Below are 72,089 nucleotides of genomic sequence, written 5' to 3'. Positions count from 1 at the left end.
AGAGCGGCGATTGCCGAACAGGGAATCGCAATAGCCCGGTTGCAAAACGGAGGGGATACCACGACCCCGGAAAAAACGAGCGGTGTTGCTGAACCTAGAAGGGAGGAGGCACGCGTTATTGAGAGCAACAGATCCAGAGCTGGATCCTCCACCGAGGTTCTAAAAATGCTTGAAACTTTGGCAAAACGGGTAGACTCGACCGAGAAGAGGATCGAAACATACAACTCTCGGGTGGATCAAATCCCAGGGGCTCCGCCTTTACTGAAAGGGCCGGATTCGAAGAGGTACATCCAAAGGCCTTTTCCTCCGAGTGCGGCCCCGAAATTAATCCCAAAGAGGTTTAAAATGCCGGATATCCAGAAATATGACGGCACAACGGACCCGCACGAGCACGTGACCTCATACACATGCGCCATAAAGGGCAATGATATGGAGGATGACGAAATTGAATCGGTATTGCTGAAAAAGTTCGGGGAAACTTTGTCAAAAGGAGCATTGGCAAGGTACGACCATCTACCCGAGCATTCGATCACCTCCTTCGAAATGCTCGCTGATGCCTTCATCAAAGCACACGTCGGTGCCAAAAAAGTGCAGGCCCGTAAGGCCAACATTTTTCGTATAACCCAAAGAGACGACGAGTTACTATGCGAATTCGTCAATCGATTCCAAAGGGAACGAATGGAACTCCCCCCGGTTCCGGAAGAATGGGCTGCACAAGCTTCCACAAATGGGCTCAATGTTCAGAGTTCAACAGCCTCGTTCAAATTAAAGGAAAGCTTGTTGGAGTACGAGGCTGTGACATGGGCTGATGTCCATAACCGATATGAGTCAAAGATTTGGGTGGAGGATGATCAATTCGAGCTTCCCCCAGGGCCGATAAATGTGAATAAAAGTTTTGAGAGACCAAGGAAGGGTTACAAAACGAAGGCCGAATCGTCGAGGGAAAGGTACCGGCCATACTCCCACTCGGAGAAGCAAATCTTTAGGTCGGAGAAATCAAAGGCGAGCCTAAGCCGCTTCTCCGGTCGGGGTAGTAAACGGGTCGAGCGCCCATCGAACAATCGGGGTCTCTCATTCAGGAGCGATGCCGGAAGCTCTGCCGGCAACAAGGACTTACCAAAGATATCGGAGTACAACTTCAACGTCAGTACCTCGAGCCTAATTTCGGCTATCGGTCGTGTTCCGGATGTAAGATGGCCAAGACCCCTAAGGTCGGATCCGGGCCAACGGGACCCGAGCATGGTGTGTGAATACCATGGAACCCATGGTCACAGAACCGAGGATTGTCACTAGCTGAGGGAGGAGGTAGCCCGGTTACTGAAAAATGGTCATCTCCGAGAGTTGCTGAGTGAACGAGCCAAAAATCACTACAAGGAAAGGGAGGCTCATCGAAGGGCCGAGCCAATACAACCACAGCATGTAATCAACATGATAGTTGGGTTCATCGATGCCCCTCGAGGGCCGGTGATGAAACGGGCCAAGGTTTCTGTTGTTCGTGAAAAACGCAGCCGGGATCATTTACTCGAGGGTTCTATCTCTTTCAGCAACGAGGATGCAGAAGGCATCATTCAACCACACAATGATGCATTGGTAATTTCTGTACTTATCTTTAAAACTAAGGTTAAACGTATTTTGATTGACCCAGGTAGCTCGGCCAATATCATCCGGTGGAGAGTGGTCGAACAGCTAGGGCTGCTCGATCAGATTGTACCGGTAGCCCGGGTACTCAGTGGGTTCAACATGGCGAGCGAAACCACAAAGGGGGAGATCTCATTGCCTGTAAACATCGATGGCACTATCCAGAAAATGGTGTTCTATGTAATTGAAGGGGACATGAAGTATAATGCATTGCTGGGCAGACCTTGGATACATAACATGAGGGTTGTAACCTTAACATTGCATCAGCTGCTGAAATTCCCAACCCCGGAAGGAATAAAAACCATCCGAGGTGAACAACCCGCTGCAAGGGAGATGTTTGCAGTCGAGGAAGCAACACCTCGGCCCAAAGAATCGGTTCAGAAGGAAGAAGATCTAACCGGAGGGGAGGACACCAAATAGCAATCAAAGCGCACCCGGTCGGATCCGGGGAATGAAGAGGATGATTTCGACGTACCCAGGTCATTTGTCATGCCGGATGACTCGGATGCAACCAAGTCGACTGTAGAGGAGCTGGAGCAGATCATCTTGTTCGAGTACCTACCAGACTGAAAGGTATACCTGGGCACAGGGTTAACCTCGGAGCTCAGGAACAAATTAATTGAATTTCTTCGAGCTAACGCAGATTGCTTCGCATGGTCCCATATAGATATGACAGGTATATCACCGGAGATAGCAACTCACAAGCTCAGTTTAGACGGGAAGTTCCCCCCGGTGAAGCAGAAGAGAAGGCCCACGGCAGAAACAAAACACGCCTTCGTAAAAGACGAGGTAACAAAGCTTTTAAAAATAGGTTCTATCCGGGAGGTAAAATACCCGGACTGGCTAGCTAACGTGGTAGTGGTGCCCAAAAAAGGTAATAAATTTAGAATGTGTGTTGATTACAAGGATTTAAATAAATCATGCCCGAATGATTCATTTTCGTTGCCTCACATCGATAGAATGATCGATGCGACGGTCGGGCATGAGATATTAAGTTTTCTTGATGCCTACTCTGGGTATAACCAAATTCGGATGCACCCGGAGGATCAAGAGAAAACATCCTCATTACCCGATATGGGACTTACTGTTATAATGTCATGCCTTTTGGACTAAAAAATGCCGGTGCAACGTACCAACGCCTAGTTAATGGGATGTTCGAGGAACAAATAAGAAAAACAATAGAAGTTTATATTGATGACATGGTTGTTAAGTCCCTGGAAACAGAGGACCATTTAAAGCATTTGCAGGAAACCTTCGATGTGCTCCGCAAGTATAACATGAAGCTCAACCCGGAAAAATGTGCCTTCGAAGTAAGGTCCGGCAAATTTTTGGGTTTCATGGTGTCAAACCGGGGGATTGAAATCAACCCGGACAAGATCAAGGCCATCGAGAATATCGAGGTGGTGAATAACATCGAAGGAGTACAGAGGCTCACAGGAAGGATAGCGGCGTTGAGTCGCTTCTTATCGAGGTCCTCTGACAAGAGTCACCATTTCTTCTCCTTATTAAGGAAGAAGAACTACCTCGTTTGGACACCAGAGTGCCAAAGAGCTTTACAGGAATTGAAGAGATACTTGTCTAGCCCCCCGCTGTTACACACACCGAAGGCAGACGAGCCGTTTTTTCTCTACTTTGCTGTCTCCGAGGTAGCGGTGAGTGGCGTTTTGGTCCGAGAAGAATCAGGTTTGGAGTTGGCCCGAAGTATGGGGGCCGAAATAATCGAGCCAAAGTGCGATTCGCTCTTGGTCGTAAACCAGGTAAACAGCGTCTTCGAGGTCAAAGACGAACGGATGCAGAGGTATCTTGAAAAAGTCCAAGTGATATTACATCAGTTTAAAGAATGGACCATGCAGCATATACCGAGGGAGCAGAACAACGAAGCCGATGCATTAGCAAATTTGGGATCCTCAGTCGAAGGGGAGGAAATCAACCCCGGGACAACGGTGCACTTGTTAAACACGACGATAGAAAACGGGCACGCCGAAATAAACACAATGGGTTTAACTTGGGATTGGCACAACAAGTACATCGACTACTTGCGTGATGGGAAGCTCCTGAATGACCCAAAAGAATCATAATCATTAAGGACAAAGGCTGCGTATTTTTGCTTGGTAGACGGCCAATTGTATCGGCGGTCTTTCTTCAGACCCCTGGCCAAGTGTTTGGGTCCCGGAGAGACGGAGTATGTGATGAGAGAGGTGCACGAAGGAACCTGCGACAATCACTCCGGTGCTGATGCTCTGGTCCGAAAGATTATCAGGGCCGGTTATTATTGGAACCGGATGGAGGAAGACTCAAAGAATTTTGTCCGTAAATGAGACGGGTGCCAAAGGCATGCTCCGATGATTCATCAGCCCGGGGAGTTATTGCATTCGGTGGTGTCACCCTGGCCTTTCATGAAGTGGGGGATGGACATCGTCGGCCCATTACCATGGGCACCAGGTAAAGCCCGTTTTATTTTGTTTATGACTGATTATTTCTCCAAATGGGTTGAAGCGCAAGCCTTTGAAAAAATCAGAGAAAAGGAGGTCGTTGACTTCATATGGGATCACATCATCTGTCGCTTCGGCATCCCCGCCGAGATAACTTGTGATAACGGGCCCCAGTTCGTGGGTGGCAAAGTCAACAAATTCCTCGAAGGGTTGAAGATCAAGAAAATTGTATCAACTCCGTATCACCCGTGTGCAAACGGACAAGCGAAATTCACGAACAAGACGATAATCCAAAATCTGAGAAAAAGACTTGAAGCGTCAAAGCATCACTGGAGGGAAATATTACCGGAGGTATTATGGGCATACAGAACCACATCAAAATCAAGCACGGGAGAAACTCCCTTCTCGTTGGTCTACGGGGCTGAAGCCCTTATTCCCGTGGAAGTTGGTGAACCGACCCTCCGATTCCGATATACAACCGAGGAGTCAAACGAGGAGGCCATGGCCGTAAGACTGGACCTCACGGATGAACTTCGCGAAACAGAGGGTGGAAAGGTACTACAATCGAAGAACCAATTTTCGTCATTTCCAAGTTGGGGACTTGGTGCTTCGAAAAGTTACCTTGCACACCAAAAATCCCAACGAAGGAAAACTGGGTCCGAACTGGGAAGTACCGTATAAGATAATTGGGATAACGGGCAAAGGATCGTACCAGCTGGAGTCCATGGACGGGCAGCGGTTACGCAATAACTGGAATGTGGCTCATCTGAAAAGATACTACTTCTAAGGTACAAACTCCCCATGTTCTCCTATTAACCTTTCTCTTTTGCAGGAAATCGAGAACTGGATAAAGTTAGAATTTAGGCCTGAAAACACGTGTTGCACTCTTTTCCTTAGTATGGTTTTGTCCCAAAATGGGTTTTCCGATAAGGTTTTTAATGAGGCAACAAGTACAACGTGTTACTTGACAGAGATAAGGGACCAGTGCCCGGAGACTCGAGGTCACACCCTCCGAGTAGGGACTTGATAGCACTCACCCGACCTCACAGCTTGGATAAGTGCTAGGGGATACTATGCCCACATTGAAGTTTACATCGGTCAAGGAAGACGGAGAAACTCAATACTTGCTACGGCAAAATCAAAACAAGGTCGGACCTTATGCCGTAGGCTCCGATGTAAGGACCAAACGATCAAAATGAATCGTGTCCACGCAATATTTGCTACGGCAAAACAAAGAACCGAACCTCCTGCATTAGGTTCCGATGTAAGGACCAAACGATCAGAATGAATCGTGTCCATTTAATACTTGCTACAGCAAAGGCAGGAGGAAAAAGTTTGTTCCCATGTACATAAATACTTGGAATGCAAAAACTATCGAAAGGTTGGATAATATTCTCAAATGTCTTTCTGGTATAACATTTTACCCCGAGGGTTACTGCCGCATTTCGGCACTACTTCGTTCGTATATACCCGATACCGGGCGCTACGGTCGAAATTCGGCAAAGGCAACAAGGTCATTGTGAACCGAGCCAAAATCGATAGCCCCACAGACGGGGACTTCTACGTCAAATCCAGCCAAGGCCGAGATTTAGGTGTCCGAAAACTACCGGCCCTAAAAGGCCAAATAGCCGAAAAATACCGGCCGTAAAAGGCAAAACAGTCGAAAAATACCGTCCCTAAAAGGCAAAATAGCTGAAAAATTCTGGCCCTAAAAATGCCCGTTGTGATTCGGAGACGTCCTTATTCACAAAGCATAAGATAAGTCCCACGGGCAAAAACTCAATAAAATTCTCGGACAAAATGTACCGGATGAGGCAAAATGTCGATATATAGGCACAGTCAGAAGTAATGACTCCTTAAAAATGAAACCAAAACAAACATTCAAACGAAGATACATTTTTCATTTACACAAGGGATGTTTTTACATCAAAAACCAAAGTCCTACAAAGGCAAAAAATAAAATAAAGATAAAAGCCAAGTACAGGCCCTAAATCTACTCGGAATGGCTGGAGCCGGAATATTTGGGCACCATCCGCTCAGAGTCATCGGAGTCAGAACCGAAGGCATCTTTAACCTCTCCCTCGATCCTTGTAGCCTCGGCAATAAGGGCCGGAAGATCAGTAAAGCCATGCTCGGCTTGCTCAAGAGTGATCCTCCGAGATTTTCATTTCTCGTACTCAGCAACAATAGTAGTCTGAGCCTCGGCGGCCTCTACACTCTTCAAAGCTTCTTCCAAATCGGCCTCAGCCTGGGCTAACTTTGCTGCCAGAACATCCCAAGCCTCTCCAAGATCATTTTGCATCTGGATGGCCGACTCAAGCTCGGCCTTGAGAGCGTCATTGGCATAGACCGACTCCTTGAGCTCGGTTCTCAGATCTTCGCATATATGGGCCCTCTTCTTCGCCTTCTCCTCCAGCACCCTCATACGCTCTTTGTCCCGGGCACTCTCATATTCGAGCAGCTGATTCCTCTCGGCCAAGCTCGTAGCATCAAACTTCACCGAATCCAGCTCCTCTCGGAGTTGGGAGAGGGTTGTTTCGAGCTCACTAAGCCTCGAGGCAAATTGAGCGTTATCTCGGCTAAGGCCGATCTTTTCTGCTTCAAGACTCCGATTGTACCTGACCATCTCAGCCAGCTCACCCTTTAACTGACTATTTTCGGTCTTTGCTGCATCAAGCTCGGGCCGGAGGTTGGAGAGGATAACCGCTTGGTTCAATTCATCCTCTTTCACCCGCAGAAGGTGCAGATATTTCTCCGTTTCACGATTTTGAGCATCCAGTTGGCCTTTGAGATCGTCCACCTCTTGCTAGGCACGGATAAAGGCTTCATTGACAAGCACCACACTCTGCAGGTGAAATCAAAAAACTCGAATGAATAAGAGTAAAATTCTCGATGAACATGTCCTCGAATTCATCTGACCTTAGAGCCGGAGTAGAGGAACTTGGAGCGGCCTCAGTGTCTTCAATAAAGGCTTGGGACTCCGTTGTTGCAGCAGGCTCATGCTCGGGTGTCAGATGAACGTCAACGGGGACTTCGATCTCCGGGACCGGCTCGGTCCTTTGACCGGCTTCAGCAGCGGCCGCCTCCCCGAGCCTCCTTGTCCTTTGCAGGGGAGTTTCTTCGAAAGAAGTTTCACCTGAAATGTCGACGAAGTCAATCGACCTTAGAGGAGCCGGGGAAAGAATTTCTTCCGCACTTGTGTGTGAAACCGGCCAGCAGAAGGAAGGGGTGGAACGGCAACAGCCTCCTCCGGGATTGGAGCCACGGAAGGTTCGGCATCGACTCTCCGAACAATAATATCGGGCTCTGTTTCGTCCCGTAAGGTCCGAGTGACGTTTCTCGCCCTCTTCTTCGACTATTGCCCTTTGTCCTAGGGCCTTTTTCTCTTAGCAACAGCGACAGCAGCAAGGGTACGAGATGCACCCGCTGAATCAAACTCGGGTGCCGACGTTGTGGGTCCGGCTGCCGATTCCGGCCTGGGATCCACCTAGCCCTTGGGCAAACCTGAAAATCGAAGACGCAATGAGTTCGGATAGTGGAAGATGCAATGAACACGGATAGAAGCAAAGTATTACCGTGGTTTTGGGCAACCCATTGGCCACATGACAGGTGGCCCCACGTCTGGTTATCGTGGGGATGCTGGCTAAGGAGTGCAGTAACCCATTCGTTCAGATTACGGACGACCGGAGGAATGTATCCATTGGCAAGTAAAAATAAGAAAAGCAGTAAGAAAGAAGGACCGAAGAGTGACAAAACATACGAAGGTAATTACCAGGGTTCAGGCTTACGCTTGTTGTTCCACTTTTCCGGAAAGGGCCTATAATCGTCCGGAATGATGTCCGAATTCCGCACCCGGACGTATCGCTCCAACCAGCCCCGATCTCTATCTTCATCCATCATCGAGAAAAAAGGATTCCGGCTACGTTTTGTTAGTTTTATTACACCGCCCCGGAACAACCTCGGGGAATATAGGCGTATCAAGTGGGCCAGGGTGAGCTCCTTCCCGGCGTTATGGCCAATAGCCAGAGGCATGCCATGACCCTCCAAACGATCGGACCAATCTGTGCCAAGGTTACGTCATAAGTCCGGCAAATGTCTAAGATGATCGGGTCGATCGGAGGGTCGAGTTTGAGAGTGAAGGGGTAAGTATAGACATACAAGAAACCCTCCCGATGGTCGGTGACTGACTCGTCGGGCCCGGGGGCAAAAACATGAACCGGACGATTGACCCATCCGCAGTCAGATCGGACTAGGTCAAGTTTATCCTCGGTAATGGAGGAGGGATATTGTCGCACATCATACCCTCTGTCGGATACCGAGGAAGGTTTTTCGACCTCTAAGTCTTTGTTGAAATTGGTTTTGGCCGGTATGATGTCCGATGCCGTGGGCTCGAAGGTGCTCTTTGCTTTAGCCGGAGATGCAAGCTCGGTCCCTTGGGATGAAACCGAGGGAATATTGATGTGGCGTGATTTTACGCCACAATCGATGCTTTTTAACTATAAGTTTTACTTGTTTTTAAGCAAGTCTATGTCATTTTACGTAGTTTTTGTCATGTTTCAGGTAATACGAGGTCCCTAGAGCCTATGTGTGGAAAACAAGCGAAACAGAGCACAAAACGTTGATCACTGGAAATAACTGGAGGTTCTGGAAATTATTGGCGAAATATTGCTCTGCGCGTTCGCGCAGTAATCTCACGCGTTCGCGCTCACGCGCGCCAGTTAGTCTGTGCGATCGCGCTACTTCTTCACGCGTTCGCGCTAAATAAATGAAGTAATTCCACGCGATCGCGCAGTGACGTGGCGCAATCGCACTGAAGGTTTTTCGGCAATTTTCGACCAGAACTTGGGATTTGACGACTTCTGCCATTCCAGTTCATATAAATAGAAAATTAGGGCAAAACATGAAATATCTTTGGCAGCTTGGAGGCTAGGGTTCCTACAAAAATGTTCTCTCTTCTTTTTAATCCTTGTTGATGGAAATCTCTTGGTGACAATTAAGATTGATACTCTTGTTGTGCTTATTTATTCATTTGCATTGTTCTTAATCAAGTAAGTTTTTGCTATTTTAATTATTCTTGTTCATGAATGTTTTCAATGGAATAGCTAACCTTTGAACTCGCCCATTTACTTTGTTTGAAACTCGGAAGAGGAAGAACGGGGTTGGGATAGAATAATTAACATAAATTTGGGGCGTTAACCCTCATCTAATGGAAGTTGACCTAGGAATAGGCAATACCACTTGTAGCCATATTCGGGTGTTCTTAATGCTCCTAATTGCTTGAGGGATCTTCAATTGGGTAGTCTAGTTAATCTTCGGAAGAAGTTAATTTAGAGTCATTATCCGAGGCTAAATAACATAAACTTGCTATTATTTATAATTCGTGAAATAGATTGGATCGTTACTTGAGAAGTAGTTTCCTTTATTCCATTCTTGTTGCCATTGATCAATTTACTTGCTTTCTAGATTAGAATTTATATTTCCATATTTTATCAAAACCTTATCAAAAACCACCATTGATGCGTTCGGACATAGCTATTGTTAGTGATAATTCATAATCTGCTTAAATCGCCTACATATTGTTCTCTGTGGGATTCGACCCCAACCTTGTTGGGTTACTATATTTGACAACGTCCGCGTTATACCATTAATATGTGTAATTTGAGCGTATCAAATTTCGGCGCCGTTGCCGGGGAACAATTGGTGTATTTTGGCTAATCTAGGAAATAAGCTAACTTTCCTTGAACCGAACCCGTAAATATTTGTGTAGTTGTTTTCTGTGTTTTATTTTTATTTAAAAAAAATGGCTTCTTTCCATGAAAACTTGTTTAGTAATGACTTTTATTGTGAGCATGGCCAAATTGGTGAGTTCAAACTCATGATGGAGTGTCTACTAGGTGAGGGTAATGAAAATCAAAAAGCCTTTGAAGAGTACTTGGAAACTAGTCTCCAACTTGGTTTGATGAAAGAAGAAGAAAATCCTCCACGGGCAAATCATTATGAACTACCCAATGCTCAAGATAAAAGGGTAAATCATGAAGATGAGTTTATTGGGAATGCCAAAGAAAAAAATGAATGGGAGTCAACCATTGTTCTGAACAATATGATTGGGGTTGACCCCAATCCGGCGGAAAAAGAGGATGTCATAGTTCAAAAAGTTCAAGAGCCTTATATTCTGCAATTTGACAATTCAACAAGGCAAAATGACATTCCTCACTTGAAAGCCAAGAATTGTAGAATGAACAATATTTTACTTGGCGTGATCAGATATTTACCACCCCCCGCTGCTCGTGGTCACAAACTTGATTCCAAGTTAGGTGCCCAATTCATAAGCTCCAAATGGCGAGAAAAGCGGTAAAGTTGGTAACCGTCGTGCCGCGACGTTAACTTAAGCGCTTGGTGGGAGGCAACCCATCGTTTTTAAAATTTTAAATCATTTTTGAAATTTGATTTTTTTTTTTTAGAATTTTTTAGTTTATGATTTGTGACTAATCTGCAAAAATTCAAAATTTTTGGAATTGTTTTGAGCAGGTTGGGTTTGCAGAACAGCCACAAATCAGTAGCTGCTGGTTTCTGTGCTTATTTTCTGAATCTGGAAAAATAGGGGCTGATTTAACTCTGCGCGATCGCGCAACGAACCGACGCGATCGCGTTCAAAAAAAAAAAAAAAATTAACACTGCGCGAACGCGCGGTAAGGCCACGCAAACGCGCAGATGCACGTTTCCAGTTATCAAAACAGAGTAAAAGAGGGCAAAACTGCAAAACTCCCATTTCCTTCACTTTTTCTCAAAAATTTTCTCACTTTTCTCTCAAATTCAACTTCAAATTTTAAGAAAAATTCTTCAACTTGCAACTACAAGGTATGTGATTCTTTCATTGTCTTGTTCCTAGGGTTGTTTTTATCATCTTTCCATGTTAGAAATTGTGAAAGAAAAATTTTCTTCCACTTGTTTAAGCATGAAAATGTGATGAAATTGTTGAATTTCTTGTCAAGAAAATTGTTGTTTGTTGTGAGTGATGTGAGTTGAGAGTTGGGTGTTGATATGAAAAGAAAAAATGGGGCAAAATACGTGCTAAGAATCATTGAATTAAAGCCCCAAACAATGATGCCCATAACCTGTTTGTGAAAATGTTTCTGAGAATCTGAAATGACTCAACGCGATCGCGCTGAATAATGGCTCAAACATTGCGCGAACGCGTCATGTTGAACCGCGATCGCGGTAAAGGAAATCAGTAAAATGGCGCGATTGCATCACAGTATTGCGCGATCACGCTGAAGGAAATATGACAGTCCACAAACAGAAAGCTCGTACAGAGCTGCCCAAAACTTTGGCAACTAATTCCTTTGGCCTAATTACCTCATTATACATCATTGTAGGTGTTCATATGCATTGTGTTTGTTTTGCAGGTACTTAAACTTAAAAAATGGCTTCATCATCCAATGCTGCCCAAATGCCCTTGATTGAATACTATGACACCACCACCTTCCAGTCAGCAAAATGTTCGAAGCTATATGATAGACTGCTGGGAAAGAGCTTCATTGAAGAGAGGGGCTTTGTAACAGAAAATTTGGAAGAAAAGATGCCCGAGTTCTATGGAAGGTTGGTAACAAGCGGTTGGATACGCTTTGCAGATTAACCAATCAGGGCAAATCATACCCTTGTGCAGGAATTCTACACAAATGCTGCAGAGGCAGACATTACACATAGGGCAATTGTCAAAGTCAGAGGTGTGGATGTCTTGTGCAATGCCTCTAGAATCAATGCCTATTACAATCTGCAGGATGGTGACAACAGCGAGATGACACAGATGTACGAACAACTGCGGCAATAATGGTTTGTGACCCACCTTCACGGTGGGGAGCAACCAAAGTGGCTAAACACAATGCAGAAAAGGATTGACTCTGCAGAGTTCACTGCTGAAGCCAAAACTTAGCTTGATATTGTCACATCCAGGGTGCTGCCTTCAAAACACGATTCAGAGGTGCCCCTTGAGAGGGCTAAAGTAATTTGTGCTGTGATGGAAGGGTTGCCTGTTGACGTGGGGAGGCTCATTATGCAGGAAATCCGGGAGGTGGTGCTTGAACGGACTAAGAGCTTATTCTTCCCATCATTGATCACTTACTTGTGCTCCACTGATGGAGTGCCCACAAGACCAGGCGACAAAGAAAAAGGGCCTGGTGGACCGATTTATCCGTTGAAAAAGAGAGGGCCCGGTAATGTACAGAAGAAAATGAAGATTGATATAGCAGCCTCATTATTTGAGCAGTTCACATCTACTGCATCAGATTCTATTGGTGGGGCATCTGCTCCTCCCATGGCTATACCAATCTTGCCACCACTGCAAGAAGCCACCAGACCTTTCCAATATATCTCCACCCAGGTCCATGGGGTGGACAATCGGATTCAGCAGCTAGTGGCTAGTCTCCCTGCGGGCCCACATGGAGAAGGCACATCTACAGCTCCCTCCGTTCCTATTGGTCCGACATTAGCAGGTGTGGTGGAGGACATGAAGCATATCAAAGAAAAGCAGGGAAAGATAGAGAGGAGGCAGAAAAAGGCAAGAGAGCACGCAAAAAAGCAAAGCAAATTTCTGAACAAAATGATGAGCATTCTGAGGAGAGTATGCGGAGCACAGCATGAAGAGGAGGAAAATGAGGATGATTTTGTCCTGCCAGAGCCCAGCAGCTCCAGTTCAGAGGGTGAGCAGAGATGACCATAGCACGCAGTGCTAGGAGGTATGAAAAAAAAAAGTTTTTCTGTGTTGATGTACTGCAGTGAGGACACTGCAAGTTTTTTAGTTAGGGGTAGGAACCTCCTCGGCTTTTCTTTGCCAGAGTTCTTTTCCTGAGGGGGGTTTTTATTTTGTTGAAACTGGCATGTTTAGGATGTTACTTAGGTTGAATAGAGTAAATTTGTTTTATTTGGTACTACTTGGTAACTAATGGCATGTATTGTGTTTTGTTGAAATTTTTAGACCCCTCGAAATTTTGAAAAATTCATACTTAGAACAGTTATTGTCTGACATGATTGATTCTTTATATGACATTGTGATTATTGGGGTGTTGTGTGTGATGAATTACTACTTAGGAGGTCACAAGTGTAAAAATTATTGTCCTTATGCCGATGTGTGTGAGAGTTGTTAGTTTAATTCTGTTTACGCATGTATAATCTAGAACTTGCCTGGTTGGTCGTGTTTGAAATGCGAAAGTTAGTTTGGTTGTGAAATGATCTTAGGCTTTCTTTGTGTAAATAAGTCACTGTGCCTAAATAAGCCTCTCCAAAAGCTGAAAATACCCCTAGTTTTCCCTTTTGAGCCTTTTTGACCTTTTTCTTGGCTAGCCAATTATGAAACCTTACCCTTTGTGAAATTAATCCATCTTCACACCCGTTCCCTCCTTGATGCTACTAGTTAGATGAGGCAAAATGCCTAAGTTGGGGGTGATTAAATGTGGAGTACATGTTAAAAACATAAGTTGGGGGTGGTGGAGTTTGCTAGTGAAGATTCAATGTGGTAGTTGCGTATATATATATACATAAAAAAAAAAAAAAAAACAGAAAATTGTAACGCAAAAAGAATTGTAAGTTGGTTAGAAGTAAAACCACATCGAGGTCGAAAACTGAAAGAAAATAAAGGGGTGGAAAGAAAAGAGGCGAATTAAGGTGACAAGATGTTGTAGTGTTCAAGGAGGGTGAGTCACTAATATCCAAAAAGTATCCGACCCGTCCCTAAACCTACATTACAACCGAAACAAGTCCTAATGAGATCACAACCGAACGATCCTAGGATGAGAACATAGAAAATAAGGGCAAGCCTATGGTATTTGCATGTGTAAATATGAATTTTCTTTGTGAGTGTGAGTGTTTTTCTCTTCTCTTTCGTTTTTGTCCCATTCTTGTCGTATATATGTGTGTTGGGACATTCTTTGGTCTATGTGAGGGCATAAGGATGAAAATTGAACAAAATAAAGTGACCGCCTAAAGTAGCGTTTGTGTACACCATAATATGTTCGATAATATGATGTCATTCATTGAAGCTTCATGGTTAGTCGTAATGTTCTTGAGTTGTGTATATTGCTTTAAAACAGAAATTGGGGTGGTCCTTGGAAGAAAAACATGCATGCCGGTAGTTCAGAGTTAAAACCAATGTAGACATTGTTATTCTATAATATCTAGGTGTTAGATTGAGTCGTGGTTTTGTATGGCTTGCTTGAGGACAAGCAAATACTTTAAGTTGGGGGTGTTGATGTGGCGTGATTTTACGCCACAATCGATGCTTTTTAACTATAAGTTTTACTTGTTTTTAAGCAAGTCTATGTCATTTTACGTAGTTTTTGTCATGTTTCATGTAATACGAGGTCCCTAAAGCCTATGTGTGGAAAACAAGCGAAACAGAGCACAAAACGTTGATCACTGGAAATAACTGGAGGTTCTGGAAATTATTGGCGAAATATTGCTCTGCGCGTTCGCGCAGTAATCTCACGCGTTCGCGCTCACGCGCGCCAGTTAGTCTGTGCGATCGCGCTACTTCTTCACGCGTTCGCGCTAAATAAATGAAATAATTCCACGCGATCGCGCAGTGACGTGGCGCGATCGCACTGAAGGTTTTTCGGAAATTTTCGACCAGAACTTGGGATTTGACGACTTCTGCCATTCCAGTTCATATAAATAGAAAATTAGGGCAAAACATGAAATATCTTTGGCAGCTTGGAGGCTAGGGTTCCTACAAAAATGTTCTCTTTTCTTTTTAATCCTTGTTGATGGAAATCTCTTGGTGACAATTAAGATTGATACTCTTGTTGTGCTTATTTATTCATTTGCATTGTTCTTAATCAAGTAAGTTTTTGCTATTTTAATTATTCTTGTTCATGAATGTTTTCAATGGAATAGCTAACCTTTGAACTCGCCCATTTACTTTGTTTGAAACTCGGAAGAGGAAGAACGGGGTTGGGATAGAATAATTAACATAAATTTGGGGCGTTAACCCTCATCTAATGGAAGTTGACCTAGGAATAGGCAATACCACTTGTAGCCATATTCGGGTGTTCTTAATGCTCCTAATTGCTTGAGGGATCTTCAATTGGGTAGTCTAGTTAATCTTCGGAAGAAGTTAATTTAGAGTCATTATCCGAGGCTAAATAACATAAACTTGCTATTATTTATAATTCGTGAAATAGATTGGATCGTTACTTGAGAAGTAGTTTCCTTTATTCCATTCTTGTTGCCATTGATCAATTTACTTGCTTTCTAGATTAGAATTTATATTTCCATATTTTATCAAAACCTTATCAAAAACCACCATTGATGCGTTCGGACATAGCTATTGTTAGTGATAATTCCTAATCTGCTTAAATCGCCTACATATTGTTCTCTGTGGGATTCGACCCCAACCTTGTTGGGTTACTATATTTGACAATGTCCGCGTTATACCATTAATAGGTGTAATTTGAGCGTATCAAATATCATGGAAAGTGGTCTCAGACATTTTGAAAATATGGAAAGAAGAAGTTGAGTGGTTTCAGAAAGGGAGTTAAAAAAGGGCAAGGGAACAGACCATTCAAGGAATAATAGAGTAAGAAGCAGCGACACTCGAGCAAGAGCAGTTAGCAAAGATGGTAGCAAGGTTGTTTCTTTTTACGTGATATAAGCAATAGATCAATAACAAACTTGCTATGGATGATAACTATATATGGTGAAGATGAAGAAGTGCAGTGAAGAGTGAAAATGAAGAAGGAATGGATCGTGAAAATGTTAGAATGAAGAGGTGAAAAGGCCTTATATAGGTAAGGGCTGTGACGGTTACGATTCCCCAGCCAACCGGGGAGTGCCACGTGCCCCATAATTAATGAGGAATGACTTGAAACGACGTGCGTGCGGCGGTTGTCGGAACCGACCATTCGGGATAAGACACGTGGCCGATAAAAGGCGAACGTGACGCAACTGTTCCCGTCAAAATGAAGAGATAACTACGGTCAAATGGAATCACCAGTTTCTTGATTCTTCCACTTCCCGTTACTCCGATAAAACTTCGATCCGGAAAGTGTGGGGACTATCTGTATACTGTAAAAACCGGATAAGCGTTAAACCAGTGAGACAAGGAACCGAAGGGAGAAAGGGACAAGAACGTGCACGAAGACTTTCATCCTGAACCGGAGGAACGCCTGGACCGAAACCAATGAAGGGCACCATTTGGTCCGGTTTTCTCCATGGCCGAGTTGGTCGTGGCCGTTAGTCCGGTTACCCGTGGCCGTTGGTCTGAGAGATTCGTTGCACATCTACCACGCGTCGATAACGTCCTGCCATGCTTAACTGCCAACCGTACGGGTGTCAGATCGTACGGTCAACCTAACCCAACTCAGAGCTTTTCTTTATTATTTTATTTTTTCATGTAATATGTAGCCCATGGGGCAGCACTATAAATAAGGGGTCTTGTCTTCCTTTTAAAGGGTTGACTCCTTTATATCAAGAATCCTTCTAATAGCAATATATATACAAAATCCCCTCTCAACATCTGATTTCGATCAGCATTTGTGGTGTTTATCTCTTATATTTCCTCAATCAAGCGGCATTCCTACATTAACAAACATACAACTACTTAACATATCACCGATTATTAGTTGTTTCTTCATAGTATATTCATACGTTTCCTTTTTCCTATCAAACAGATTCAAGTCACAACCACATATCCTATACCTCACCCACAAATTTAATTGATTATCCAAATTTGGGGTAAACAGTTTGGCGCCCACCTTGGGGCTAGGATAATAGTGGTATTTATCTTGATCTCTACCTTACCCATCTAAATCAAAAACACCCTATGTTCGTGTCTGAAGAAATGGACTAAATGGCTGACAGTGGACAATCTGGTCACGTCAACAACAACGAAATCGTGGCCGAAAACAGACTCCCATCGATTTAAAAGTCAAATTAATCAATCATCAAAGAAGCTTCTATCTTAACTTTAATTCATAAGAATTGACACCAGAGAACTAAACTACTCTTTTATCAAATTACAGAGATCAATGGAAAGAAACCTAATTAACACATGGAAACTTGAAATTTAAGAAGAAACATGATAAATCGTCATGAATAGTTTGATTGATATTCTCACAAACAGTAACATACGAAATAACTTGGAGAACGTTAAAGAACGCAAACTCATCAAATAAGAAAATTTAGAATTGTCGTCTTTGAGATACAAGTATTTGTCCTTCCGCACAGGAAAATATTTAGCCAAATATGCAACCAGTCGCACGAAAAATATACCTCTCCATCGCTTATTCTCCACGCTTCAACATTGTAATCTCTTCCAACTTCTCCTCCATAAGCTGCTCTTTGAAGAGGATTTTCATAGTAGTATCGACGAGCATTTGAGCAACAGGACAAGTACATTCAGTACGTTCCACTTCCAGTTCATTGATTTTCTTCTCAATTTCTTGAAGCTCTGGGTGAACTTAGGATTAATGAACTGTATTTTAGAAATTGTATCATAATCAGAGCAGGGGCGGCTCAAGGGTAAATCTATTAAAATTTTGATTTGGGCCCCAAAATTTTGAGTCCCCAAATATTATTAATGGTGAATTTTATGATTTTATTTTCTCTAAGACAATATATTGAAAATTGCAACAACAAAAAAAGAGTACAAAGTTTGTATAAAAAAGAAAAAAATACTTACTTTTTAACAGAAATATTATAGAACTTTGAACTAAACTAAAATCTTCATATTAATTAAATAATTTTTTTACAACAATATCCAAGATAATGTATTGAAAACATATGGCTGATATCTTATTAACTTGAATTGATGCCTACTATTATAAATAACTATATTACTAGGTGAATTAAAAGCTCGATGTTTTTAAAAATATTCACTAAAACAACAAGTATGAAAAACCAAAAAAAGAAAACACTAATTTTTTTGATGTATTAAATTTTGACCTTAGGACACTAAATTTATAAAAGACGCCCTTGAATCAAAGCATCCTGATCGAAGCTTTTTCCAGTATCACTACTATATTCAGCTATCTTGGATCCAGACGACGACATATCTTGTCTGTTGTCATCGAAACTACGATTCTTGTTGAAACCTTCTTCTCTGGTAATGATTGTATCCTCAGCCATTTGTTCCGAGTCTGAAAAACAATAAAGAAATTGTGAAGAACACAGGAACTAGAAAATTGACTTTATCTGATCATGACAAATATTCTCACCATTTCATAACGACTGAAATTCAACTTCTCAATTTTATTTTCAGTGACGACATCATTTCTATTATCCAATCGGCATGTCTGTACCTCGGTTAAAATAAGTGTTATCTGTTTCCACAGATTTTTTCAAGTGTTCATGTGTAGCATTAATAACTCCAGCATATCTATTGATTTCCTTAGATTTGCTATCAATTTTAAAACTCTCCATCGACCAGCACTGCTTTCAGCACTGAGTTCCTCCCCAATCTCTCAGCTTCATGCTCTAGGTAAAAACTAAACATATAAATATTGTGATGAGAAAGATATATAAATATGAAAAGACACATTTGACAGGGGGTGAGGATGTGACCTAAGTTAAAGGCTCATGATCCGAGGTAAGATTTCGAAGCGAGGGTATATGGACACCATGGGTGCCCTGCAGGTCATGGCTAATGGGTCAAACACTACCATTTAGCATGTGTGTATGGATATGTAATAGAGTTGAGATAATTTGTGATTTACGATTGTGTTTGGTGATTACGTGGGTTGAGTACTCTTATTGATTTCTATTTGTGTGAATTTACCTTATCCTTATATTGGCTGATACTTCGGTGTTGGATGATTTTTATTGATAGTTCTTGAGATTATGTATTGTTGTGCCTATCTGTTTATTTTATTAATTTTGTGATTGCATGCATGATACTAATCTTGGCCTATGATATCTACCGGTACATAGTGTTTGTATTGATACTACCTTGCTGCATTCTTTGAGTGCAGATTGTGATCCAGATACTTCTACGAGACCTCATATTTAGCTTGAGGCCAATTTTCGACAGATTCGAGGGTGAGCTATTATCCATACCTGGCCGCCTGAAGATCTTTCCTATTTTAGATGTCTATTTCATTTCAGACATTTATGTTATTTTTGTTGCAGTGGTTCTTTCTTAGACAGTTATGTTAGAGTCCTTGTACGATGACTTTCGGATTTTGGGGTTGTAATAGTTTAGACTTCCACAGATTTTATTTAATTATGGCATGACTAGACTTTTGGAGATATTTATACTTGTTATATCCTTGAATGCTTAGAATTTAGCTAAGTAATTTGATAATGGTTTGTTAAGTAGATGGTTCGCCCATTGGGGGATTTGGGTGGGTGCCACTCATGGCTATTTGGGTCGTGTCAAATAACATGATGGACATACATGTCCAAAAACTAGTGTGCATGATAAAATTTGAGGCATTTGTACAACATCAATAGAGCTTATATCATTTGGCCTTGAATTTTGTATCTCATCTTAACTAGCAGAACACCAATCAACTACACCTCAATGTCACTGTAGTTGGAGTCGACTATGTGAATCCTCTAATGAAACCCATAGCACTCCAATGCTAACCTAGGAGTTCCCTAAAACTTGAGATTCTATCATACATTTAGATACCAACATACAAGATTATAACCTTATTTGAGACTGTCTTACACAATAAAAAATTTCTTTTATGAACAAGTATTGCTTTTTAGGGAAAATGACATTTTTGGTCCCGAATTATTGCTTTATTATGCTTTTGGTCCCGGTATTATTCGATGTATGACATTTAACCTTCAATTGTATCACATGTGTGATTTTAGTCCCTCTGACTAACAGACGTTAACTTTCATTTCTGCAATTACTAAAATGTCCACCTTATGCCATCATATTTGGAGTTTGAAAAAGCAAAAACAAACAAAAATAAAAACAAAAGACCTCTAACCCTTCTCACCACCACATCAGGAGCATCCCTTCACCATGTCCAATTGACCATGACAGCCGGATGGATTAGAAATTTCCCTAATGTATTTCAAAAACATGATAATTTTGAAAATAATTCTTTTTAGATCTGATGAAATCCCACTTGAATTCCTTGAAATTAGTAGCATCTATGTACTAAAAATTGTCTTTCTTTCCTTGTTTTACGCTTGTTTAACATCCACCTATTTGATTTATGTTCATAGGAGATAACATCAGTAATTAACAGACAAAAATTGAATGTCAATTACGCAAGATAAAATGAATTGAAATAGTAATCAATGTCGAAGAAGAGAGACTTCATATGTAGATGAACTCGGTAGAAAATGAAATATTTCAAGGTCATTTAAAAATACAAAAGAAAGAATATACCCAAGGCAAAAATATGTGAAATTGAAGTACAATGTTAACAAAAGAAGTAGATAACAAATCGTACGTTCCATCCTCAACATCCACCAGCTTTTAGGAAGTGAATCCTCAATTAGGGCAAAGAATTAGCTTCCTCCGATACTCAGGTACTTCTTCAAAGTTCAAAGTGATGCTGAAAGAAGCAATCTCTTTTCTCTTTGGGTACTTTTTAGGAGGTGATAAAGACAAAATTAGCCTTATTTAATTCAGTTAAGCATCCGTTAGTTTAGGGACTAAAATTGCACCATCTATTTAATTAAAGGTCAAATGAGAACATCGAATAATACAAGGATCAAAAAAGGCAATTTAGTAATAACACAAGGACTACAAATGCCATTTACCCCACATTTTATATTACAAAAAAGAGTATTTCGTGTATTAGTAGTTTTTATACCTTACTTGTCTTGATATTTATTTGAGAAGGTAAAATATTTAAGAACATATTGATAAAAAATTTACGGCAAAGGGTCATATATACCCCTGTACTATGCCAAAATAGTTGTGCGTATCCTCCGTTTGCTTTTTTGATGATATGTACCCTCGCCGTTAGCGTTTTGGTCATATATAACCCCGCGTCTAACAATTCCGTTTAACAGGGACACGTGGCGCGATCTCACGGCTCCAACCTTTTTTTTATTTAATCTAAATTATCATTAAAAAAAACACAAACAAAATAAAAAATTGAAAATTAGAAAGTCTAATCTCCGGTGAAGCTCCACCATCGGCATCCGACGACTGCAACGGTATATTCATGGATCCAAAATTAAACTCACTTTGAAATCTGCCCATAAGGTTCATGAACTCTACAATTAGATTCTTGCATATGAATATATGAAAATGGTGGCCGAAAAAAAAAATCAAAATGGTGAAAAATTTGTCGGAATAAATTGTGTATTGATAATTGAATCTAAAAATTGTAATTAAAGCTTGTCTTGAAAAGCTGGAACATAAAGAAAAAACAAAAACTCCATGGACAGCCATTAATGAAACTTGAAGCTTCAAGTTCAAGTTTTGGGTTTCTTCAAATGAGCTTTGTTTCTAGTGAATGTTATTGAAAAAGATCGATTAAATCTTGAAGAATTGATATCTGAAATTTGGGATAATTTGGCGAAGAATTCGGTGGGTTTTTGGGTGAATTTCAATTGCAAATTAGTTGGAGAAGAAGAAGAAATCCCACATTTTGAATTTCAGAAATAGCCACATTTTTAAGAAATAGCCCTTTTCTAGTTTAATTAGATTAAATAAAAAAGAAAATGGTTGGAGCCGTTGAGATCGTGCCACGTGTCCCTGTTAAACGGAACCGTTAGACGCGGGGGTATATGTCACGACCCAACCCCGTGGGCCGCGACCAGTGCCCTAGCTGGGCACCTATACGTACCCGATACCCAAATTAGCATATTCACAAAATAATATAATAATAATATTAGTGGACGCTACAGAATTTAGCATAAAAAGCAGACTTGGCACACATAGGCCGATAAGGCCATCATAGAACAAAGTATCCCAAACATATGTACAGAACCCACACAGATATATCCACAGACCTCTACAGAACATAACATAATCATAAGACGGGACAGGGCTCCGTCATGCCCAGAACAATGTACATATCCAGATAGCAGTGACAGACTGTACCAAAAGATGGGCTCTGAAGAAGAGAGCGCCCCAAAATAGCAGAAATGGGATCCTAAACGTGTGGATCAGCGAACCTGTCGTCTGTACCTGCGCGGCATGAAAACGCAGCCCCCGAAGAAAGGGGGTCAGTACGAAATATGTACTGAATATGTAAAGCGGAATCACAGAAGTCAAATCATAACGATTACAGAAAGTGAGTACAAAATCCAGAGTGTCAGATGCATATTTCCAAAACAAACAGAATGTGTACAGAAACATATGTCATATCATATCCGGCCCCTGCCACGGGACTCGGCAGACAGAACGTGGCCACCCTCCCGACACTGGTGCCACAATACAGAGGAATCAGAAAAAGGGGCGTGGCCCCGTATCATAAAATGTCATATCAAAATGGCCATAACAGATCATATCAGAATAGGCGGACATGGCACATCATACTCCACAGACCCATGTACGCGTATACCTGCCCCCTCACATCGGGACGCGGCGAACAATGCAGAGAATCACGCTTGACAACATATCCTGGCCCGGGCTCAGTGTGGGAAACATTGGGGCATCCACGAATAGAGTAGTGAGAGACTAATGCAATTTAAAAATACCATAATTGTTTTCAAAGACTCGAAGAGGCATATCAAAGATAAACAAATCCAATGAAGACGGACGGAATCATAATAGATGCATTTCGGGTATCATAATAAATTACAGAAATATAACCTCCCTGAAGTCATTCCGAGTGTCAAAATAATTTATAAGATTTAATAGAATATTTAAAACAATATTCGTTATGCGGTTAGTAGGGTAATCAAAACATTTCTTTCAAAAATCGCTTAAAAAGGAAGCTTTAGCACATTAAGGGCAAAACCGGGAATAGTGGGCCCGCCTCGGGACAAATAAGGCGACGGGCTCAAATTATGCCCTCTAAGCTTATGGTATCACCTAAGAAGGTTCTACAAGCATTCTATGACTTTCCAAGTAATTTGGAGCAAAGTTGCATTATTTCAAGAAAAGTGTACCAAAGTAGTTCAATTCTACTGAAGGAAAAACTGAAATTTTCTCTTGCGGATTCCGAGGGCCAAGAGGTCCTTCGAGGCCCGGATCCGACCCTAACACATTAAGGGCATGCCAAGGGAAGAATTGGGGTTGCTTTACATACCTGTCGTAGATCAACCGTAACCAAGCTTGCTTCGTCGCCCTTTAGCCTATTTAATTTGAGAGTAACACTATTATTAATAAATTACGACTTCCCAAACTTATAAATTTACATCCAATCACTTATGGGGATCACTTCTTAGTTCATACTTCTTGATTAGTGTTCTGATTAGTTAAGATCTTAACGGAAATCGGGCAGCATTTCCCCTATATAACTCGCCTAACCCGAACTTCCAATTAATCTCTGATTATCACAACAATACCAACAATAATGAAATCATATCAAATCTTTAAAATCCAGCCCATAAACAACTCAAAAATATACCTCAAATCAGCCCACACTACAATAATAACTTACCCGATTTCCCTCAATTAATTTCGTTGTTCCCATCTAACAATTTAGCTATACCGGGATGAATTTAAATATACCTAGGAGAGAATAAATCTTACCTTATATGCCAAGAAATGATCCTCTGCCACCTTACTTCAAAATCTCCGATTTACTATCACCCGGAGGAACCCGACTCTACGTCGTTATTCACGTTTTCCTCAATAGTTGAACTTGGTATATTCTTTTCGGGAAGCAGTATATCATCTCCAATATATTGGTGGGTGCTACAGTACCGTTCCATAGGGATATAACGACTAAAATGGAAGTGAAATGGAATCAACATGTATATTTCATCTAAAGGAAAAGAAAGAAAGAAAAAAATATGAAAAGGAACCAATAGTTTTCTTCCTAAAGTTGCACGTAGCAGCCCCTTGTGTCTCTATTAATCTTTCCTTTCCCTTTTCTTTAGAATATACTAAGAATAATCTTACCCCATATGTCCACTTTAGTGCCTACCTTAACTTCCTATCCCAAAAAAAAACGTGTAAACAACCTACTATGCATAACGTTAGTCATTCTTCCAAATGCTTGCCACGTTTCACATGGGAATTAATCATCCATATGAATTTATCCACGTAATTCTAATAGTACCATAATTAACTCCTTACTCTCCCATTGTGTTCTAATGTTTAATCTATTTACCCATATAATTAATTCTTTGATCTCAATTTACTTTAATACCAATTATTTTTAATACACTTCATATACTCATTCCCATGATTATGTGATGTAGCACTAGTCCATAGTCCCTTTTGGTACACACAAAATATTGTTTCTATACTAAATAAAATTTACAAGCAATTCGTGTACTAAAAAAAAAATAAAAAATCGGGGATTTAAAAGCCCTTGTCTCATATCCCAAAAATAATCTCGTCCTTAAACTTACGTCGATTAGCTTAGAATAATTCGACGTATGAAAATACGGGATATAACAGTATATATGACCAAAACGCTACCGGCAGGAGTACATATCATCGAAAAAGCAAACGGAGGATACACACGACTATTTTGGGATAGTACAGGGGTATATATGACCCTTTGCCGAAAATTTTATTATCAACCAAATTTCAAAGAAGACAGTACCCTAAGTTACAAAACGAACATATAATATAGAAAAACAACAGTAAGAATCTAGAAGTTCCGTGTCCCCACCTCCCACTGTAATCTATACAATATATTAAAAGCACGAAGGGTTTTAGAAATGTTGATTGAACATTTTGCTCTTCAATAAAAAACTCTACAATAGAAAAAATTGTCATTTACTATTTTCATCAAATTATTATTTAATTATTTATTTTTAGAGTCTTTTTTACTTTGGAAAATATAAGTTTAATTCCATAATTAAACTTATGAAATTAAAGCTTCCTAATATAACTCAAACTTTAAACCTATTGCTTATTTGTTTTAACGTGAAGGACGATAAGTAAACCCTATTATTTCCAAAATCATATTTTAGGAGTCCCCAACTCCACTAAAATATTGTCCTGGTAGGATTTTGGTCTCTCTTTCTTTGAAGATCTTAATTACGCTACTCTTCGTATTTTTTATTTTTATTTTTAAAAGTTTCAAGAGCTATGAACTGATTTGTTATGCATGGCTATCAATCAATTGTTTAATCATGATTTTCCTATGATTTGATTATTAATGTGATTAAGAAAAGAAAAGTGAGACGAATAAAAAAGATGATGAAGAAGCATAGGCTTATCACCGGTGGTTAACATATCATAATTTGAACCATGTTGTCATGACTTCCCATTGTCTATTTTCGTTATTGCATAATCTTTTTCATAAGATCAATTACAATAATTATTTTGGTATTAATTGTGACAAGTTTGATGTTTTTTAAACCAGTTAATCAAGGTAAATTCTCTTGAATCCTCATCAAACAATCAAAGTATGTGACTTCAACCTATTTTCAAAATCTATATTGTATTTTCAAATTTTAATCTTTCTAATTAAAAAGAATTGTATTTGTCCAGTTTTATTATTATAGAATCTTTTTCATACTAATAGGTGAGATGGAATTGTTAAGTTTCAGTTATTCGAAGAGATCGATATGATCACTATATTTTAATTAGTTGTGACAGGTTCAATATTTTTTTTATCAATTATGATAATTAACTAGCATGGATCAATGTTTATCTTATAATTTAATATTATTTAAACAAATAAATGATTCAAAATTTTACTATTAAAGAATATAAGTAATTTTTTAAAATTAATATACAAAATATAATACTTCTTAAAATGCTAGCTAGATTGTTTAATCAATTAATAACGATAAACCAAGGCAGAATATGCAAATTTGGTTTAATCAATTATCTATTTTATACAAGACAATTTTAAATTCTAAACTACTATAAAAGTAGGATTAAGCCCCATATCCATAGTTCTTTAATGTTGATGGATCATTAAACCGCTTGTCATATCAAAACTTACCCTTTCTTGCTAATCAGGAACCCATCAACTATCAAATTATGAAAAGATAGCTAAAGGACTTGGGGAAGTGAAAGACAAATGGCTCAAGCACATTAACAAAGGCAGATTAAGGCTTCAAATAAAGCTAGTGACTAAACAAAAAGAAAGTTAAATCAGGGTAATATGACCTCAGAAAAACAATCTGTACAAGTAAATATATGCTTACCTTTCATTTCTCCCCTGGGATTCACAATGACACCAGCATTATTTGAATTGAAAAAAAAAAAAGCATCAGAAGGCAAGTTCCGATATATGTTCTTATATACTTGCAGCAACAGCTACGCAAACAAACACCTAATGTCACTTCATTAAAGATCAAAGAACTCAAATACAAGAGTTTATTCAACAATTACCAGTAACTCAACACGGTATCACACACACGAGCAAACAATTATTAATCCGATAAAAGGTTCAAAGGTCATATCCAATGCTATTGTCTCTGGTAATGTTTTCATGCAAACTGAGTTCATTCTTTTCCTTGAATTGTTGAATGATTTGTCTAAAGAAAACACTTCCCAATAAAAAGGAACTAATGAATTCCTCACAATGGGCAGAAGATATTTCCTCAAAGATGTAGCAACTCATACTCTACATAATTTATAGTCAACTACCATTTAGAAATTGTTCTGGTCCTTTAATATTCAGAAATATAACCCACACACTATCCCCTCCTAAAGTATCCTTACCCTTGTAGGATAAACATAAGTCAAATGGATTTATACTTAATCCAACACTTTAAAATGATCTCTAACATGATTATCAAGGTCTAATATGTGTAGACATAGGGGTCCTTTAATTTTGGATGTATTACACGAAAACCCATTTTCTATTTCTTTTAGATGTAAGAGTCATTTTATTCTTGTGATATTAAGAATTAGTTTTTTCATATTAAATGGCCTTTTAAATTATTAGAGTATTGCTGGAAATAAATTACTAGGAGGAGAAAATACAACGGAAGGGAACATTGAGGACAATGAGACAAGAGAAAAAATATTTTCGTTATGGGTATTCTAGCTGAAGTGCAATGAAAATTTTACCTTATATGTAATGAATTTTTGTCAGATAAATCTTCCAGGTAATTAAATATATGTGTAAAATAATAATTATAATAAATATTATCTAAAACTTGATCACTATACATAAATGTCAAGTATAGTAAACTCAAATTGAAAAATATATTTTAAATTAAAAAAATAAAAGCAAGTTAAATTGAAAAATATTTTGAGAATCCTATTTGAATTCAATAAAATATGATTTTCGGTGATCAATTTCTCCAAATAGGATGTAAATAGACAATGACACATTTGAAAGAAAATATGATAAAACAATTTTTTTATCACAGGATTCATGCAAACCATCCTAAAAAAGTAAGTAAATACATCTTTTACAAGCGTTATTTCTTTTAGAATGTTTAGATTTCTTAACAAAGTTTTACTCCCCGTCCCAAAAAAATTGTCTGAATTCCGATTAAGCGGGTCAAACTAACTATGATTCGGTGTCAATATGTACATAGAATCTTTAATTTTTAAATCCACTTTCTATTTCTTTTAGATATAAGAGTCATTTTATTCCTGTGATATTAAGAATTAGTTTTTTCATATTAAAAATGGCCTTTTAAATTGTTAGTGTTATAAAACTTTATAATTGCAAATAAATAAAAAAAGCAAACCAATAACTTTGTAGAAAGGAGGGAGAGATTGTATTATCACTTTTCTTGGTGTTACAAATGAGAAGAGAAAGTTCCCTATTTATAGAAGAGTTTTGTCTCTAAACCTATAACATACACAACTTGTATAAGTTGTTCTACAACTTGGACACAACTTGGTGCAACTAAGATACAACTTGCAAGTGCAAGTTGTATTTATCACTTTAAGTCTAGTGGTACAATGCACACTTCTAGTTGTATGATCATTAATAATACATCTAAAATACAACTTGACAAATGGTTTATAACACTCCCTCTTAGATGTTTATTAATAAATAATGTGTCTCGATAAAACCTTACTAGAAAAAAACCAGTGGGAAAAGTCCTAATGAAGGAAAAAAAGTACACATATCTGGTAATACGCATTTCCAGTTGCCTCATTAAAAACCTTACCAGAAAAACCCAATGGGACAAAACCTTGGTTAAGGAAAAAAGAGTGCAGCGCATATTTTAACCCCCCCCCCCCCCCCCCCCGATTAAAGCATCACATAATTCTTGAAGATGCTGTACTCGAATCTTGAATATCAACTTATTGCTCGTCGAGGTTGGCAGTGCCTTTTGATCAAAATTTTCAAATCATCATTTGAACGAACTAGTTGATCACATATGCCACCATTCTCTTGATAGAGTTGCATGGTTGTCATATATAATATTGTTGGAATCACGTCAAGACCATTCCTGGCTTGCTTTATAAACTGTTGTTATCTTATCATGTGGAACATGGTATGCCAGTAACCCCTCATGGGCATAAATAACATGTTTGGATCAAACATTTACGTTGATCATATGAATAACCGGTATATTCAAAAGCTTGACAATTTGTGTTAGGATAAACACATTCATGTTGGGGCTTTCATTTGCAAGATGCAATTGACCTTACTTCAATATTTTCATGTAGAATTAAAAAAACTATATCATGTCCATAGCTATAACAAGATATTTAAAATGCATCAATTGCACAAGATATGATATTTCAAAACCAATTTAATTTTCTCAGTTCTTTTAGCAGATAATCTACTGCTTTTAGAAACTCTTCAAGAGCTCAATAATATTCAAGTCATCCACTTGCAGAACAATATGAAAGATTTTGATCACTATAAAGAGACAAGGGTATACAGAGTCATCTTTGTATCCTTCGTCAATGAATATTCATTAAGGGGTTTCCAGTACATCAACCTTGATTCATTTAATTCATATTAAGGATTATAAAAAAAAAAATCAAAAACTTGTATATGCTTCAAGCATTTTTAATCCTAAAATTTTCATATAAATTTTGTCAAGTCAGCCATATAGGCTGTGACAACTTTTATTTAGTATTAAATGACCCGACATCTTCTGATGCCTGGACTGCAGGTCCAATAAACTTTTATGCTTATCAGGATGCATCATGTCACTTGAAAATCACTTCAACGTCAGTATGATTTAACAGACGTAGAATTTAGATCCTCACAATCTTTTACACAACATTGCGCTATATTGTATTAAAGAGATCATTGACGAGATACCATTTATATCGGTTCACAATTCGACATAACTTACTGAGATCTCATCAATTTATTATTTTCAGGTACCTGAACCTCCCATGAACTTTTATGAAGTGTTATGTCGTAGGCTCTTCAAGAGCACATTGCCTCTTTATTATGACTATTTTGATCATTTGCCCCTGTCCTTTTCAAGGATTACTGTATTTGAAACCGATTGGTTTACCATGCTTTATGCATGTTGCAGACTCTGTCCTTCAGGGACGTTCAATAAGAGCATTTACAGTTGAAATATGAAATTAGTTGGGTCAGCAGATGCTTCCAGCATTTGACTTCGATTATATTTTAAATGAGGATCATACTGATGATAATTCACAACATATTACTTAGCTGCTTATTCTCTCCCCCTTGTGTTAGTAAAACTAACATATATTCCATCTCATTTGGAGATATTCATCTATGTGCATCGTGGTAGTTCCATTAATCATACACCGCACATAAAAACTATTAGTTGGTAATATCTGGTTCCTGGCCTTAAACCAATTGTGAGGGGAGAATTTATTATAATTTATTGGTCTGAAGCATACAAGTGTTGTACGTGATATATCAATATCTCAGACCACCATATGAAGCTTTGTTCTCATAAGCAATGATTTAACTATATATCAAAGACAATTCAACATCAAACCAGCTTAGATATAAACCAGCATTATCAATATGGATTGTCTTGATTACATAATCTGGAAATTAAGCTCCCAACTCAATTATTTTGCGCAAGCAACTTCGTAAATGACAAATTGCCGGTTGATGATAAATGCACATGTGACCGTCTCATAGATGCATCTATTTAATACATCACATTGGAGGTGAACGGGCGCATATTCACCTTTTATATTTTCCAAAATTTAGGAGATTCAGTCCCAACATTAGCTAGTCTAATCAACTTATCATGAGAACAAGCAACACAAAAGAAATCTTGAAGAATCTTCTACTTCTTCTATATATTCACCGAATACTCAATTAGCACATCAAATTCAAATCAGTACAGCCAGGTCATGTCAACTGATAAAATTATTTGTACTCCAAGTTTACTATGACATGTGCTATTTATTTTAGTAAACTTCTGATTTACTATTGCATGAGATTTTATATCAATAAACTTCTGATTTCTCGCGGTATGTGATTTTATCATGCTCGGGTAAAATTTCACATACATATTTCTCACCCGGAGTAACTTGAAGTACAATCTTCCAATCATTTGTAGTGTCAATATGATAACCATTTTTATTGCTAGTACTTCATGTTTACTATAATTTATGTTTTGATAGTACCAATCACGATCTAGGATGAATGGTGCTATCATATGTAACCTCTTCAAGAGACTTTAATTTATTTACCATAATCAGATATTATTTGGATATTATTGGTGTCATGAATCTTGTAAACTAACAATTATCTCTTCTAGAGCCCTTGATATTAGTTTTGTATTACCAAATATTGCTTAGATACTGCTCGTATCATGAAAGAAAATTTGTTTAGTCACTACTGGTGTTGTGGAAGAAAACAATAATCAAATGGAAATTTAAAGACAATTTAAATTTATAAATTACGAAATGTAAACGTTAAGTTCTAAACTTCAGTATTTAAAATATCTCCTTCAAAGAGATTAACCATTAACATCTGAATATTTTGTACCAAATCGGAAACCACATAGTAATCACATCCTTCATGAAAAGATACATTAATTGTTATTTCCTTCGAGGAAATCAATAACAACTAACCATAATGTATCAACGTGGTCATAGTAGAAACATTTTACACTGCTTACTTTTGCTTTAAAATGATACTTAATAAATTTATTTGAGATATTCTACGTACGACAGGTACGTGTTACAATGACTTTTATACATATGTATTTCCTTTGTTATTTTATCTCTACAGGAGGCAGATTGTAGTATATCTTCATTAGCTTTAGGAAATGAACTAAATTATTGCGCTTGATAAACAATGTTCATCTTTAGCTCATTATTTTGCTCAAGCACAAGAAGTCATTACTTCAGAAAATTTCTCAAATATTTTACCAATTCATTCTGCTTCAGGAGTAAAGTTTAATGTTTTACCACTTTGAGAGTAAATTTTAAAGGTTTATTACTTCGAGAGTAAATCCCAAGGTCTTACTACTTCAAGAGTAAATTTTAAAGTTGTACTACTTCGGGAGTAGATTTCAGAGGTTAACTCTTTCGGGAGTAGAATTCAGAATGTATACTGCTTCGGGAGTAGAATTCAGAATATATACTGCTTCGGGAGTAGATCTCAAAGTTCTACTACTTCGAGAGTAGATCTCATAGTTATACTACTTTGGGAGTAGAATTTGGAGTCTAACTACTTTAGGAGCAGTGATAAAAATTCACTACGTAGAGCTCAAAGCTCTACTACTTCAGGAGTAGAGTTTGAAGTTCTACTACTTTTGGAGTAGAGTTCAAAGCTTGCTACTTTGGGAGCAACTTTCTGAGTTACTACTTCGGGAGTAAAACATAGAATATTTAGATTTTCTTTTCTCGCATAGAATATTTAGATTTTTTTTCTCAATTATTACCTCTTCTCGATATGAGTCGTAACATCTTCACAATCAAGAGCATGTCCATATTTATAAGCTTTACTACATATTGTGACATTCACTTTAGAGAATAGAGCTGTATTTGTAACATTTATCAAAAGTTCTCATTCTTCAGGAATGAAACATATTTGAATGTGCCTTAAGCATATCAAAATAAGATAGCTTACAACCTCTTTTAAGATATTGCGACTTCACGATCAAATTGAGGCATACACATAATTTAGAGAATTATCTCTAATATATCTCGAATTGTAATCACAATAAGTGTATGAAATATTACCACTTTTAGCGGTTATAGGCGTAAATATAATTTAGCCATATCAGAACTTAATTATGAAATATTGCCACTACTGGTGGCTATATATTTCTTGCTAACCCTACATGAGTTCAAGTCTATCCCCTAATGTGAGATATCCAATTTATAAGTTTGTTGTAGAATAAATTCTACAACTATAATATATAAGTAGTAACCAAATAGCATTAGCAATATGAAATAGGACTGACCAACAACATAATCTCTACTAGACTTGATTTGACGTATACAACAATAAATGTAGGCGACAGAAAAATACTCACCTTTAAGGTGTGCAACTAAATTATAAATTCAAAAGTTCAAACCTTCTCTCAGCAAAGGTTTTTGTGAAGAGAGAGTATCGGTCAATAGCATACCCCAAACAACTCGTCGATTATGAATTAATGAAATTCAACTCACACTGGTAGAGCTCACGCTGATAACGTGTTATAAAACTTTATAATTGCAAATAAATAAAAGAAGCAAACCAATAACTTTGTAGAGAGGAGGGAGAGATTGTATTATCACTTTTCTTGGTGTTACAAATGAGAAGACAAAGCTACCTATTTATAGAAGAGTTTTGCCTTTAAACCTACAACATATACAACTTGTACAATTTGCTCTACAACTTGAACACAACTTGGTACAACTAGGTGCAAGTTGTATTTATTACTTTAAGTCAAGTGGTACAATATACACTTATAGTTGTATGATCATTAATAATACATCCAAAATACAACTTGACAAATGGTTTATAACAGTTAGAGTATTGTTAGAAATAAATGACAAGGAGGTGAAAATACAACGGAAGGGAAAATTAAGGACAATGAGACAAGAGAAAAAATATTTTCATTACGGGTATTCTAACTGAATTGCAATGAAAATTTTACCTTATATGTAATGAATTTTTTTTAGATAATTCTTCAAGGTAATTAAATTTATGTGTGAAACAGTAATTATAACAAAAATTATCTAAACTTGATCAACTATACGTAAATGTCAAGCATAGTAAACTCAAACTGAAAAATACATTTTAAATTAAAAAAAAGTGAATGCAATTTAAATTGACAGATATTTTGAGAATCATGTTTAAATTCTATAAAATATGATTTTCGGTGATCAGTTTTTTCAAAATAGGATGTAAATAGACAATGACAAATTTTAAAAAATATTATAAAACAATTTGCTAAAATTTATCACAGAATTATGCAAGCCATCCTAAAAAAGTAAGTAGATATATCTTTTACAAGCATTTTTTCTGTTAGAATCTTTAGATTTCTTAACAAAGTTTTACTCCCCTGTTCCAAGAAGACTGTCTGAATTCGGATTAAGCGGGTCAAACTAACTAATATTTGGTGTGAATACGGACATAGAATTTTTAATTTCTTGAAATAAAAATCACATATTTAGAAACTATATATAAAAAATACTAGTAATCACAATAGTTTACAATTCAAAATATTTAAAAAGTACCTAAAAAAATTATGATAAAAGAATATATATTTTGACTGTCCAAATAATAACTAAGACCGTCTTTTTTGGGATGGAGAGAGTTATATATATAGATTCTCTTACATAAAAAAAACCCACAGTGATGGTGAAAAAAGGGAAAATGAGTATGTTGCGTGTTTGTGTGTGTATGTATATTGACGCCGTACACACCTGCAACGCGCACGCTAAAACTACTAATAAAAAAAATATATCAAAAAAGAACATATTGATAAACTCCCCGCAAAACCCCCCAATTCAACTCACTGCTGGCTTAATAGCATATCACTCTCCTCTGTAGCTCCCAATGCTACGCTGAATCAGGTAAATTTTACCGAGTTTTATTCCAAACCTGTAAGCAAAAATTGCTCCACTACAGGCAATTAATGTTTCCTTGACGAATTTGACTGACTATTTTCCTTTTCTAAAAGATGTAATTTTGAGCTTCCATATGCTTATGGGATTTTTTAAGCTTTGGGAAACTGGGAATATTTTGAGATTCTTTTTCTGCAACACGGACATCGATTGTTGATGTCTCTGGAATTGTGAATATTCAGTAGAATTGGATTTTAGGCTCAATCAGTAATAAATTTTCCATCTATATGACATGGATAATTGGTGCTAATCCTTCAGAATACACATATACATAATAATGATATTTGAGAATACTGGGTGGTGGGTACTTAACAATAATTATACCTGTTACTTACTTGTATGTGTGAGTTCATATAACATAGTTTACAAGAACCCCGGTACATTATTATGGTTTGAAGTTGTCTGAGATATATATTCTGTTCCATCCTGAGGAAGAAATGTAGTGATACTAAGCTACTGTGTAGGCTGGAAAATTGAGTTAGGTTTTCTATGCAGATACATGAATAGGATTCTTGTAAATTGACATTAGTAAGGGAAAAGCTGAAGCTTAGTTTCATTTGTGAGTTTCTGGTTTGTATTTGTGGTCTAATGAGAAGCAATGATTAAGAATGAAGGGAAAAGATTGTTAAGGTAAAATTAAGCACCACATACTCATTGATATTATATCCAGGATAGATCCTAAGTAGTTTAGAGAACGCCTAAGTTCATTTCAGTGGTTGCTCTAGTAACACACGGTTCTTTAAGTAATTGGACAGAATGTACTAGTTGGAGTATAAGTGGCTTGTGGTCCTTACTTGAAATTTCTGTCTTAGGCTTTTACCAAGTAGTAGCACTGTGTTGCTACATGTGATATAAATAAAGAAGCAGACTTCATACATGTTTGTAATTTGTATTACTTTTGTTGGATCTTTCCAGTATCTAGGTGCTGTTTGAGGCATTGAGGCTTGATCCACAATGAAACTGGAAACAGTTTCCTGGGCTTTTTTGTTCTCATTCAGAATGTGCATTAATTGTCAATTGTGCAAGACGGGAACAGAAAATTTCCCAGTACCTCTTAATTGGGTTTCCCGTAACACTGTTTGGGATGTATTTTTATATGGGGAGGAGAAGTAAAACTCAATGTGCTTGTTTTTTTTGGTGAAGTAATTTCATTGCTGGCATCAAGTGGATGCATAGTAGTTACAAAAGTAGAGTAGCAAAAGGAACTTATCATCTCCAGTACATGTTTAGTTAAGAGCTAAGGAGTGATAAAGTTCATAAAGGTAACAGGGGAATCTATTGGGGACAAGTAAACCCAACTATACAAAAACATAAGACATTTAGCTTTTAAAGATTGGAAGGAAGTTGATATTCAATCAAAGCATCTCCTATTTCTTTCATTCCAGATGCTCCAAAAAATAGCAGCATGTATATCTTCCAGATTCTCTTGATGGTGCTATCAACTTTCCAGCAACTCCAGCTTTCAAAAACATCCCTGATACTCTTGTGGCATGACCCAATTGAGTCCAAAAAGTGTTATAAACATATTCCATCTGTTGGCACCGGACAGTGTATGAAAAGGTGGTTGTGTGATTCTGCTACCTTCAAGCACATATAGCACCTATTTTCCAGGTGAAACTTCCTTCTGGCTAGGTTATCTTGAGTCAAGCATGCTTCATGTAGTGCTGTCCAGCTGAAACAACTAATTTTAGGAAGTAATTTGGCTTTCAAAATAAGCTTCCAAGGCCAATGAGCTGTGATTTCATTCTGAGGGCCAAGAAGTTTATATGCAACCTTAACTGAAAATTACCCTTTCCTCCCTATCCCGCCATTTTAGCTGGTCTGGCACAAGGTTGTTGATTGTGACATTGTGAATTGCTGCTAAAAGGCTGATCAGTTCTCCCATCTCTCAGTCCTGAATGTTCCTTCTTAGGTTGGAGTTGGGAGGAAGCAGGACTACAAACCAGGGATAGAAGCGGATGGAGAATTGTTCCTGCTTGCATTTGGTGGACAATTTGGAAGGAGAGGAATCCTAGATGTTTTGAAAGCATAGAGAATGGTGTGCAGAAGATCAAATTAAACTGTATCTTGCTGCTTTGTTTTTGGTGTAACAATTATACTCAAATGATACTGTTTGTCATTGATGTTTTAGATTCTATATAGACATAGGACAGTAGAGTTTTGGAGTGCTTATGTAAATATGGTTTCAGTACAACCCATGTACTGTTTTGCTCACAAGATATATAATACAGTTACCAGTTTCAAAAAAAAAAAAAAGTTCCTTCTTAGGTTGAGGTTCCATGTGTTTCCATCTCTGTGTTGGTGAACTGTAGCATATGGTTCATTGGCTATCTGGAAAATGTTGGGGTATGCAACCCTAAGGGGGGTGTTTCCCAATCACTTATCTTCCAAAAACTGATGTGCTGGCCGTTCCCTACTACCAGGTGTTTGTGCTGAGAGAACACCTCCCATAGTTTGCTTATGCTCTTCCAGCAACCAACCCTATAAGGTTCATTTTGGCAATAATGACATCCTTCCATAGGCACTGATCCTCCTGAGTGTATCTCCATAACCGCTTCATTAGTAACCATTTGTTGTGCAGTGCCAAGTCTCTGATGCCCAGGCCTCCCAGATCCTTTGGCAGCAAGACCTTATCCCACTTGACCAAATGAAATTTGTGAGTTGTACTGTTCCCTTCCCATATTAAGTTCCTTCTAATTTTGTCCAGTTGTTCCAATGTCTCACTGGTGATGGGATGGAGTGACATACTATAGGTTGGTATGCTGTCAAGCACACTGTTGATTAGTGTTAGTCTGCCACCCATTGAAAGGTATTGCATCTGCCAAGAAGCAAGCCTCTTTTCAAACTTCTCTAAGACTCCACTCCAAATGCCTTTTGCCTTGAATTTAGCCCCCAGTGGTAAACCCAAGTATGTGGTAGGAAAAGTTCCAGTACTACAACCCAATATGCTTGCCAGTTCTTCAATGTTCAGCACCTCATTAACAGGATAGATTACACTCTTGAGCATGTTAATGTGAAGCCCTGAGACTACTTCAAAGATGAGCTATGTGAGATTTAGATACAGGACGTGTTCTCTGTCAGCCTCACAGAAAATCAAAGTGTCGTCTGCGTAAAGTCGATGTGAAATGTTAACTGCTCTGTCCCTTCCTATATCAAAACCTCTTACCAGTGCAATTCCTTAGCTTTATCCAGCATTCTGCTTAGCCCTTCCATAGCTAGAATGAACAGAAAAGGTGATAGGGGATCACCTTGTATTAGGCCTCTGTGTGGGGAGAAGAAACCTACTGGACTCCTGTTGATTAGGACTGAATACTTCACAGTAGAGATGTTGAATTGAATCCATTTTATCCACCTATCACTAAACCTCATCTGCCTGAGTATAACTGTGAGGTATAGACCAATTCAATTGATCAAAAGCTTTCTCCACATCCAATTTGCATTATAGTCCAGCTCTCCCTTGTTTCAATTGCCAATCAAGCACCTCATTTGCTATGAGGAAGGCATCTGTGATCTGCCTTCCTTTTATGAAAGCATTCTGTTGGTTTGAAACTGAAGAAATTCTATTCAGTATGTCGGTTGGCCTAGTTGTAGGTTATGGGGAAGCAGATAGGTTGGTGTTCCCTTTGATTATGACTTGTGTTAACACAAAGCCTTGCCTATTTATTAAGGAGCAGAAAAGGGGAAACGATATTGTACTTTTTCTTTTCATTTTTTTAAAACTACAATATTGTGATTTTAGAAGCTGGGAAATGGTTCTTCTTGTTCCTTTAGTTTACAGAACCAAAAAGAAGAAGTAAAGAGAGGCTCTTATTCCACTGAGTTACGTGAAATCCTCTTGTCTGGGACCTTCAACCTTTCCAAGCGCTGCTCCTTCATAGTGGAGGAATATTCTGCCTCTTCCTCTTCCTTCATTTGTAATGTAAGACCACCTTTTTGGGGTTTGGCCGGTGTGTGAATTGTGAAAGGCTGGACGCAAGAAGGGATCTTGAATCAGTGACACCGAAGAATGTGAAACACGCACTACTTTTAACAATTTTTGTGGTCTGTGTTCCGTTTTGCATGTCTTTATATGCTACTTGTTTTATTCAAGAAGAATGTCCCATTTTGAAAGATTCAGCACTGAAGTGTTTCATCTATGGTAATCATGCACCTGCAGTATGTCCACATGCTTGAATATCTATCTTTGTTGAATGTTTTATTGGGTGTACACTTGAAGGTTCACATCACACACAATTATCTGGGTTTTCTTAATTGGTGGCACTAAAGTCTGGATTGAGGTGATAACTGAAATGATGCAGGAGCTTTGCATATGGCAATGGATGCTCAAATGCAAGATGCATTATCATCCCCTCCTCAAGTTAAAGCAACATTTCGCCTTGGATCTGAAACATACTCTGTTGAGGTATGTAAAGGGATTCTATCTGAGCAATTGATCTCTATGAAAGAGCAAAGTGAGACTGTACTGAAGGACTACATCACCAAGCATAATGTTCCAAATGAGGTCCCTTATGAACCAGAAGAAAATTCTTCAGAAGATGATGGTGAAATCCCCGAGCAGCTCCCTGTAAAATCCAAGAAGCGCAAGTAAATCTATTTCTTCCTTTTATACGCTTATGTCGTTGTACAACAACAACAACAACAAGCCCAGTATAATCCCACCATGTGGGGTCTGGGGAGGGTAGAGTGTACGCAGACCTAACCCCCACCTTGAAAGGTAGGTTTTCCTATTTTTATGATGGCTGTTAACTCTTTTATTTGGTGAAAATTGTAGTTGAAAAAAATGTGGGAATTAATTTCCAGTTGCCATAACTTGAGATCAAGGGAAAGTGAGATGTGAATGCTTGTTGAAAGTTTTGATATCTCTTTAATTGGACAATATTCCTCTAGAATGGTGTCTAATAGAGGCCCTTTTGTTTGTTCAAACTTGTTATATTTTGAGGAATGTATTCGTTCTTCATATTTGTTTTTGCTAAACAATGGTCATGCTTGTATCAACTCATGGTAGTAATTAGGTCATCTCCCTCTGATGCTTACCGTATCTACTGATTTGTCTTCAATGCTTAGCAATTGGCGAGGCTTATTTAACTTTTTTTTCTTTTTGGCCTTTGCATTTCTTTCCTCTGCCTTGGGGGGGAGGGGGGAGGGGTTTGCATCAGAAAAATGTGAAGTTGTGATTTTATACATAGAGCATTGTATCTTATCAGGCATCACTTATTCAAAATACGGAAAAGGGCCAAATATACCCCTCGTTATACTTTGGGTCCAAATATACCCCTGCCATTATACTATTGGATCAAATATACTCCTCCCCCGTTAAAGTTGTCCAAGGTGGACATCCAATCCTACGTGGCGCTGATATTTGATGAGGTGGATGTCACGTGGCGTACCACCTCAACACCCCTAACTCATTTTACCCCTCCCTCTATTTGTTCTTCCACCACTAAAATCCCCTTCCCTTCCACCATCATTGCCACCATTACCGCCATTAAAGTTGGAGATGGAGGTAGGAATGAACCAACTTCCATGTATTTTTTACGAGAAAAAATTAAAAGGAACATACACATGAAGAAAAGACGTGTAAATAAAGAAAGATTTCTTTTACCAATTTAGTGCATATCCAGAAAATATTCGAACTCATCATATAAAATCCATTTGAAAAAAAAAAAAACAATCGTTACCCACAAAATCTACAAAATGGCAATTGGATAAAAATTACAAAATACCAACCCATAATTACTTAAATCATGTGCTAAGCGAGTCACTGGCAGTGGTGTGTATGACAATTGACACAGTACATCTGCTTCAGTAGAAGTCAATTATCTTTCACCCAAATCTAATAGCTCAAGAATCCACCAAACTCCCCTTAAAATCGTTGCTGGCGTATTTCATGAGCCTCCTCCTCTATATTGTGTTTCATCTCCAACATAAATGGCTGTAATGGTGGCAATGATGGTGGAGGGAAAGGGGATTTAGTGGTGGAAGAACAAATAGAGGGAGGGGTAAAATGAGTTAGGGGTGTTGAGGTGGCATGCCACGTGGCATCCACCTCATCAAATATGGGGTCTATTTGATCCATTAGTATAAAGGCAGGGGTATATTTGAAACCAAAGTATAACTATTTGGCCCCTTTTCCGTTCAAAATGTCCACAATTGCCAAATCAAATCTGCTATTCACTACTCATTCTTAACTGACCTACGGGAATCTTCGAATGCTTTGCAGGGTCCAAGTGCTCGGGTCTCATCCAGATGGAAAATGTATATGCCGCTGAAGATGAAGCAGGTCCGTGGCAATGGCTTCTTGGAAAGAATACTACAAGCATAGTTCTTCACAATACAGGTAAAAATGATGGATTTGTCGGAATTTTTGCTCCTTCTCTGGCAAGAATCCTCCCAGTTTGTTCACATCCAAACTATAGTTTCATCTTATTTGGTTTTACAATCTTCTCTAGTTACGGGGAACACGCTTGTGGGGAAATTGGGGATAGAAGTGCGGGTGAAATGGTAAAGTAACCACCAATAAGACAATGTCTCTTCTAATGTCTTCTTTGTTCTTGCTATGGGATACCTCGCTAGAAGGTTATTAGCTGGAGAAAGTGGTGACAGACTTCACAGTTTAGTTACACAGTTATTAGTACTGATGATTCTGTTTTCATATACTAGTACTAAGTTAATTTTTGTTGTTGCTTCTAATTCATTGATTCCACATATATTGATTAAGCAAAATTCGGAGGTGAAATCTTATGCCAGGTAAAGATAATTCTTTATCTTTACTTTCCCCCTTGCAAATAGGTTCTCTTCCTTGTAAGCATCCCTCCTGTTTGTTTAAGTGCTTACTCGTTAAGTATACTTTCTATCTTGACATATGACTTCAAGATATTATTTTGTAGCCAGATGCATTCCGCTGCTTCACCAATGATGTCAAAATCAGTAATTCCATTGACCAAAGGCCACGTAACCTAGTTGCAAGTGCAGAGGTGAGATGACAGAATTATCTTAAACTTCAATGTCTGGGCATGCTATTCGGCCTTTTCTTTCCTTTTAGATTAGAAAACGGGACATATATAATGGATAAATGAAAGCTAAATGAAATTTCTCGTCCTAAAAAGTATAATTTTTTTCATGAAGTAGTAAATTATCAAAGAATTAACATTTAACACATGATTATCGTGTTAAATAATAAGGTTATACTTTAAAAGTTCAACTAATAACCTTTTATATCAAATTCATAGATGAAAGGACTCGTAATTTCGAGTTAAGTAACTAGAAGTTGTAGGTGCAACTATGATTTATATACATCAAATAAATATTTTGAAATCAGTTATATACTCAATTTCGACCCATTGGCTTATGCAATACTTCTTACAAAATAATTTCTAAAATCATTGTTAATAGAATTAAACCTTTGGTTAACCATATTTAGGTCCTATATATAGCTTTTTAAAAGGTCGGCGAGCAACAGACAATGCAATTATAGTTCAAGAACTGCTGGGATAACCTTGTTAACTCCACACACTTGAGAACCCATCATCATTTCCTCAATGATAAGTACTATGCTTTTATCTCTGCGGTGTTCTCTTCTCTAAGTCTTTCTAAATAATATTCTATATACTTCAAAATCTGACCTGCAATTTATATCTTGTTAATTAATTGTTGTTCAATTCAATTATTTGGAGAATCATCGAAGAAAATCCAATTTCTAATTTGTACTTTTTGATTATACAGTAATGAATTTTGATAATTTTTGGTCTTTTAGCTAATGGGTGTCTTTATGTCCGACTCTTGAGTCATTAGTGAAAATAGTACACTGTTAGAGAACAGTGCTATGATTTCTATTTCAGTGATTGCATTGCAAGATTGACTTCACGCTTATATGAAATATATATAAGATAAAGATGCACCTTTTGCAAGTTGTATGACATCCTACAATCAGTATCTTCGCGTGGAAGTACAATATATTTGTCATTGCTTCATAGACCTCAAATAAAGTAAATAAGATAAGTATTTTCATTTGCAGTAGACACTTCAAATTTCTTCTTGAGTAGCAGTCAAACTTGAAGATTAAATGCCTATACATCTTCATCATAATTCTTACTTCTAAGAGCTACCTCATCTGCCTTTAGAATCGATGATTTCTAGGTACTCTTTCAGAGGTTTGGGTGTTACAAAAATATGATCTTTTAGTTCTTCTAGTTTAGGAAATTCCTTCAGATACTCTAACCCTGGAACAACAAGCATATCTCCAACTGTTTCAGTGGAGCATCTGCAAGCAGAACATGCCAATTCATTTAAAAATTATGAACTGACTGAAGTTTGCAAAATACTAAAATGAAATTTTGCGCTTATTTATTTTAGGAAAGCTATTCTGACATAACAACAATTGAGTACATAATATTTTGCAAATCAACTGGAAGGCAGTATGAACTGCGAGAATGTTACCTGATCTTAATTCTTGTTGTTAGCTGGGAAAGGAGGTACTTCCATTTGAAGTGATGTGCTTGCCCCTTACTGGAGTTTTTGCATCGCTCTTTCCACAAGAAGACCTAATGAAGGTAGAAAATATTTTCTGAATCAAACTAGCTGTAAATTGCTCCTTTTGTTAGCATGCCTATCTATGGCTAAACCTTCTATTATTTGCTGAATTTTTGTGAAATTTTCCTTCCCCTAGAGCAACATATGTAGGGGTAACAAATTTTGTGTCATTTAATGTGCAAGAAACCAGCGGCTTATATGAGCACATTGTTATGAAATATAGAGTATGAATGTCCACTACACAATTATAATGCCTCTTCCATTATCTTCCACCATCTTAATGGTTCTTCCATTATCTTTCACCATCTTAATGGTTCTTCCATTATCTCATATATTGAATGACATGTTTATTGTTACTCTTTTGTATGCCTATATGTAGCACCATAAATAGAGACATAAGTTTTCATATTGATGACACAGGAAGACATTAAGGATGAATAAGAAATCTCTCCTCTTTTGTTATTCTATTTCTATGGTTTTCATCCTTTAATATTATTACTCTTTTAGCTTAATTTCACAATACGTTATCAGCACGATGCTCTAACCAACTGAGAAATAATTTTAAACATGGCAGAATTATATGCCTTAACAGATTTAAAATCTTGTAGCCTTAAATGGAGCTAATCAAAACGTGCCTGTGGAAGTATGACCATCTTCAGGTGGTCATATCTATCTTTAAATTATTCCACAGAGTAAGATGATCTTTAATAGTGAGATATTCCATTTTCAAGTCATCATCAAGGTGATGGCGGAGGAATATCATTGCCTTGGCACGGTCTTGATTTGATGCCTCATTTTTATCTTTGATGGTGTCTGCCAGACCCATCACATTAAGGTGAATCTCGGAATCAAGAATTCAAGACATATAGCTATTGCCGGATATATCTAAGGCTACAAATTCACGTTTAGTAAGATTTGCCATTAGTTAAGAAAAAAAAGTAAGTCAATACCTTCGAGGCTTTTAAAGTATTTGTTTAAGATGACAGAGTTTCGTGCTGATAACGTATTGTGAAATTAAGCTAAAAGAGTAATAATATTAACGGATGAAAACCATAGAAATAGAATGACAAAAGAGGAGAGATTTCTTATTCATCCTTAATATTTTCAAGTGTCTTCAATATGAAAACTTATGCCTCTATTTATAGTGCTACATATAGGCATACAAAAGGGTAACAATAAACATGTCATTCAATATATGAGATAATGGAAGAACCATTAAGATGATGGAAAATAATGGAAGAACCATTAAGACGGTGGAAGATAATGGAAGAGACATTATATTTGTGTAGTGGACATTTATACTCTATATTTCATAACACTCCCCCTTGGATGTCCATAGATGATGTGCATTGTTAAAACCTTATTAGGAAAAAACCCCGTGGGAAAAAGTCCTAATGAAGGAAAAAGAGTACACATATCTAGTAATACGCTTTGAGAGCTGCCTCATTAAAAACCTTACCAAGAAAAATCCAATGGGACAAAACCTTGGTTAAGGGAAAAAGAGTACAACACGTATTTTACTCCCCCTGACGAAGATCAAAATTCAGATGTCGGAGTCTTCGCATTCCAATCTTGAATATCATCTTCTCAAGAGTTGAAGTTGGTAAAGATTGGTGAACAAATCTGCAGGATTGTCACTTGAACGGATTTGTTGCACATCAATATCACCATTCTTCTGGAGATCATGTGTGAAGAATAACTTTGGTGAAATGTGCTTCGTTCTATCTCCTTTTATGAAACCTCCTTTTAATTGAGCTATGCATGCAGCATTATCTTCATATAATACTGTGGGTATTTTTGTATTACACTTCAAGCCACATCTTTCTCTGATGAAATATATCACTGATCTCAACCACACACATTCTCTACTTGCTTCATGAATAGCGATTATCTCAACATGATTTGAAGAAGTAGCAACAATGGATTGCTTTGTCGATCGCCATGATATAGCAGTACCTCCGCATGTAAACAGATAGCCTGTTTGAGATCGAGCTTTATGTGGATCAGATAAATAACCTGCATCTGCATAACCAACAAGATCTGTACTACCTTTGTTAGTATAAAACAGACCTATATCGCTAGTTCCCTTCAGATATCGCAATATATGCTTAACTCCGTTCCAATGTCTTCGTGTAGGAGAAGAACTATATCTTGCTAGCAAATTAACAGAGAATGCTATGTCAGGTCTTGTAGGGTTAGCAAGATACATAAGTGCACCAATTGCACTGAGATATGGTACTTCAGGACTAAGAAGCTCTTCATTTTCTTCTTGAGGTCGGAACGGATCTTTACTCACTTCAAGTGAGCGAACAACCATTGGAGTACTTAAAGGATGCGCATTGTCCATGTAAAATTGTTTTAAAACTTTTTCGGTATAAGCAGATTGATGGATAAAGATCCCATCTGTCAAATGTTCAATCTGCAAACCAAGACAAAGTTTTGTTTTTCCCAGATCTTTCATCTCAAATTCTTTCTTTAAATATTCAATCGCCTTTTGGAGCTCTTCTGGAGTTCCAATTAGGTTTATGTCATCAATATAAACAACAATTATAACGAACTCTGATTTTGTTTTTTTTAATAAAAACACATGGACAAATGACATCATTTATATAACCTTCATTTACCAAGTACTCACTGAGGCGATTGTACCACATGCGCCCTGATTGTTTTAGACCATACAACGATCTTTGTAATCTGATTGAATACATCTCCCGAGACTTTGAGTTAATTGCTTCAGGCATTTTAAATCCTTCAGGGATTTTCATATAGATTTCATTATCAAGTGAGCCATAAAGGTAAGCTGTAACCACATCCATCAGATGTATTTCAAGATTTTCATGTACAGCTAAACTGATGAGATATCGAAATGTTATGCCATCCATAACGGGTGAATATGTTTCTTCATAGTCGATACCGGGTCGTTGAGAGAATCCTTGTGCAACAAGGCGTGCCTTGTATCTCACAATTTCATTTCTCTCATTCCTTTTCCGCACAAAAACCCATTTATGGCTAATTGGTTTTACACCATTAGGCGTTTGGACTACAGGTCCAAAAACCTCACGTTTGGCAAGTGAATTCAATTCTGATTGAACTGCCTCTTGCCATTTTGGCCAATCATATCTTCGTCGACATTCTTCGACAGATGAGGTTCCTGATCCTCAATGTCTTTCATAATATTTAGTGCAACATTATATGCAAAAACATTAACCACCATAATCTTCGATCGATTCAAATCTATCCCATCACCAGAGAACTCAATGATAGTTCTTTATTTACTTGAGTCTCGGGTTCCGTAATATCTTCAGGAGTATCAGCATTAATCAGATCTTGAATATCTTCATGATATTCTTTCATAGTGTCATTTTAATCATTTTTCGTGTTTATTTTTCTAGGATTTTTATCCTTAGAACCCAATGGCCTACCACGCTTCAGGCGTGTATGAGATTCAGAGGCTATGACATTAGTAGATTGTCCCTTTGGGACATCAATTCTGATAGGCACATTCTCTGCAGGGATATGTGACTTAGTTATCCTTTTCAAATCAGTATATGCGTCTGGCATTTGATTTGCTATTTTTTGCAGGTGAATGATCTTCTGGATCTCCTGTTCACATATGGGGGCACGTGGATCAAAATGAGATAGTGATGGAACTCTCCACGCAATTTCTCTTTTGATTTCTTTTCTCTCCCCCTAATTGTGGAGAATTTGTTTCATCAAATCGACAATCTACAAATCGGGCAGTGAATAAATCTCCCGTCAATGGTTCAAGATAGCGAATAATAGAGGGTGATTCAAACCCAACATATATTCCTAACCTTCTTTGGGGGCCCATCTTAGTGCGCTGTGGTGGTGCTACAGGCACATATACAGCACAGCTAAAGATTCAGAGATGAGCAATATTTGGTTCATGACCAAATACTAATTGTGACGGGGAGTATTTATTATAATGAGTTGGTCTGAGACGAATAAGAGATGCTGCATGTAAGATAGCATGACCCCAGACGGTAGTGGGCAACCGTGTTTTCATAAGTAATGGTCTTGCTATCAATTGTCGTCGTTTAATAAATGACTCAGCAAGGCCATTTTGGGTATGAACATGTGCTACAGGATGTTCAAGCTTTATCCCAACTGATAAACAATAATCATCAAAAGATTGAGACGTAAATTCTCCGGCATTATCGAGGCGTATAGCCTTAATGGGATAATCCGGAAACTGTGCCCTTAAGCGTATTATTTGTGCCAAAAATTTCGCAAACGCCAGGTTGCGAGACGATAGGAGGCACACATGAGACCATCTTGAAGATGCGTCTATTAGGACCATAAAATATCTGAATGACCCACAAGGTGGATGAATAGGTCCACATATATCCCCATGTATACGTTCTAGAAAGGCAGGGGATTCAATGTCAACTTTCATTGGTGATGACTTAGCTATCAATTTACCCTCATAACAAGCGGCAAATGAAAATTCACCACTTTCAAGAATCTTCAGGTTCTTAAGTGGATGCCCATTTGAATTTTCAATAATTCGTCTCATCATTATTGATCCAGGGTGACCTATTCGGTCATGCCAAAGCACAAAAGTACTCGAATCATTAAACTTCTGGTTTACGATCGAGTGTGCTTCAATTGTACTAATTTTTGCATAATACAGACCATAAGACAAAGTTGGTAATTTCTCCGAAACATATTTCTGGCTGGAGACATTCTTTGTAATGGCAAGATATTCATCATTTATTTCGTTTAATGTCTCAGCGTGATACCGATTACGGCGGATATCTTTGAAACTTAACAAGTTTCTTGGGGATTTAGAAGAGAATAATGCATCTTTTATAACAATTTTCGTCCCCTTAGGCAGAAATATAGTAGCTCTTCCGGAGCCTTCAATCAATTTTGAATTGCCAGAAATTGTATTAATATTTCTCTTTTTTCTATGCAAGTGAGAAAAGTATTTCTCATCTTTGAATATGGCATGCGTTGTTCCACTATCAATCACACAAATATCTTCATGATTGGTCATTGATCCAAATAAAATTTGAGGAATTTCCATAGATTCTTCAAAATGAAAGAATAGACAAAGTGAACATGAAAGTAGATATTATTATTATACAAAGCATTACACAAACTTTATTTACATAACTATGGAAACATAACTATTATAGCTAATAGTAACAACATGGATGAAAATATCTAAACTATTACAGATTCATCACCGATCAGATGATCTATTTTTCCTTCATGGAGTTCAAAGAAATCTGCCACATCTAGATGCATGGGCTCAACATTATCTTCAGAAATAAAATTTGCTTCGACATTCTTTTCTGCCTTTTTGAGGGAGGCTTGATACAGCTCAACTAGGTGCTTTGGCGTACGACAGGTACGTGACCAGTGCCCCTTTTCTCCACATCGGAAGCATTTATTTTCTGAATTTTTCTTTTGCACAGCTTTATGCTTTTCATCCTTCCTTTTACACTGCTGGTGGTGAAGGGTATTATTTGGTGCAAGACGAGAATCATGATTAAAATTCCTTCCTCAACCACGACCATGACCACGACTGGGGCCACGACCTCTTCCACGCCTAGAATGGCGAAAATTTGCCTCATTCACTTCAGGGAATGGAGCAGTACCAGTGGGTCGGCTTTCATGATTTTTTATTAATAATTCATTATGTTGTTCCCACTAGAAGATGTGAGATTAGATCAGAATATTTCTTGAACTTCATCTCTCGGTATTGCTGCTGCAGGAGCATACTCGAGGCAGGAAAAGTGGAGAATGTTTTCTCCAGCATATCATGATCAGTGATATTTTCACCACATAATTTCAACTGAGAAATAATTTTAAACATGGCAGAATTATATGCCTTAACATATTTAAAATCTTGTAACCTTAAATGGAGCCAATCAAAACGTGCCTGTGGAAGTATGACTATCTTCAGGCGGTCATATCTATCTTTTAAATTATTTCACAGAGTAAGGATCTTTAATAGTGAGATATCCCATTTTCAAGTCATTATCAAGGTGATGTCGGAGGAATATCATTGTCTTGGCATGATCTTGGTTTGATGCCTCATTTTTATCTTTGATGATGTCTGCCAGACCCATCGCATTAAGGTGAATCTCGACATCAAGAATCCAAGACATATAGCTATTGCCGAATATATCTAAGGCTACAAATTCACGTTTAGTAAGATTTGACATTAGTTAAGAAAAAAAGTAAGTCAATACCTTCGAGGCTTTTAAAGTATTTGCTTGAGATGACAGAGTTTCGTGCTGATAACGTATTGTGCTGATATGGCGTATTTCACGTTTATAACTATTGGCGTATTTCAAGGTTTCGCTAGTTCCCATTTTCAGGTGGTCATATCAGCACGAAACTCTGCCATCTCAAGCAAATAATAAAGACTTCATAATCGTAGATACCGGGAGTATCTAAATTAACTCAATCGGGAGATGTATTCAATCAGATTACAAAGATCGTTGTATGGTCTAAAACAATCAGGGCGCATGTGGTACAATCGCTTCAGTGAGTACTTGGGTCTTTAGGTATAGATCTGGAGTTCCAATCGCCTTGTTTTATAATAAGGCTTTAAATAATGAAGTCTTTATTTAAAGCCTTAATACTTTAAATCCCTGAGACCTCTGATGAAAATCCTTGAGACCTGTATAGCCTATCAGATATAGCACGAAACTCTGCCATCTCAAGCAAATACTTTAAAAGCCTCGAAGGTATTGACTAATGACAAATCTTACTAAACGTGAATTTGTAGCCTTAGATATATCCGGCAATAGCTATATGTCTTGGATTCTTGATGTTGAGATTCACCTTAATGCGATGGGTCTGGCAGACACCATCAAAGATAAAAATGAGGCATCAAACCAAGACCGTGCCAAGACAATGATATTCCTCCGCCATCACCTTGATGATGACTTGAAAATGGAATATCTCACTATTAAAGATCCTCTTATTCTGTGAAATAATTTAAAAGATAGATATGACCACCTGAAGATGGTCATACTTCCACAGACACGTTTTGATTGGCTCCATTTAAGGCTACAAGATTTTAAATCTGTTAAGGCATATAATTCTGCCATGTTTAAAATTATTTCTCAGTTGAAATTATGTGGTGAAAATATCACTGATCATGATATGCTGGAGAAAACATTCTCCACTTTTCCTGCCTCGAGTATGCTCCTGCAACAGCAATACCGAGAGATGAAGTTCAAGAAATATTCTGATCTAATCTCACATCTTCTAGTGGCTGAACAACATAATGAATTATTAATAAAAAATCATGAAAGCCGACCCACTGGTACTGCCCCATTCCCTGAAGTGAATGAGGCAAATTTTCGCCATTCTAGGCGTGGAAGAGGTCGTGGCCCCAGTCGTGGTCATGGTCGTGGTCGAGGAAGGAATTTTAATCATGATTCTCGTCTTGCACTAAATAATACCCTTCACCACCAGCAGTGTAAAAGGAAGGATGAAAAGCATAAAGTTGTGCAAAAGAAAAATTCAGAAAATAAATGCTTCCGAGTGGAGGAAAGGGGCACTGGTCACGTACTTGTCGTACGCCAAAACACCTAGTTGAGCTGTATCAAGCCTCCCTCAAAAAGGCAGAAAAGAATGCCGAAGCAAATTTTATTTCTGAAGATAATGTTGTGCCCATGCATCTAGATGTGGCAGATTTCTTTGAACTCCCTGAAGGAAAAATAGATCATCTGATCGGTGATGAATCTGTAATAGTTTAGATATTTTCATCCATGTTGTTACTATTAGCTATAATAGTTATGTAAATAAAGTTTGTGTAATGCTTTGTATAATAATAATATCTACTTTCATGTTCACTGTGTCTATTCTTTCATTTTGAAGAATCTATGGAAATTCGTCAAATTTTATTTGGATCAATGACCAATTATGAAGATATTTGTGTGATTGATAGTGGAACAACGCATGCCATATTCAAAGATGAGAAATACCTTTCTCACTTGCATAGAAATAGGGAAAATATTAATATAATTTCTGGCAATTCGAAATTGATTGAAGGCTCTGGAAGAGCTATTATATTTCTGCCTAAGGGGACGAAAATTATTATAAAAGATGCATTATTCTCTTCTAAATCCCCAAGAAACTTGTTAAGTTTCAAAGATATCCGTCGTAATGGGTATCACGCTGAGACATTAAACGAAATAAATGATGAATATCTTGCCATTACAAAGAATGTCTCCGGCCAGAAATATGTTTCGGAGAAATTACCAACTTTGTCTTCTGGTCTGTATTATGCAAAAATTAGTACAATTGAAGCACACTCGATCGTAAACCAGAAGTTTAATGATTCAAGTACTTTTGTGAAATGTAGATTCTTATTAAATCAAATATTAATACAATTTCTGGCAATTCGAAATTGATTGAAGGCTCCGGAAGAGCTATTATATTTCTGCTTAAGGGGACGGAAATTGTTATAGAAGATGCATGATTCTCTTCTAAATCCTCAAGAAACTTGTTAAGTTTCAAAGATATCTGCCGTAATGGGTATCACGCGAAGTATTATAACTTAAGTCAATATCTTCGAGTCTTTTAAGTTATAATACTTCGACAGATTGAAGACTTTGTTAAGTTTCATATTGAAGACTTTGAGTTTTGCAACATTATATGCAAAAACATTATCCACCATAATCTTCGATCGATTATGGTTTCTGAAGCAAATACTTAAAAAGCCTCGAAGGTATTGACTTATCAGTATTTCGTGCTGAAATACGAAAGAAGGGAACGAAGCACATTTCACCAATACTTCAAGTGAAATCCTTAATATTTTCAAGTGTCTTTAATATGAAAACTTATGCCTCTATTTATAGTGCTACATATAGGCATACAAAAGGGTAACAATAAACATGTCATTCAATATATGAGATAATGGAAGAACCATTAAGATGATGGAAGATAATGGAAGAACCATTAAGACGGTGAAAGATAATGGAAGAGGCATTATATTTGTGTAGTGGACATTTATACTCTATATTTCATAACACTCCCCCTTGGATGTCCATAGATGATGTGCATTGTTAAAACCTTATTAGGAAAAAACCCCGTGGGAAAAAGTCCTAATGAAGGAAAAAGAGTACACATATCTAGTAATACGCTTTGAGAGCTGCCTCATTAAAAACCTTACCAAGAAAAATCCAATGGGACAAAACCTTGGTTAAGGGAAAAAGAGTACAACACGTATTTCACTCCCCCTGACGAAGACCAAAACTCAGATGTCGGAGTCTTCGCATTCCAATCTTGAATATTATCTTCTCAAGAGTTGAAGTTGGTAAAGATTTGGTGAACAAATCTGCAAGATTGTCACTTGAACGGATTTGTTGCACATCAATATCACCATTCTTTTGGAGATCATGTGTGAAGAATAACTTTGGTGAAATGTGCTTCGTTCTATCTCCATTTATGAAACCTCCTTTTAATTGAGCTATGCATGTGGCATTATCTTCATATAATACTGTGGGTATTTTTGTATCACACTTCAAGCCACATCTTTCTCTGATGAAATGTATCACTGATCTCAACCACACACATTCTCTACTTGCTTCATGAATAGCGATTATCTCAGCATGATTTGAAGAAGTAGCAACAATGGATTGCTTTGTCGATCGCCATGATATAGCAGTACCTCCGCATGTAAACAGATAGCCTGTTTGAGATCGAGCTCGGTAGTATAGATCTTGTTGGTTATGCAGATGTAGGTTATTTATCTGATCCACATAAAGCTCGATCTCAAACAGGCTATCTGTTTACATGCGGAGGTACTGCTATATCATGGCGATCGACAAAGCAATCCATTATTGCTACTTCTTCAAATCATGCTGAGATAATCGCTATTCATGAAGCAAGTAGAGAATGTGTGTGGTTGAGATCAGTGATACATTTCATCAGAGAAAGATGTGGCTTGAAGTGTGATACAAAAATACCCACAATATTATATGAAGATAATGCCACATGCATAGCTCAATTAAAAGGAGGTTTCATAAAAGGAGATAGAACGAAGCACATTTCACCAAAGTTATTCTTCACACATGATCTCCAGAAGAATGGTGATATTGATGTGCAACAAATCCGGCAATACTTCCATTATCTTCCACCATTGAGATGGTTTGCAGATTGAACATTTAGCAATAGTTTCAAGTGTCTCACCACGATGATTATAAGATAATGGAGTTATCTCAGATATGCCCTATTAGAAATTAACATTATGAGATAACTCTATATTAAAAGGGTCTGACTTACTTCACCTGAAGTAAGGATGAAAAGAGTACCTCTACACGACCGACCCCAGTCGTGAATAATAAGGAGATAGAGTGAAACAAATCCCATTCACTTCAGGGAATGGGGTCTGAGACACCATATCATTCAGATATGGTTTGGTGAATCGATCACATATATGGTGTAAACTCTGCCATCTCAAGCAAATACTTTAAAAGCCTCGAAGGTATTGACTTAAGTTATAATACTTCGACAGATTGAAGACTTTGTTAAACTCCTTTGTTAGTATAAAATAAACCCATATCTCGGGAGATGTATTCAATCAGATTACAAAGATCGTTATATGGTCTAAAACAATCAGGGCGCATGTGGTACAATCGCCTCAGTGAGTACTTGGTAAATGAAGGTTATATAAATGATGCCATTTGTCCATGTGTTTTTATTAAGAAAACAAAATCAGAGTTCGTTATAATTGCCTTGGATGTCCATAGATGATGTGCATTGTTAAAACCTTATTACGAAATATAGAGTATGAATGTCCACTACACAAATATAATGCACATAAATTCACGAAGGTATCGACTTAAGTTATAATACTTCATATAATACTGTGGGAGTATTTATTATAATGAGTCGGTCTGAGACGAATAAGAGATGCTGCATGTAAGATAGCATGACCCCAGACGGTAGTGGGCAACCGTGTTTTCATAAGTAATGGTCTTGCTATCAATTGTCGTCGTTTAATAAATGACTCAGCAAGGCCATTTTGGGTATGAACATGTGCTACAGGATGTTCAAGCTTTATCCCAACTGATAAACAATAATCATCAAAAGATTGAGACGTAAATTCTCCGGCATTATCGAGGCGTATAGCCTTAATGGGATAATCCGGAAACTGTGCCCTTAAGCGTATTATTTGTGCCAAAAATTTCGCAAACGCCAGGTTGTGAGATGATAGGAGGCACACATGAGACCATCTTGAAGATGCGTCTATTAGGACCATAAAATATCTGAATGACCCACAAGGTGGATGAATAGGTCCACATATATCCCCATGTATACGTTCTAGAAAGGCAGGGGATTCAATGTCAACTTTCATTGGTGATGGGATAGATTTGAATCGATCGAAGATTATGGTGGTTAATGTTTTTGCATATAATGTTGCACTAAATATTATGAAAGACATTGAGGATCAGGAACCTCATCTGTCGAAGAATGTCGACGAAGATATGATTGGCCAAAATGGCAAGAGGCAGTTCAATCAGAATTGAATTCACTTGCCAAACGTGAGGTTTTTGGACCTGTAGTCCAAACGCCTAATGGTGTAAAACCAATTAGCCATAAATGGGTTTTTGTGCGGAAAAGGAATGGGAGAAATGAAATTGTGAGATACAAGGCACGCCTTGTTGCACAAGGATTCTCTCAACGACCCGGTATCGACTATGAAGAAACATATTCACCCGTTATGGATGGCATAACATTTCGATATCTCATCAGTTTAGCTGTACATGAAAATCTTGAAATACATCTGATGGATGTGGTTACAGCTTACCTTTATGGCTCACTTGATAATGAAATCTATATGAAAATCCCTGAAGGATTTAAAATGCCTGAAGCAATTAACTCAAAGTCTCGGGAGATGTATTCAATCAGATTACAAAGATCGTTGTATGGTCTAAAACAATCAGGGCGCATGTGGTACAATCGCCTCAGTGAGTACTTGGTAAATGAAGGTTATATAAATGATGTCATTTGTCCATGTGTTTTTATTAAGAAAACAAAATCAGAGTTCGTTATAATTGCTGTTTATATTGATGACATAAACCTAATTGGAACTCCAGAAGAGCTCCAAAAGGCGATTGAATATTTAAAGAAAGAATTTGAGATGAAAGATCTGGGAAAAACAAAACTTTGTCTTGGTTTGCAGATTGAACATTTGACAGATGGGATCTTTATCCATCAATCTGCTTATACGGAAAAAGTTTTAAAACAATTTTACATGGACAATGCGCATCCTTTAAGTACTCCAATGGTTGTTCGCTCACTTGAAGTGAGTAAAGATCCGTTCCGACCTCAAGAAGAAAATGAAGAGCTTCTTAGTCCTGAAGTACCATATCTCAGTGCAATTGGTGCACTTATGTATCTTGCTAACCCTACAAGACCTGACATAGCATTCTCTGTTAATTTGCTAGCAAGATATAGTTCTTCTCCTACACGAAGACATTGGAACGGAGTTAAGCATATATTGCGATATCTGAAGGGAACTAGCGATATAGGTCTGTTTTATACTAACAAAGGTAGTACAGATCTTGTTGGTTATGCAGATGCAGGTTATTTATCTGATCCACATAAAGCTCGATCTCAAACAGGCTATCTGTTTACATGCGGAGGTACTGCTATATCATGGCGATCGACAAAGCAATCCATTGTTGCTACTTCTTGAAATCATGCTGAGATAATCGCTATTCATGAAGCAAGTAGAGAATGTGTGTGGTTGAGATCAGTGATACATTTCATCAGAGAAAGATGTGGCTTGAAGTGTGATACAAAAATACCCACAGTATTATATGAAGATAATGCCACATGCATAGCTCAATTAAAAGGAGGTTTCATAAATGGAGATAGAACGAAGCACATTTCACCAAAGTTATTCTTCACACATGATCTCCAGAAGAATGGTGATATTGATGTGCAACAAATCCGTTCAAGTGACAATCCTGCAGATTTGTTCACCAAATCTTTACCAACTTCAACTCTTGAGAAGATGATATTCAAGATTGGAATGCGAAGACTCCGACATCTGAATTTTGGTCTTCGTCAGGGGAGTGAAATACGTGTTGTACTCTTTTTCCCTTAACCAAGGTTTTGTCCCATTGGGCTTTTCTTGGTAAGGTTTTTAATGAGGCAGCTCTCAAAGCGTATTACTAGATATGTGTACTCTTTTTCCTTCATTAGGACTTTTTCCCACGGGGTTTTTTCCTAATAAGGTTTTAACAATGCACATCATCTATGGACATCCAAGGGAGAGTGTTATGAAATATAGAGTATAAATGTCCACTACACAAATATAATGCCTCTTCCATTATCTTCCACCATCTTAATGGTTCTTCCATTATCTCATATATTGAATGACATGTTTATTGTTACCCTTTTGTATGCCTATATGTAGCACTATTAATAGAGGCATAAGTTTTCATATTGAAGACACTTGAAAATATTAAGGATGAATAAGCAATCTCTCCTCTTTTGTCATTCTATTTCTATGGTTTTCATCCTTTAATATTATTACTCTTTTAGTTTAATTTCACAATACGTGCCTTGTATCTCACAATTTCATTTCTCTCATTCGTTTTCCGCATAAAAACCCATTTATGGCCAATTCGTTTTACACCATTAGGCGTTTGGACTACAGGTCCAAAAACCTTACGTTATACATTTACACATGTATACGTTCTAGAAAGGCAGGGGATTGAATGTCAACTTTCATTGGTGATGGCTTAGCTATCAATTTACCCTTCTTGGTTTGCAGATTGAACATTTAATATGAGAGCAACATATGTAGGGGTAACAAATTTTGTGTCATTTAATGTGCAAGAAACCAGCGGCTTATATGAGCACATATTATATTTCCTTATTTCTTGTTGTGAGTAATGATGTGTGTTGTGGCCTCGGCGAGAGTGTCCACCCAAATCTACCACGTGCATTATAATATTGATTCATTCTATGGCTTTTGAAGTTGTGACCTTGGAGCCTCTGCTGCTATTTTGATGAACCATGGCATGGCCAGATGATTGCTATTTTCGTTGTTCCTCACACAGTTTCAGACTTTTTGGACAATACAATAGATAATTTTACCAGACTAGGAGTTCAACCTGTGTAATATTTGACCAAACGAACTGTCAATTGATGAGTCAGCTCATTTCATTATTACTGGTAACAATCTTTTGTTAAGCTTCTATGATACATGTGTATAACATGCTGCATATGAATTTAAGAGCAAACTTCTACTGAATTTGAATTCTTAATGTCAAATTCTTTATAGAGATCAAAAACTTGGAGCAGATCAAAGTGAAATCAAGGTTTTGATAGCAACAGAAATCCTCAAAGTCAAGTCTCTTGAAGAATTCAGTAATGTGCAAGCAATTATACCCTTTCTTATATTTCACTCAGGTATACAACTTAAAAGAGCAAAACAAGAGAAAACGAAGAGAATAAAAATAGTGCAGGCCACATAACAGAGTATACTTGTTTTGGTGCCAGAACTAGTTTCCGTTTTTCTTTTCTTTTCTATCAGTAGACTAAATTGAAATGTCATCACCTTTAATTAATAGCATTCAACTCAATAAGCCGTAAAATCTCATGCATTTTTCTACTTGAGGTTGATGTGTATAATTAAAGGAGATGACATATTTTATGTGATCAATTTAACTACCTAACAGACAAATGAAAATATACCCAATTATTTTTGCAAAATTTGAACCAAAAGTGTTTAATTGAAACACTTTATTAGAAGTTGAGTAATTGAAACAAGGCTTAGTTTGAGTATTTAAATTAAATATCTTAACAAGTTTAAGGGATAGTCCATGTATTAAGTTAAGTCCTAATAATCCATCTCCTATAGCGGATGACATTGTATAGCTTCATAAGCTTCCACCGCAGGGCTTTCATCTTCATAGCATAAGATTGCAAGTTCCTTAGCTATTTAGTTTGTGATTAGTGCACATGCGTTGCCAGTTCTTTGACATTCCCAATTGTGGTGGAGGGTTCAAACTTCTTTATAAGTAGCGTAACATTCCCTTCCCTTTTCTCCTTTTGCTCTCCCTCACTATATATAACAAATTAAAACTATAAATTCAGCTAGTATTTTAATCTAAGCAATTTTCATAAATTCAAAATTCAATTTCAGGGGTTGTGGACCTCTATAACTTTTGGGACAACCTGCTGAGATGGGTTTCATTCTCATGGAAAATTTGTTTGTCTTTGCAGTAATTAAGGTATTGACCACTTGCCGTGCTCTTCATTATGAGTGGCAGGGTACTCGAATTGATTATGTGTGGCATATATAAGTACTCGAATTGATTATGTGTGGCATATATAAGTACTCGAATTGATAATTCCAATCTAGAGAGAATATTTTTTCAATAAGAAATAAAATCTTTAGCTAGATTATAATTATAATTAGTTTAATTTGGGATAGCTAATCACAAGTTATTCTGGAAGCAATACTCTATTTATGACTATATTATTTGCATCTTTAAGCATAATCTCGCAAAAGATCTTTATATCTATTGATAGTATATTTATAGAGGTGGATTCAAGATTCTAATTTTATGAGTTCAAACTATAGTACGGTTTTATAGCAATATTGTACTTTTTAAGTTGTGGATTCTAATTATGTACCATTTACTGCAATTTTAGTGAATTTTACACAATCAATTTATATTCTACATAAAAAGTACTGAATTCAAATGAACTCTCTATCCGGAAGTTGCACCGACCCCTGAATGTATCAGTTATATCGAAAGCTCTTAAGATATTTTAGATATTCCGAACATATTTCATAGTTCAACCCTTTTATCAAAAGGTTAAAACTTATCCGCACTAATATTTATACCAAATATTTAAAGGGTGAACGCATAATTGTTAATTTACAACATCATATTGCCGCAAAATCTTGTTAAAGTCATTACCGGCGATGCTTATATATATATTATCACTTATGAGAAAATAGTCAAATACCCCCTCAACGTTTACTTAGATTAATTGTGACGCACCCAATCTTTACGGGTGACCTGTTACGCACCCAATCTTTACGAGTGACCTGTTACACCCAATCTAATTTTTTCAGTATTTTAGTGACCTTTAAGTGGATATTATTTAGTGACCCCCATTTTTTTTAACTCACGTGCAGTACACGCATTTTTAAAAATTCCAAATCATCATTTTACACTCCTTTTACCTTTTACCCACCTAAACTTTAACCAAACTATTATTTCACTCCTCTCTCTCTCTCATCGATTTGTCAATCTATCTTCCACTATTTACCTTGAAAATTTTCAATCCATCTACCATTTACTCTAATTCGCATAATATTTAGTGAATTCTAGGGTCGTTTTTGCATTCTCAAGTTTGGTTGAATTTTAATTTTCTCAAGGAAGCTATCAGTCGCGATTTTGCAGAATTTTTCCTTTTATGTATTTTTTAGTGTATTTCTCTACTAATATAGTTTGCTTGCTAGGGTTTTGACACATTAAATTATTTGTTTGCATTTTAGGCTTTTCAATCGGGTTGTTTGTAAAATTAGGGTTCTTTTAGTAGAATAACGTAACTGAACGAGTAACTAGGGGTTTGTTACTAATTGCTGCTGATTTTGTTAAAAATCATATCTTTGCCTTTGATGTTGCTTGTGTTAAGTATTGTTGCTTTGTAATTTAGGGGTTTTGTTAAATATTGTTGCTTTGTAATTTAGCGGTTTTGTTAAATATTGTTGTTTTGTAACTTTCAGGTATGACTGACTTTATTTATGTTACTTTGAGATGGTTTTATGGTGGGGTATTTGATTTTAGTGGTGGTGTGCCAAGATATGAGGGTGGTAATTGTACAGAATTCTTAGATGTTGATGTTGATTGATAGGTTGTCATATTTTGAGCTTAGGGACTACATAAAGGAAGTAGGTATATTCCAAGTTGTGCTTTTAAGGTGAAGCCCCCTGGTAGTGACATTCTTGTAGATATACTTAGTGACAAGGATATTTTGACCTTTCCCTAAGTTTGAAAGATGGGGACATTGCGGAGATATATGTCTGCCACATGGTGGATGAACCACATGTGCCCCTATTGCCATTGGAATATATTGTTGCCAACAACCAAACAAAAAGTGATGCTTTTAATAAAGTTGGTGAGGGTATCCAATGTGAACCAAATGGTTGTCAAAGCAACCCTAATGAGACCCCAGCCACTAAAAATACACCACTTGACACTCCAGCCATTACTACTTCACTCTTTCAATTTCCCACTACTACTTCACCCTCTCAATTTCCCACTAATTCTTCAACCCCACAAACAGAAGTTGCTGAAAATTCACCCCAACAAACTGAACCTGCAGATAGTGAAAATGCAAATCAAGTAAGTAGTGACCATGTTGATGAGGAATCTGACTCAATAGATTCTGATGTAGAATCTGACCATGTGGCAGTATTTGATAATCCAGATGGTGATGATGGATCTGATATACATGAGGAAGTTAAAACATTTAGGGCTGAAAGGAGGGCTTATAAGAGAAGGACTAGAAGAGAGAAAAAGGGGAAATCTAACCCTGATGATGTACCTTTAGGTGAAGTTGAACAAGACATAGGATTTGATGAAACAGAACCTAACAATAGAGGTTTAGAAGGAAGGGTAGGTGGTGATGAACCTTTTTACTTTAGTTCTAATGCATGTAGTTGTACATCTGAGGAGGATGATGTTGAGGAGGGGGTAAACTTGAAAGCTAGAAGGGAAAGTAAATACATAAGGTTTGACCCTGCATGTAAGAAGGTAGTATGGCAACTTAGTATGATTTTTCAGAGTGTTAATGAGTTTAGAGATGCTGTGACTAGATATTCACTTCAGAAGCATATTCCGTTAGATAAGTTTGTGAATGAGCCTTCAACGGTGAAGGTCACATGTAGAGATGGTTGTCCTTGGTTAATTTATGCTAAGCTGGACAATTCAACCAAGAATTTTCAAATCAAAACATACTATCCTAAACATAAATGTGTTTAGACGACAAGGAACTATATGTGCATTTCTAAGTACCTTGCTAGCCACTACAAAGATAGAATTACTGAACAACCAAAAATCATAATTTGCAAACTCGAAGAGGAAATTAGGAAGGAACTTGGTGTACATGTTGGCAGGTCCACTATTAGGAGAGTTAGAGCTAAGGTTTTACTAGAGATCATGGGTGATCATGTAGAAGAGTTTGGAAGAATACTTGATTACAGAGATGAAGTGTTGATAACAAATCCTGGAAGTACTTGTGTGGTGAAAGTGTCTCCTACAGAATTTGCTGAAGATGGTAGGCCTTGCTTCTTAGGTTTCTACATCTGTTTTGATGCCTTGAAAAGGTCATTTTTGAGTGGTTGTAGAAAATACATTTGGTTAGATGGCTGTTTCTTAAAGGGGTGTAGCAAAGGGCAACTGCTAGTTACTGTGGCTAAGGATGGCAACAACCAGATGTTGCTAATTGCTTGGGCTGTTGTGGAGTATGAGAACAAAACCACTTGGACATGGTTTATGAAAATATTGATTGAAGATTTGAACTTAGGGGATGGGACTGGTTACACAGTCATTTTCGATATGCAGAAGGTACTAAACTCTTGATTTATATTGTTTATGTTGTTACACTTTGCTGATTTAAACTGTTCCTTTTTAGGGGCTTCTTGCCACTATAAAAGAGTTGCTACCAGAAGTGGAGCAGAGGTAATGTGCTAGACACATCCTTGCAAACTAGTCAAAAGATTGGGGAGGCAAGGAGGCTGATTTTCTGGCGATGTGCTCGAAGCACATTTGAGGAGAAATTTGGACAAATTGGAGCTGCTTAGTGGTAAGAAGATTGTTGAGGATTTACTCTACTACAAGGAACACACTTTCTGTAAGGTATACTTTAATACTGAAATTAAATGTGACATCATTGACAATAATATGGCTGAGAGCTGTAATGCTTGGATCTTGGCTGCAAGACACAAGACCATCATAACCATGCTAGAAGAGATTGGTATGAGAGTCTTTGTTGCTGAAAATGGTTATACATCCCTAAATGTAAGTTTAATATTTTCTTTACAATAGCATTGGTATGTGTGAACTGACTAATTTTCAAATTTGTTTATTGCAGCATGGCATGCCTTCTAGTAGAGTGTTGAATTTTGGTGGTAAACATCAAGCAAGCCAGCCTATAAGGAGCCTGTTTGGATGGGCTTAAAAAAAGTAGCTTATATAAGCCAAAAACAGCTTATAAGCTGCTTTAGATAAGCTAAGCCAAACGGGCCTAATTAATTTTTTGGGCTTATTTTAAGCACAAAATGGCTTTAAGTTGGTCATCCAAACACTCAAAAAAACTGAAAATAGTTTATAGGCAACTTATAAGCCAATCCAAACGGGCTTAAGATTTGCTGAAGTCACAGGAGACCTTGGTCACAAGGCAAGGCAAGGGATGAGGTACACAGGAAAACCATGCTACTCAACAAGGCCACTAGCAGCAAAGGAAAGGAGCCATGGAAATGATGACCATTATTTGGATGACAATTAAGCTGTTTTGGATATTAAACACTTTGTATTATTTGCATTACTTGAATTAGGTTGTTTGGAAGACTTGAATTAGCTGTGAGAATGACTATTAAACATTTCTGTGAGTGTAATGTTTTTGTGCTCAATTAAGTGTTTGGATGACTTATTAATCATAGTTTACTTGTTAAGCATACTTGTTAGTTCCATTTGTACAGTGTATTGAGCAGTGATGCATGATTTCTGCAATGTGTACATTGAGCAGTGAAGTTAAAACTGTGCAGTGTGTGTACAAAGAAATCTGGAAAGATTTCAGTGCCAGCTTGAATTCATGTACATTAACTGAAATGAATTCAGTCAGCAACCTTCATTGGACGATTCAATTACATTAAATTGAATTCATGTACATTGACTGGTAGTTGGGAAAACGAATGGGAATTGTAACAATGCATTCAATGTCACCGACCTATAAAAAGGTTATTAACCTTTACATTTCAATTCATCCCTACATACAAACATTATTTCATAGCCAAATGCCTCTAGGTGAAGATGAACTGGTTTATTTCGAGAAGAAACTAACCAAATCATACGTTGAGAACGATGATTTTGTAAGTGTTATTTTTCAAATTTATTTCAATTTACGTGTTTCATTATTCATAATGCCTCATGTATTTTGTGCAGATCCTACCTTCTGACATATAGGATTTTCTTCCAAACACAAATAAACAAGCTGTTGTTCTCTATGAGGAGCGTGCATACAATATGACGTATAAGGTTGGCGTGCATCTCTGCCAAGGGTGGAAGGATATCATCAATGCAAACCGTCTTCAAGAGGGACATGTCTTATGTTTTAATGGTTGTGAACATAATTAGAAAGTAACCTTCTTTGTTAATATCAAGAGGGAGGTTATTGAAATAGATTAGGTCTCTCCCTATTATGTGAACTTTATGAATGATCTATGAAATCTATATCTATGAACTTTATCTATGGTTTTTGTTGTCAAATTAAATGAAGACAACTTTTTGATTGAACATCCATGACAAGAAACTCCTTCAACTTACATACATAAAGTGAATAACAATCACTTAAACATCCTTCAAGAAACAAACATGTAATTCTACTATGGCAATCGACATTGGTAATGCTTGTTCAAGAACACCCAATAAACCAAATAACAACACCAAAGAACATGCACAAAAAGAAAAACTTGTTAATAGTAAAGCATCTACCCTTCTTCTCTTCTTCAAGCTTCATCACTTTCATCTCTTCTTCAAGCTTTGACACTTTCATCTCTTCTTCAATCTTTAACACTTTCATCTCTTCATTTGTAGTGACATTCTCAATACCAATGGCCATTTCACTATTCTCATTACCAATATCTCCATCAATGCAAGAAGAATCTCCTTCTTCCATTTCCTTTGTCAAACCAACTTCTTCCGCCATTTTCTTCTTCAATTCCACTGCTTGCTCTTCCATTTTTTTAATCAATTTGTGAATAACAAACTTAGACCTTTCATCAATAGGATCATCCCTCCATTCAAAGAACTTACATTTCTTAGCCTATAAAAAAAAAATTCAACTCACGTTATGCACACTGTAATGTGTGGCAGAAATAGGACACGAAACATAATTTTTTTTTACCGTACCCCATAGAAGGAGCATGTCCAAAATATTCTTCCGCGATTATTATAAGACCAAGAAATATGCATTTTTAATAATACTCCATGCTGGAATCGCACTTGACGCTTCATCTTTGGATCATCATTTTCAGTACAAAGATTGTTCAACTCCGATTTGAACTTTTCCATTAAGAATCCTAGAAAATAAAATTAAGTGAAATTACAAGAAATCAGTAAAATATAACATATAAATAAAAGATGAGAATAATAATTTAGAGAAAATAATACTTACCACTACAATCCATCGCACAAATTTGAAGTTTTTTTTTCTTCAAGCTATGGCAACAATGGAGTTTAACGTTGAAATTGAAGAAAGGAAGAGAGAAGGAAGAGAAAATAAAGGGTGGGTTTTTTTTACCATTATTTTAGATTCACGTGGCCAAAAATAACACGTCAAACGCAGTAATCACGCGCTGCTTGGTCGTGTAGTCACGCACAGTGTCACATCAGCACTTAAAGGTCACTAAAATACTAAAAAAATAAGACTGGGGGGGGGGGGGGGGGGGGTAATAGGTCACCCGTAAAGGTTGGGTGCGTCATAATTAATCTGAGTAAACATTGAGGGGGTATTTGACTATTTTCTCTATCACTTATTACATGATGAATATAGCTTGTAAATGTCAGATAACATTTAATTAATTTACTTTATATATAAATACTACAAATATAAAGAAAATTTGATCATCATGTCACTTTTGACTGTAACAATAGCAGACAACACGTATTATTTTCAACAGTACAAATCTTACATTTTTAAGTAGACTTACCTATAGCTTGTAGCTAGAGATAGCAATAGGTGATGATGGACAATGATGATCCGTCACAATTTAGTTAGAAATTTGTGACTGAATGACAGAGTGTCACAATTCTATCACAAATTTATGACGGAAATGAGGGTTTATTGCAATTTCATCACAAAATTTTCACTCGATTAATTTGTTCTTTTTTGAGATTTTTTTTTATAATGGACCATCCGTCACAAAATTGTCCCACTTCAGAAATTGTTTACCCGTAAAACGGTTCAGTTGAATTTATAGACGTGGTTAGAGGCACGTAGATCAAAATGACCAACAAGATTATGATTTTCGTATCGAGATAATGTAAATATAAGTAAATAAAATGAGTAGTAAGGAAAAGCCTGGGCAGCAGGTGACAATTCCGGACTTAGATTTCTCCGTTCCGGTCTGGCCGTGGCACCAGAGCTTAGTAAGTATGGCAATAAGATCAAAGAGCAAATGCTAAGAATAATATGAATACTTTGCATTGTTGTATAATCATTCAGATGTCTTACAATAGAATGAGTACCTCTATTTATACTAGAGTTGTGGTACAAATTCCATAAATCGTGTCCCCTCAATTACCAATATTAACGTTGCAATAAAAGATAATAAAGAGTGATAAAGACTAATAAAGACTAATAAAGGCTGGAGGAAACTTGGGGGTCTCCTGTAACGGCTGTGCACTGAATGATGTTTGACCAGTGAGTTGTGACGCTCCTCCGGCCTCTTTTTAGCTTCTGCCTCCGGAAGCGGGTTACCAAATTACTTATCCGGAGCTTTGTATGCTTTTTCGAAACCCCTTGTTCGTAGACTCGGATCTGAACTGTCACCATCGCCACGTTTCACAATTTGATACGTCCACTTGGTGTCTACGGATTTTGCTCTATACAGATAGTCACCTCAGTTTTCGGTTACTCGCTGACATGTGGCCGGGAAGTGGAAGATTTTCCCCTTCTTTCCTAGAAATCATCTAGTTACCCCTCGCAACTGTCTCATTAAAAATCTTGTCGGAAAAATCCAATTGGTACAAAAATCGGGCGAAAGGATAAAGAGTGCAATACTTAGGGATTCATGGTAGATTTTGATGTTATTCTGGGTATGAGTTGGTTAGCTCCTTATCATGCAATTCTAGACTATCATGCCAAGACAGTCACCTTAGCTATGCCCGGGGTGCCTAGACTTGAGTGGAAGGGTAACGTTAGTCCCTCCCCAAAGAAAATCATTTCCTTTATTCGTGCAAGAAAGCTAGTTGATAGGGGGTGCTTGGCTTATTTTGGCACATATTCGTGATACCAGTGTTGACGGTCCATGTCTTGAGTCAGTTCCTGTGGTACGTGAGTTTGGGGAGGTGTCTTTCGCAGACTTGCCCGGCATGCCACCAGATCATGATATTAATTTTTGCATTGACTTAGAGCCAGGGACCCGCCTTATTTTTATTCCACCATATAGGATGGTGCCTGCTGAGTTGAGAAAATTGAAAGATCAGCTTCAGGATCTTCTTAGTAAGGGTTTTATTCATCCGAGTATCTCCGCGTGACGCGCTCCTGTGTTTTTTTGTGAAAAAGAAAGATGGGACTATGCGAATATGCATTGATTACCGCCAGTTGAATAAAGTCACCATCCGAAATAAATACACCATCCCTCGTATTGATGATTTGTTTGATCAGCTTCAGGGGGCTTCTGTGTTTTCAAAAATCGATTTGAGATCGGGTGATCATCAGTAGAAAATTCGGGTAGAGGATATTCCTAAGACAGCTTTTCGGACTAGATATGTGCATTATGAATTTCTTGTTATGTCTTTCGGGCTTACTAATGCCCCAACTGCTTTTATGGATTTGATGAATAGCATTTTTCAGCCATACTTAGACTCGTTTGTCATAGTATTTATTGATGACATTCTGGTTTATTCGAAGAGTAAAGAAGATCATGAAAAACACTTGAGGGTTGTTCTTGGGTTGCTGAGAGACAAGAAGTTGTATGCCAAGTTCTCTAAGTGTTAGATTTGGCTTGAGTTTGTGTCCTTCTTAGGGCATGTGGTTTCGAAGGAAGGGGTTATAGTTGATCCTAAGAAGATTGAGGCAATGCGAGATTAGGCTAGGCCTACATCAGTGACAGAGATTCACAGCTTTGTGGGGTTGGCCAGTTACTACCGTTGGTTTGTGAAGGGTTTTGCTTCTATTGCTTCACATTTGACCCGTTTGATTCAGAAAGAGGTACCTTTTTAGTGGTCCGACGAGTGTGAGGAGAGCTTCCAAAATCTCAAGACTTTATTGACTACAACTTCTATTTTATCTTTGCCCGTAGAGGGCAAGGACTTTGTGGTTTATTGTGACGCTTCTCGTTCTGGTTTGGGTGTTGTTTTGATGCAGGAAAAGAAGGTGATCACTTATGCTTCCAGACAGCTTAAGGTTCATGAAAAGAACTATCCTACTCATGAATTGAAGTTGGTAGCTGTGGTTTTTGCGTTGAAGATTTGGAGGCACTATATCTATGGTGTCCGTTGTGAGGTATTTACTAATCATCGCAGTCTTCAGCATGTGTTTGCTCAGAGGGATCTTAATTCTAGGCAGCGGAGATGGATGGAGTTGCTTAAGTATTATGATATTACTATCTTGTATCATCCTGGCAAGGCAAATGTGGTAGCAGATGCCCTGAGCAGGAAATCAGCTAGTATGGGTAGTTTGACCCGTTTGATTGTGTCAGAGCGTCTGTTGGCCAGGGAGGTCCAGACTCTGGCTAACAGTTTCATGAGGCTAATGTGTCTAATTCGGGCAGAGTGTTGGCTTGTGTTGAGGCGAGATCATCGTTTCTCGAGCAGATTAAGGCAAGGCAGTTTGAGGACTCGAGCTTGTACAAGATTTGTGACAAGGTTTTAAGTGGTGAGGCCAAGGAGGCCATGATAAATGATGAGGGCGTTTTAAGGATCAATGGGCGTGTCTGTGTCCCTTGTGTTGATGACTTGATTGGGATGATTTTAGAGGAGGCTCACAGTTCTAGATATTCTATTCATCCTGGTGCTACCAAGATGTATCGGGATTTGAGGCAACATTATTGGTGGGCTATGATGAAGCGGGATGTTATTGAGTTTGTTTCACAGTGCTTAAATTGTCAGCAGGTAAAATACGAGCACTAGAGACCCGGGGGTACACTTCAGAGGATGCCCATTCCAGAGTAGAAGTGGGAGAGGATAGCGATGGATTTTGTTGTTAGTCTTCCAAAGACCCTGGGTAAGTTTGATTCGATTTGGGTCATTGTTGATAGATTGACCAAGTTTGCCCATTTCATACTGGTTCAAATCACCTATACTGCTCAGACGTTGGCCCAGATTTATATCCGTGATATTGTTCGTCTTCATGGGGTTCCTATTTCCATCATATCCGATAGAGGCACGACCTTTACATCCGAATTTTGGAGGACTTTGCAGTCTGAATTGGGTACTAGATTGGACCTTAGTACAACTTTCCACCCTCAGACAGATGACCAGTCTAAGCGGACAACTCAGGTCCTAGAGGATATGCTCCGAGCTTGTGTGATTGATTTCGGTGGTCATTGGGATCGGTTCTTACCATTGGCAGAGTTTGCGTATAATAATAGTTACCACTCGAGCATTGATATGGCTCCGATTGAGGCTGTTTATGGGAAGAGATGTATATCTCGTATTGGGTGGTTTGATGCATTTGAGGTAAAGCCATGGAGTACTGACCTTTTGAGAGAGTCCTTAGATAAAGTCAAGGTGATTCAGGAAAAGCTCTTGGCGGCTCAGAGTAGACAGAAGGAGTATGCGGACCAGAAGGTCTGAGATCTTGAGTTCATGGTTGGGGAGCAAGTGTTGTTGAAAGTCTCATCCATGAAGGGTGTGATGAGGTTTGGGAAGAAAGGTAAGCTTAGTCCTAGATTCATTGGTCCGTTTGATATTCTTAGTCGTGTGGCGGATGTAGCCTATGAGTTGGCTTTGCCTCCAAGTATGTCAGGCGTTCATCCGGTGTTTCATGTTTCTATGTTGAAGAGACATCATGGTGATGGTTCATTTATCATTCGTTGGGACTGTCTTGTTGGATGAGAATTTGTCTTATGAGGAAGAGCCTATTGTTATTCTACATAGGGAGGTTCGTAAGCTGAGGTTGAAAGAGATAGCGTCCGTGAAAGTTTAGTGCAAGAATCGTCCCGTTGAGGAAGCTACTTAGGAGACTGAATCCGATATGCATAATCATTATCCCCTGCTTTTCACTGATTCAGGTACCTTTTACCTTGTTTCCCTTTCTTGTCCGTTCAGGGACGAACGGTTGTTTAATTGGTATTTGATATAACGACCTGCTAGGTCGATATAGGGGCTTTGACTATTTTACCTTTGCTAGGACCTTCTCGTGAATAGAAATGAGCCTAATGAGAACTCAAAGAATTAGGAGACTAAAACTGAAACTTGATTTTGTTTGTTTTTGCGCATTTTTTGAAAATTATTGTATGTTCATTTGGGGGGTGACTTGGTAAATTAGACCTCCGCTGGGGATTTCGAGGCCACAGGTGAGTCCGTAGCATGTTTTTATGTATATGTGCATGTTTGGTTTGCGTCTGTAGGGCCTCAGATTGGTGTTGGGATTTTGGGTGAAAATTGGGAAAAAACCAGAGCTCACTGGTCGATATGGACCGCTGCAACGGTGGTATTACCGTTGTAGCGAGTCCGCCGCCGCCATTGGCCGGTCGCCGCCACGGGGTTTCGATATTTAATGTTGTCCGCCATAGCAGGACCACCGTAGCGAAACGTCGACCGCTGCAACGATCGTCGGGAGGCAAAAACATTATCACAAAATTTGTAAAAGTGAAATTCGACTTAATGAATTGCAAGAGAATTGTAACGACCCTTGCGGTCGTTATGGGAAATTAGGACTCCATTGGGAATTTCGAGGCCACGGGTGAATTCGTAGGCTGTCTTTTTGTATATGTGTATGTTTGTTTTTTTCTTTTTTTAAGGCCTTGGATGAAATGTGGGGTGATAGGGGGAAAAACTGGACAAAAGTCGAGCTCACTGCCCAAAATGTACCGCTGCCAGCGGCCGTCCATTTTCCTTGGTGGCAGCTGTAGTGGGCAGTGTACTGCTAGGGCGGCACTGCTATAGTGGTGATTGGACCGCCATAGCGGTCACAGTGAATTCGTGGGGGGGGGGGGGGGGGGGGGCGCTATAGTGGTACCGCTGCAGCAACGTGATGACCGCTATAGCGGTCGATGTAAAACAGTAGCCCGAATTTTATATACTTAGTTTTATCTTCTCTTTTCATAAAACACCAACACACTTTCCAACACCTAGAGAGAATTTTCATGCTAGGGCAAGATAACTTTGAGAGGTAAGTTCTATTGATTTCCATTATATCATTCCATTCTCCCTCATTATTATAATCCTCTTCATGGGTCTTTAATGGTGAAATTGAAATAGAAACCCTAGAATGTTAATAAACCGTCTAAACTTGATGGGTTATGGTTATTATCGTGTAATTATCATCTAAATGCATTGGTTAGTTTCTCTTAATCATAAATTGAACGTTTAGAGACATAAATTAAGTGATTGGAGACCTAGGGTTCTATAAAAATGGTGTCTTTACCATAAAAACTGCTTGTAATGGGAATATTTGATAGAATGTTGCTATAAATTGATGATTAATGAATACTAGGGGCCTTGATAGGTTGTTTTTCACCTAAAAAATCATCCACCCCTTGGAATGGGGTAAGGGAAGGGTATTCTTGCTTTTGGTACTTGTGAATTGAGCAATGTGACTCATTGAGCCTTCTATTTCTAGACCGTAAGTGTACTGAGGCTTTGAGGAAAGGAAAGGCAGTAGCAGAGTGACCTGCGTTGTTCCAGCTCTACTTTGAGGTAGGTTACGGTCTACTTGAGTTAGACATTGGTAGTTGATTGTATGTTTTGTGATTTCCTTAGGAGAAAGCATGTCTAGTTTTCATGCATGATATTGTGTGGCAAAACTCCTATGTGAATGTGATTTAGTGATTGTGTAGGCTTCGTGCCATTAGTCCTGTGTGATTGAATCTGCAATGGATGTGTTGTTATGAGAAGCTAATAATATTTTCTCAAGGGTATTGTGACATGAAATGATGAGTTGAGTATTGATATTGAGAAGGTAAGAAACACTGTTCTGTAAGAGGTATGGGAAGGCACTCATGTGACCCAGATTATGGGCTCGTGGTCCGAGGATAGTTTCGGAAACGAGAGGTACATTAATATGTCCCGTGTCCGAGATTCATTCCGGAGCGGAGGTTTGTGCTCTGGTGCGAGGAGTGTGTCTTGCCCCGAACCATGACCTGGGTGTCACACGGCACTCGGTGCCTGACTACATGTGACCGAGCGAACCATATGGCTTGCTGAATCATCATGAGGCATACATGAGAGGAAATATAACGTGAAATGCATGATGAGCTTTTGTAAAACATGGTAAGTCACCATATAATATAGAAATACTCGTTTAAATCATGAATGCGGATAATATCATAAATAACCCAAACTGGCTAAACAACTCTAAAAGTCTAACATGACATAACTGACTTGTCTCGTCTATGAAACCTCTAACAAAAGTCTGATCATGAAAACATATTCGCTGGGACAAGGCCCCTAACATACCTTTAACTGTATAGCCAATAAAAGAAAGACAATGTCTAAACCCCGAAGGAGGTGGGGCTTACCAAATAAAGCTGATAGGAGCAGATCCTAATAAGCAGAGGCGTCGTCCTGTAAATCCGTACCTGCATCGTGAAATGTAGGTCCCTGGGCAATAAAAGGGACGTCAGCACATTGAATGTACTGGTATGTAAAGCAATTGAATGAAATAAACGTGGCATATGAAAGTAACATGATAAGAACTGATACAAATCGATTTGGGGATGAAAACAAATCAACTCAAAATGCGAAAATTAAGGATAGAAAGAAAGGGGATAGGGAATAGAGATAAATACTTGACCCGAATGGGGGAATCCCATAGACAAATCTAGGTATATGAAACCTAAACCCTTCTAATTTGAATTCAACAACCCAAAAGAACCAAAGCAATATGAATTCAAGGCAAGATATTCGGATGAAATCCACAAATGAACAATTTTCATGAAATCATTGGAAATAAACGGTTCAAAGACCAATAATGGAACGCACTATTAAATCTACTAAACTAAGCTAAACCCTAGCTAAACAAACTATGATAATCCTATCATCACTCAAATATTCATCATCAAAATCTAAGTAATGAAATGAAAGACAAGCTATATATACAAGCTAAGTAAAGAAGACTAATAGGCAATTACAATGCTACCCTTAATGAAGTAAGGGCCTTGTTTGGCTAATCTTCTTAGTGTAGTCTTCAATTCAAGAATTGACCTTCAATGGCCAAACACGCCCCTCCTTGCATAGATGGCCCTCTAATCAACCTTGCATGCATGACCTTCTTGTAAGCATAACCTTCCTTGCACAAATAGCCAACTCCCGATCTTGTCCAAGTTTGCAAGTGTAGCCAATTTGCAGAAATGTCCCTATTTG

At 37.8% G+C, this 72,089-nt stretch overlaps 1 protein-coding gene and 1 long non-coding RNA gene across 22 annotated transcripts; one reads left to right on the top strand and one right to left on the bottom strand.

The window, feature by feature from the left end:
• Positions 1-21,808: 21,808 nt before the first annotated feature.
• Positions 21,809-24,548, bottom strand: LOC132599936 (uncharacterized). The gene is made up of 3 exons (XR_009567073.1): positions 23,680-24,548; positions 23,234-23,279; positions 21,809-22,167 (listed from the first exon to the last, which is right to left on the bottom strand). It is a non-coding gene; the product is annotated as an uncharacterized LOC132599936 (long non-coding RNA).
• A 9,249-nt stretch (positions 24,549-33,797) lies between these two features.
• Positions 33,798-63,064, top strand: LOC132645289 (uncharacterized). Of its 21 annotated transcripts, none has more exons than XR_009584068.1 (9): positions 33,798-34,005; positions 38,355-38,770; positions 40,277-40,393; positions 40,944-41,030; positions 42,409-42,605; positions 56,573-56,769; positions 56,879-57,830; positions 59,342-61,184; positions 61,252-63,064. XR_009584068.1 is itself a non-coding variant. In XM_060362196.1 (7 exons), the coding sequence occupies exon 7, from the start codon at positions 59,646-59,648 to the stop codon at positions 60,597-60,599; it is 954 nt and encodes a 317-aa protein (XP_060218179.1). In that variant the 5' UTR covers positions 33,798-34,005; positions 38,355-38,770; positions 40,277-40,393; positions 40,944-41,030; positions 42,409-42,605; positions 56,573-56,769; positions 56,879-59,645; the 3' UTR covers positions 60,600-63,064. The 21 variants fall into 21 exon arrangements, 3 of the variants coding, with proteins under 3 accessions (XP_060218179.1, XP_060218181.1, XP_060218180.1); XR_009584070.1 differs by having other exon boundaries at positions 56,879-61,184; positions 61,252-61,475; positions 61,711-63,064; XR_009584069.1 differs by having other exon boundaries at positions 56,879-61,184; positions 61,252-61,637; positions 61,711-63,064.
• The last annotated feature ends 9,025 nt before the right edge of the window (positions 63,065-72,089 follow it).

This window comes from Lycium barbarum, chromosome 6 (genome assembly GCF_019175385.1).
Source record: "Lycium barbarum isolate Lr01 chromosome 6, ASM1917538v2, whole genome shotgun sequence".
Lineage (NCBI taxonomy): Eukaryota > Viridiplantae > Streptophyta > Magnoliopsida > Solanales > Solanaceae > Lycium > Lycium barbarum.
The sequence above is the reverse complement of the archived record's forward strand: the minus strand, read 5'-3'. Positions and strand labels throughout refer to the sequence as shown.

Bases quoted from the DNA above. Each gene is read 5' to 3' on its own strand.
- LOC132645289 (XM_060362196.1), top strand. From the start codon at position 59,646: ATGGTGGATGAACCACATGTGCCCCTATTGCCATTGGAATATATTGTT.